The sequence below is a fragment of the Nelumbo nucifera genome, chromosome 2, assembly GCF_055504915.1.
Source record: "Nelumbo nucifera cultivar China Antique chromosome 2, China Antique-T2T, whole genome shotgun sequence".
Taxonomy (NCBI): domain Eukaryota; kingdom Viridiplantae; phylum Streptophyta; class Magnoliopsida; order Proteales; family Nelumbonaceae; genus Nelumbo; species Nelumbo nucifera.
In genome coordinates this window covers 4,071,108-4,132,055 of record NC_142650.1, presented here as the reverse complement: position 1 = coordinate 4,132,055, position 60,948 = coordinate 4,071,108, and the positions used below count along the sequence as shown (strand labels likewise).

At 38.7% G+C, this 60,948-nt stretch overlaps 4 protein-coding genes across 8 annotated transcripts in view; all 4 read left to right on the top strand.

Annotated features, from left to right (window-relative positions):
• The first annotated feature begins 810 nt into the window (after positions 1 to 810).
• LOC104594620 (ATP binding microtubule motor family protein) lies at positions 811 to 10,788 on the top strand. 4 transcript variants are annotated; one of them, XM_010254998.3, is made up of 24 exons: positions 811 to 1,051; positions 1,255 to 1,445; positions 2,843 to 2,972; positions 3,064 to 3,219; positions 3,323 to 3,660; positions 3,736 to 3,874; positions 4,588 to 4,694; positions 4,779 to 4,935; positions 5,017 to 5,086; positions 5,181 to 5,257; positions 5,822 to 5,875; positions 5,952 to 6,032; positions 6,115 to 6,226; positions 6,320 to 6,406; positions 6,482 to 6,657; positions 6,744 to 6,905; positions 7,003 to 7,110; positions 7,285 to 7,443; positions 7,540 to 7,623; positions 7,802 to 8,007; positions 8,888 to 8,989; positions 9,092 to 9,201; positions 9,297 to 9,448; positions 10,204 to 10,788. In XM_010254998.3, exons 2-24 carry the CDS (start codon positions 1,270 to 1,272, stop codon positions 10,420 to 10,422), a joined length of 3,162 nt encoding a protein of 1,053 aa, XP_010253300.1. In that variant the 5' UTR covers positions 811 to 1,051; positions 1,255 to 1,269; the 3' UTR covers positions 10,423 to 10,788. The 4 variants fall into 4 exon arrangements, with proteins under 4 accessions (XP_010253300.1, XP_088754577.1, XP_010253301.1 ...); XM_088898451.1 differs by having other exon boundaries at positions 811 to 1,095; positions 3,172 to 3,219; XM_010254999.3 differs by having other exon boundaries at positions 811 to 1,095; positions 4,597 to 4,694.
• Positions 10,789 to 13,855: 3,067 nt separating this feature from the next.
• On the top strand, positions 13,856 to 29,394 carry PHIP1 (phragmoplastin interacting protein 1). 2 transcript variants are annotated; one of them, XM_010254996.3, is made up of 5 exons: positions 13,869 to 15,158; positions 15,561 to 16,055; positions 16,403 to 16,574; positions 28,522 to 28,568; positions 28,661 to 29,394. In XM_010254996.3, the coding sequence occupies exons 2-5, from the start codon at positions 15,565 to 15,567 to the stop codon at positions 29,166 to 29,168; spliced, it is 1,218 nt and encodes a 405-aa protein (XP_010253298.1). In that variant the 5' UTR covers positions 13,869 to 15,158; positions 15,561 to 15,564; the 3' UTR covers positions 29,169 to 29,394. The 2 variants fall into 2 exon arrangements, with proteins under 2 accessions (XP_010253297.1, XP_010253298.1); XM_010254995.3 differs by having other exon boundaries at positions 13,856 to 16,055.
• A 2,810-nt stretch (positions 29,395 to 32,204) lies between these two features.
• On the top strand, positions 32,205 to 35,539 carry LOC104594618 (UPSTREAM OF FLC protein (DUF966)). Its single transcript, XM_010254994.3, has 5 exons — positions 32,205 to 32,384; positions 32,596 to 32,816; positions 32,947 to 33,016; positions 33,093 to 33,971; positions 35,253 to 35,539. Exons 2-5 carry the CDS (start codon positions 32,600 to 32,602, stop codon positions 35,419 to 35,421), a joined length of 1,335 nt encoding a protein of 444 aa, XP_010253296.1. The 5' UTR covers positions 32,205 to 32,384; positions 32,596 to 32,599; the 3' UTR covers positions 35,422 to 35,539.
• A 12,504-nt stretch (positions 35,540 to 48,043) lies between these two features.
• LOC104594617 (PIF / Ping-Pong family of plant transposase) overlaps positions 48,044 to 60,948 on the top strand; it is a 15,957-nt gene continuing 3,052 nt past the window's right edge. The window contains exon 1 of the mRNA XM_010254993.3: positions 48,044 to 48,630. Coding sequence (XP_010253295.1) covers positions 48,495 to 48,630 — 136 coding nt within the window. The 5' untranslated portion in view covers positions 48,044 to 48,494. The remainder of the gene's footprint in view (positions 48,631 to 60,948) is intronic.

Genomic DNA, 60,948 nt, shown 5'->3' with positions numbered 1-60,948 from the left:
AACCAATCCAGTGGAATTTATCAAAATTCACTGGTGGATTTTGTTTGGTCAAAACTCTTCGGATACTATGCCTTCCCGACATCAGAGTTAACTTGTTGAATACAACAAGTGCTACCAGCCCAATCTCCAAACATGCAGCCCAGCCCACCTGTGACATTGTTATCGTGATTCCATGAATTGGGATCTGCTCCTCACAGAGCACGCCTCACACCCGCCTAACACCCACATCTCACCCTAAATTGAGAACATCTCCCAAGAATAATAAATACACAGGTAGGGAGATGTTCCCGATGTACATACGGCTAGTACATGCTATGAGATCGGTGTGAGGCGCGCTGTGTGTGAAGCAGACTCTGTTATGGTTTGTTTTCACGTGTGGGCCCTTTGAGCTGAAAAGTGAAAACCTTCGTTGTTAGATCATAGATGGAGTTGCCACAGCCTTCGGTCCTGCACGTGGTACCTACTAGCCTCCATTTCAATCGGGTTATTGCCTTGTGATTAAGACATTGAAGTCTAGTCTGAACCAAGGACTTCGTGTCTTTGATGTTCCACGGTTCCGGTCAGTATTCGGTAGTCGGTTTAAACTTTAAATGCTCCATTTCATTGCCAAAAAAAATAAAAAAAAAAAGATGTGCTGTAAGACGTCGTGGGGCGCAACTATCATCGAGAGATGTTAGCAATATACGGCGGAGATGTGCTGTAAGACGTCGTGGGGCGCAGATTTGAACTAAAAAAAGTAAAGATCTAAGGGTCCGTTTGGTTCGCTGACATAAAAGTGTCTATAAATGTTATGTTGGGGCCCCCCGATTTTCAAATGCAGAGGAAGAGGGAATTTTCTGCAGCCAACGGCTATTTGATGTCTCCGTCTTCCTTCCAGTCGGTAGCCGTTAGAAATTTGGAGACTACGAACATAACAGCTCAGCTCCTCGTTTGAAATATTGCATACACCAAGGCGGCAAAAGAGGAGAGGAGGTGAAAAGGCGCTACTCAACAGGTCGATCCCTAGATTCTTCACATCAGACAATCTAGGATTCCGATCGAGAAACTCAGGGCAAGTGCATCGTGTTTGATCTTAGTCGTATTTTCCATCCTCAGGTTCAGCATTTGAATTGTTTCAGTATTTGAGTTTTCTTTTTCTGTTCTCACTTTTATGTTTAAGCTGATTGAGACCTGATTGGGACTCTTTTATTTTCTCGGGGACTTTTACGTGGATTCGATGGTTGATTTGTCTTGTGTCTGTAACTTCTAATTCAGGTATCATAGCCATCAATGTCTTTCACTCCGGATCAGCCAAGGAAAATAGGGCTGGGGATAACACCATCTCCTTCTCCCTTTCTTACGCCTCGACCTGAGAGGCGGCGGATTGATCCGAGAGGCTTGGAATGTAATTCCAGTCGTCAGGACAAAGATCGTGAGGTTAACGTGCAAGTGATACTAAGATGCAGGTCTGTTTCGGCTCTTAATATGTTCCTTTTCTTCCTTTGGTCCTTTCTGGTTTAGATTATTTAGCTCCCATGAATTTCAACGATGTGAGATTAGTTATAGAGACTTTGTTCTGGATGACAGAATATTTGGAAGCGGATAAATCTAATGATACCAAATTTAGAATAAACAAGAAGAACCACTATGATGTAGAATGGTTGTAAAGAGCCATTCGGTGGTGCCATCTACCTCGTTATTGAATAAAAATATAAAATATTGTTATATGGCTGCTGTAATTACCCTAGAAAATCTGTTGATTGAATCATTGAAAGCATGTATCCCAAGACACGTGCTTCACCAAATAATGGCAATATGTAGAATCTACAGCGTTGTTAACCACTCCACTCCCATAACCGTGCCACTCGATGTCGGAATTTGAGATTTTGGTTTTCAACCATCCAAGTACGTATCATAAGGGAAAAAGAAATAGCTCTAAAGAGTGAATACCCAGCCTCAGGCATAGTGTAGAATTTAAATTCCCTCTAGCACCAAAGGAAAATGCTCACCAAAGTGGATGTATAAAATAGAAAAATGAAATGGATGCAAAGAATTGGATCTCGAGTCTTTATTTTTTCACTGATGGCATGCAGTAGACTTAGCTGGACAAGTCAAGCGAGAAGGAACTAGAACCCTTCTAGGCAAGTTGTGGAGGGTCCCCAATGTTATTTCCCATGAGAGAGAGAGAGAGAGAGAGAGAGAGAGCAAAGAATAAGAACTAATAACATAAGGCCAATGTACTGTACTCACTGTTATAAATTCAGGAGTCATATAGTCTGTTTTTGCTAGTTATATGAATATGTTATTTATTTATGCTACTCTATTTTTATATATTCATTATTCATAATAATACAAGAAATTGGGAAATGGGACCATGTTTAATTAAATTATGCATGTCCATTGGTAAAAGGTGAAACAGTATGGAATGCCAAAATAGGACTCATGTAACCAACCCCATATAGTTGGGATAAGGCTTAGATGATGATGATGACAGGTTGAACAATGTTTCAAAAGGTAGAAATCACAAAGAAGTCTTCACTCTTGAGAAGGAAACCTGAAACAGTGGGCTTAACTACTGAAAAGTTATTGTCTCGACAATGTTTTTGCACATACCAACAAATATAACCAAATAAAAAAGAAAGGTGGTTCAAGCAATAACAAGCATAACAAAGCATTGTAAAATGTGTTGGATATGTACATTTATATGTGGTGTGCCGTATGCAATATCACTGCTTTTTTCAGAGTTCTGGACACAATAGTGTTCCCATATTTATTTGTTATAACTATAGAATCATGAATTTTTTTTCCTGTATTATTTGTGGTGCTTACTGGTTAGAGTTTCTTCATTTCATTTAAATACCAGGCCACTAATTGATGAAGAGTTAAGATTGAACACACCAAAATTGATCTCATGTAATGAACAGAGAAGAGAAGTCACTGTTTTGCAGAGTATAGCAAACAAGCAAATAGATAGATCTTTCGCATTTGATAAGGTATGTTATGTCCTTGTCTTTTAGCCATCTCATCATTGGTTTGTTGACTATATAATGACATGGAATTTCATATTTTGACAATACTTGGAAGGTCTTTGGGCCCAAAGCACAGCAAAGATCGATATATGATCATGCCATTTCCCCAATTGTCAATGAAGTTCTTGAGGGTTTTAACTGTACCATCTTTGCTTATGGGCAGACAGGCACAGGTAAAACATATACAATGGAAGGAGAGACAAAAAGCAAGGTATAGAATGATTATTTTCCCTACTTATTTCATAGTAATAATAACATCTACAGTTCTACATTTATCAGTTGGTTGTTTAACAAATATTTCTCATTTATCAAAGGGTGGAGATTTGTCTGCTGATGCTGGTGTAATTCCAAGAGCTGTACGCCAAATATTTGATACACTGGAGGCACAAAAGGCAGATTACAGTATGAAAGTGACCTTTTTGGAACTGTATAATGAAGAAATTACTGATCTGTTGGCTCATGAAGAGCATAATAAATCTGTTGAAGATAAACAGAAGAAACCAATTTCTTTGATGGAGGATGGAAAGGGTGCTGTATTTGTAAGAGGCCTTGAAGAAGAGATTGTGTATAGTGCAAGTGAAATTTATAACCTACTGGAACAAGGATCAGCCAGAAGGCGCAGTGCAGATACCTTGTTAAACAAGCATAGCAGGTGACCATTATCCTACTGTAATGATAGGTTCATCTCAAAGGCATCAAGCCACTAATAAAATTTGGTATTATGCAGCCGCTCACATTCTGTATTTTCGATAACAATCCATGTGAAAGAAGCAACTGTAGGGGATGAGGAGCTAATAAAATGTGGCAAACTTAATCTCGTTGACCTAGCAGGCTCAGAGAATATTTCTAGGTCAGGTGCACGGGAGGTATGCTTCTATTATTATACTGTCTAGCAAATAAATCTATTATTTTTTGGTTATTGTCTCCTTATCTGGAAGCAAATGCAACAACTTAAGCTGCATAGTAGGTAACAAAAATGACCATGCTCAAATAATAATTATGATTTCAGATCTCTATCTCCAAGAACATGATGAAAAGAAAGAGCCTATCTTAGGCACCTTGAAATCACGAGAAGAAAATGAATAAGATAATTATATATGTTTTTTTGATTGATAACATACTAATCATGATCCATCTTAAGAATCTCATTTGAATTTTTTTACCTTTCCTCTTGTTTTCTAAAATCTTGTGAAAATTATTGGAACTTTTTGCATATCAGAGGAAGATCTTCATTATTGGTAACTTCATTTAAGGACAATGGAGATGAACAACTCTGTTTCTTGATATTGTAAACTATAACATACATCAGTCATATAAAGATTTAGCTCAACCTGGTAAACAGAGATCATCCACCTTGCGTACCAGTTTACAGAACACTCCATCAGCCTTCCATTTAAAGCAATTCAACAACTTAGACATGAAATGTTTGAAAATTTTTTAGCATTATCTACATAGTAAGACTAAATGAATATCTTAAGCTGCTGTGTCCATTTTAAATTAAATAGATTAATTCTATAAAATGTCTAAAAGAAGAGTGCAAGCTCATTTTTATTTCCCAGAAGATTCAGATTGACAACAGATTTTCCAGGTTAGAGCAAGGGAAGCAGGGGAAATCAACAAGAGTTTACTCACCCTTGGCCGTGTTATAAATGCATTGGTAGAACATTCTGCTCATGTACCATACAGGTTTGAACCAACAGAACGTTTGGCCTATTATAATAATTCACGGCTACCTCTTGAATTGCCTTCTTTACTGCCAAATTTATGCAGGGATAGCAAACTGACAAGGTTGTTAAGAGACTCTTTGGGTGGGAAAACAAAGACTTGTATCATAGCAACAATTTCTCCATCAGCCCATTGTTTAGAAGAAACTTTAAGTACACTAGATTATGCCTACCGTGCTAAAAGCATAAAAAACAAACCAGAGGTTATGCATTTTTCTCCTCCATAAATCATTAGGGTTTTTTTTCTTCCTTCCTTCTGACAAATATATGGTTTGTCTTGTCAGGCAAATAAAAAAATGTCAAAGGCTGTGCTTCTCAAGGATTTGTACTTGGAAATTGAGAGAATTAAACAAGGTTTGTTGAATATCTTACATTAATGTCCACATTTTCCAACTGGTAATGGTTAACCCCAAACTCATAAATCTCATGTCCAACAAACTTGATACAGATGTACGAGCAGCAAGGGAAAAGAATGGTGTTTATATTCCTCATGAAAGGTTTTCCCAGGATGAAGCTAATAAGAAGGTTTGTCTTAGCCAGAAGAAGTTCAGTTTCTCTACTATGATTCACATTGTCAGTACTTTTTTGTGATAAAACTATATTCTGAGTATTATATATAGTTGGCATTTACTTCTTATATTTCAAATATCACATCTAAAGACCAATAAAAAATATCACATCTAAAGCACATAAAGGGGTAGGGGTGAACTATCATTTGTATATCCAAGTTAAGGAGATATACGATGTCAAAGTCAAAAAACATTCTATAACTATGTCGTCATAGATCTCCAATTTACTCCATGTCACCTCCTGCCTTTACCCTCTCAAAAAGAAAGATGGAAAGGTAAAATACTCAATTTGGATGATTATGAAATATGATCATCCAATCTACTCTCTTGATTCCAGCAAATTGAAAATTCATTGCCCCTGCACATGTATCGAAATTTGATTTAGCCAGTTGATTGATAATCTATAGCCCCTGTACATATCATATCACCTACAACTCTCAGAATATAGATTTATCCAATGTTCATTCAAGCTTAATAACTTTTCATATTAAATGGTAGAAATATCTACTTTATTGCACAGGCAATGAATGAAAAGATAGAACAATTGGAAATTGATCTAGACCTCAAGGGAAAGGTATAATTTTCTCTCTAATATCCCTTTATTGTTATATAATGTATCCATCCATGAAACTAATTTGTACTAGTTACAGGAAGTTGACACATTTCGAGAGCTCTACCTTTCTGAGCAAGAACAAAAACTGGATTTGGAAAGTGAGCTCAAGGAATGCAGGGTAATTATAAAACTGACTATAGATTGCTTCTTTTTTTCTTCAAACAGACATCTGATCTCAACTAAAAATCCTTGTACTTCAGAAAGATCTGGAGAATAATAAAAAGGCCTTGCAAGACCTTGAAGAGAACCACAGTATAGCCATGTCAATACTGAAGGAGAAGGAGTTCATCGTCTCAAGTCTATTGCAATCAGGTTAGTCAACATATCATGAACTAGATCTTCTTTTGCATACATCCACAAACCATCATATTGTAACACTCCAAATCTTGTTCATATGCACAACAGAGAACTCCATAATAGAATGGGCAAAGGATTTACGTGCCAATTTTCAAAGTGCATCAGAGGACATAACTGCACTGTTTGCCAAAATAGGTCTGGATACTCTCTTATCTACACGGTTATGTACAACATAGTTGCCGATAAAGAGTTACCATATTCTTTTTGCAGATCAGAAGAATAGGATGGAAAAAGAAAACCAGGAATTGCTTCTGACATTTGGGGCTTGTCTTGATCAGAACTTGAAAAGTTTGCACAAGACAGTCCTAGGGTCAGTTTCTCAGCAGCATCAACAGCTAAGATGCATGGAAGAACATATCAGCTCATTCATTGCAAGTAAATGTGATGTAAGAGAAGAAATCATGTCATCATTACTAATGCCATCTTGACCGGCTTTATGTTTAATTAATTTAACTTTCTGTGATACTTACAGGCATCCAAGGTCTTGGAATCACGGATTAATAAGACAAAAGACATACTTATTTCAGGACTGAGGGAAATGAAGGAGCTTGTGGCTTCATTGCAGAAGAAAGCTTCTGCTGACCTGGAACAAATAAAAACAACAATTTCTACACAAGCAATTAATGTTGAAAATGTATGAAGTTGGAAGGAAACAAAATTACCATATTTAGGCATAATTGTCAATAAACAGTTCTTCATTGACTGAGATATAATACTCGTTTTGTCTGCAGTTTTTGGTCAATGCGGTGTTGGAGTCTGAGGAGGTTATTTGTGATATCCAGAGTTCCCTTGACGAACAAAAACAATTATTGGCTTTCTCTGCTAAAAAACAAGAGGAGGTAGGTCTAATTTGTTAGTTATTGTGATGTCCAGAGTTTCATAGTTGACTTTATCTCATTGGCTTTTCTTTCATCTTTTTATTGTCCCATATTTCATAGTATCTTTGTTATGTACTACGTCCAAATAAATTATAGTATCTTCAATTAATATTACTACTTTTGGGGAAACTGTAGGGACTGCAAAGGAGTTTGGCTTCAACACGAGTAATTTCAGAGGCAACAATTGGTTTTTTCAATAACTTTCATCAACATGCTTGTAAACTTATTGCAGTTATTGAAGCATGCCAAACAGAAAGATCTCAACAGCTCACATCTTTTGAGAGGATTTTTAAGGTAATTTTAACTTAATTCATGCAAAGGACATAATTCAAAAAGACCATAAGAGCTGATTGATTTTGATTTGTGTACGTTTGGTGCCCACACACGCAGGAAGAGTGTGCTAGGGAGGAGAAACTGGCACTTCAAAACATTGCAGTAACATTAGCAAATTTAACAGCTAAGAAAACAGCTATGGTTAGTGTGCTAGGGAGGAGAAACTGGCACTTCAAAACATTGCAGTAACATTAGCAAATTTAACAGCTAAGAAAACAGCTATGGTTAGTCAACTTTTCAATGATTTATCATTATCATATTTCTATGTTTGTTGGCCACAAACAGCATTAGGACATACTCATTTATTTACTGTGAACAGGTTTCAGAGGCTTTGAGAAACATGAGTGATACAGGTATTGAAGAGAAGAAAAGATTGCATGAAGAGATTTTCAACATGCAGAAATTTTCAACTGATGCTAAGAAGGAGTGGAATGAATATGTAGAAAAGGTACAAGAGCATTTTCTGGAAGACACATTCTCAGCAGCTGAGACCAGGGCCAGAATGGATCACATGATCCAAGAATGGTAAACTTTTTTTCTCTGTTTACACACTATGAATGAAACACATCATATGCGTGGATAAAAAATCAAGGTTTATGGCCAGTTTCTCTACTTGACATATTTTATTTACTATAACATTTAATACTTGTACTTTATATACCTTGGGATTGCTGATAAAGGTGCATGAGTTGGCCAGAATGGATCACATGATCCAAGAATGGTAAACTTTTTTTCTCTGTTTACACACTATGAATGAAACACATCATATGCGTGGATAAAAAATCAAAGGTTTATGGCCAGTTTCTCTACTTGGCATATTTTATTTACTATAACATTTAATACTTGTACTTTATATACCTTGGGATTGCTGATAAAGGTGCATGAGTTTGGTTGGCTAGGGCTGTATTATGGGTTTGGATACATGTGCAAAACTTGCACATGTATAGGTCGTGTAAGTTGTTATTCCCACATCAAATTTCCTATAATTGTCATGTTAGGTTTATGACTAACTTCTCTATTCAACACATTTTATTTACTATACCATTTCATACTTGTACTTTATACCTTGGGATTTTGCTGATAAAAAATGGCACATGCATCAGCCTTGCTGATAAAAAATGTCATATGGGTGTGATGTAGTATCCCAACTTCCCAAGGTGCAGTCAATCCATATAAGCAAATGTGTTAATACTTGTTTGAGTAACTAGAAATGCATAATGTTTTGTTAATTTTATGGAAATACACTGGAAGTAAACATGAAAGAACGTATCATGATGATTGATTAATTTCTGTTGCAAATAATTTATATGAATGACCTGTATATTTGTCTTATTTTTCCGATGAATCGTGCATGATTGTTAAGTTAAAGTTGATTAAACAATCAAAACTTTCTTGGGTGCTGCAGCTTAAAGAGGGTGGGGTATTCTAGACAACAGTGGGGAAATGCTCAGTTATCCATCAACCAACTTAATCAAATAAGTGTTGAAGAGATGGCATCTATCATAAAGTAAGTTATTTTGACATCTTGGCTGCTTAAACTTTTTCCATTCTTTTGTTTTTCTCTTCTTGTTTCACTTTTAATGGAAAAATAAATGCTTCATTTTAACAGGGAAAAGATTTGTGGAAACCACACTGTGCTTGAAGACTTTATCTCCATATCCTCCTCTACTGATGTAAAATTTAATTCTAGTGCTTGTGATATGCTGGAATCTGTTAATGGTAATTCTATTTTAGTATCCTTCGATATTTATTTAGGTTATCAAAATCAACCAATTTGGCACAGCCATGATCAATTTAAAAGACATTTATTGCAGATTCCCTGGTGCTGGACCATGAAACTAAAAAGGAGATGGAGTTTATATCAACCTTATGCTTGGATCAGATTAAATCAATTCAAATAAACCATGCTGAAAGCATATTAGACATCAGAAACCAGGCAGAAAAATGCCTGAGGAAAGAATACTCGGTATGTTAATTTTATCCTCATTGACTTTTAAATTCTTTTCAGGAATTTGGAAAACATTCTTAGTGGTTGAGACTGTCAAATGTGCTTCAGCTACATGGTCTCACTCCTTTGAACAGTAAATGTGTTCCATCAATAATAGAATAATGGGAAAAATAGGAAAAAAAATATCCAATATAAGTATAAGCCTCCTTATCGATGATTGGCTGTCTCGAATTCATTTAATCTTGGATCAGATTAAATCAATTCAAATAAACCATGCTGAAAGCATATCAGACATCAGAAACCAAGCAGAAAAATGCCTGAGGAAAGAATACTCGGTATGTTAATTTTATCCTCGTTGACTTTTAAATTCTTTCCAGAAATTTGGAAAACATTCTTAGTGGTTGAGACTGTCAAATGTGCTTCAGCTACATGGTCTCACTCATTTGAACAGTAAATGTGTTCCATCAATAAAAATAGAAATTTACTAGGTAATGTTGGTCTTCTCTCTTTTAGAATAATGGGAAAAATAGGAAAAAAAAATATCCAATATAAGTATAAGCCTCCCTATCGATGATTGGCTTTGTCTCGAATTCATTTAAGCACACAATGGCAAGGCTTGTAAGAAACAAGTATTGGTAACTATAAAAATGACTGAGTTTTGCAACTATGAAATTGATGACAAATTTAACAAGTCAACATCTACAAATGAGAAATCCATCAACTGTCATTTATTGGAATAACTACAATTAATGTACTACATGTTTTAAATACAGGTTGATCATCCATCTAGTACACCAAAGAGGCGAGCATTAGCGCTTCCTACTTTGGCGTCTATTGAAGAGTTGAGGACACCCGCTTTCCAAGACCTGATTGCAAAAATGAGATTAATGGATAAATCAAAAGAGTTGAGCTCTGAAGGAAAGATCCAGCAGCGGCACCAACACTCTTACATGGACTCACCTAATAGAACTCCTTTTGCAGCTGTTAACTGACAAGCAGAAAAGGCAGAGATGAAAGCTGCGATGAAGTATCATGAGACTTTGACAACACCCTTGAGGCCATGATGAGAATGAAACAATTCTGACCAACTCATCAACTGATGAGTAGGAAATGGTCGTATGCAATACAGTATTTAACAGAACTCCTTTTGCAGCTGTTAACTGACAAGCAGAAAAGGCAGAGATGAAAGCTGCGATGAAGTATCATGAGACTTTGACAACACCCTTGCAGATTTAACACTCTTGATGAACTTGCTCATTAAGAGCAGAGAGGGATGGTACTGTTGGGATTACATATGTATGATATTTATCTTTTAATAATTTTGATAATAAATCTGCAATGTGCAACCAACTTTGAAATCACAGTTCCAACAAACATGTCATGGTCTCATGGAAACTAAAGAAATTTATGAACCCCACTGCCCATCTTAAAGGCAATTCTTGCATCATGGGCTTTGCCGTGGAGCCTTTTGAATCACAGACAGACAAATTGAAAATAGGGTTTTTTGTGCTGCAAGTGAACTGGTCAGTTTTTTTTTTTTTTTTCCTTTTTTTTCTTGAAAGCAAAAATGGGAGCTGTGGGAATCACTACCATCTCAGCCGCAAGGGTGTGGGCTGCCCTTGAAGCCCACAAATTAACAATTATTGTGTGAAGCCTCTCTTCTTGGATTGTCTACAACCACACTCATCGTGAAGGAATATGCCCTTGAAGCCCACAAATTAACAAGATTATTGTGTGAAGCCTTTCTTCTTGGATTGTCTACAACCACACTCATCGTGAAGGAATACTGCAGTGGTCTGGCTAGCTAACAAAGGTCAATCTAGCGAGGAGACTTTTCCAATACTTCCCCATGGGACCTCTCCTTGGTTCTTATTGACACTATGTGTAGGTCTCTTTCCCATCGGCTGTATTTTCTGTATACCCTAAAAAAAAGGGAAAATATATATATATATATATATATATATTATTTATAATATATATTGTAAATATAAAAACGAAAAACTAAAGAACCAAATCAATCAACTGGTTAACCGGTCAGTTTTAGTTCAATTTCAATTCACATTTTTTTTAACATGGGTACAGAAGAGGTTCCCAATGCATGGTGAGATGTGCCTGTAGGGTCGGTGTGAGACACCAAATGTGAGGAGTAAATCCGGTCTCCTAAATACCATCTGAACGTTGTACTTAAAAGTTAGTTGTCCATGCTAGCTTATTTCACACTGCTCCCCAGTGTTTGAAAAACATCAAACCAATCGATTTGATCAGTTTGGTTTTCTTGCTTGGTTCGATTTTTCGGTTTTTGTTGAAACACCCTAGATGGCATGAGTCCGGACTGTGTCAGCCATGGATCAGCACAATTTGTTTTGTTTGTTTGTTATGTGGTGCGATGCAGTGGAATCCCAACATCTTTTGTATATTACAGGAACCTGAGAGAGAGTAAAATTTATGATACGGGGAAAGCCATAATACCAAAAAGGCTTTGACCAATCGAAACCCTTCCTGAATTCTATGTAAAAGATGTAAACCGAGGTTGTATCGGCCCATGGGCCTTAACCCCTAAGCCCAGCCGAGCTTGAGGTGTGGGTTATACTTGATACGGCACAGTACTGTAAACATGCAAACCGTTCGATTGGTGGGCAGTCCTACCTGTTTTATACATATGACGCTATTCCCGTTGAGTAGGAATTTGCGTAAAGCCCGTTCTAGCAGCCTTTTTTTACTATGGTTTTCAAAATCAGACGGGACCGAAAAACCAGGAAATGGTCAGGTAACTGGTTTTGGTTTTCCCCAAAACTGTTGATTTTTGTCAGTAAACCGTTGACTCGGGTGGTTAATCGTTCGGACGGTTTTGATTGTTTTTTTTTGTCAGAACAGTTTGACCATTTGACCTGGTAACCGGACCCCTGATCAATTCCGTCTCCGGGTCATTTTTAAAAACCATGTTTTTTACAGCCTTGCATTGAGAATATCTCCCTGCTTATGTGTGGGTAGAGTTGTCATGAAGCCAACAACATAGGTTATTGAGACAGTTTTTATAAATGACACGTTAACATGAGAATAGATAAATTAATAATTATATCTCAATTTATTTTGACTAAATACCAAAACATGGGCGTGAATAGGTGAACTACCCAAAAACTATAGGCTGTTGGGCTCAGCCAAAGTTAACCCGAGTTGTCATAGGTAAGAAATCTGGATTCTCCACATACATGATTGAATAAAACTTTATGTGGAACACCTTGCAATTTGCAAATGGACTGACGTGCTCAGAATCTATAACAACACATTTTTAGGGGCTACACAACGAGATCGGCTTCCATCAGGGCAAGCCCGTGCCTATAGTGTTTCCAACCGCCTTTTGCAAATAAAGCAAATAAGCAGGGAGATATTCTTAATGCAAGATTGCAAAAAGGCGGTTGAAAAAAGTGTGAGCACGGGCTTGCCCTGATGGAAGCCGATCTCGTTGTGTAGGCCCTAAGAATGTGTTATTATAAATGCTGAGCACGTCAATTCATTTGCAAATTGCAACTCTACTCACACCTATGACCTACCTGTGTGAGGAGAATCAGATTTCTGACGTATGACAACTATACTCGCACCTACCCACACAACATGGTAGCCACATATGGTAATATCTCATTTACTCCCAATGCACAGAGATAGTACTTTGTGGGTAGGCATGGTAGTGTTCTTCTAAATAAGACATTGAGAGTCTTATTGAATTAGAATACCCTACCAACATGATTCATACATTTTAGATATGAGGTCGGCTTCTGGCAAATCTGTGCCTACACCATTCTAACACTCTTTTTCCAATCTTGCATTAAGAATATCTCTTCATCAAAATAAAGCGCATAAATATCGAGATATTGTCAATGCAAGGCAGCACTGTTTTCGAAACCGGATGAGACCGGAAAAATCGGGACCTGATCAGTTCTATTTTCCTCCAGAACCATTTTTTCTCTCAAAATCATTGATTTTGATCAGCAAACCATTGAACCGGCCGACTAATCGTTCGAACTGTTTTGATCTTTTTCTAATTTTTATTTTTTTTTAATTTTTTATCAAAATAGGCTGATCGTTCTAATCGAACAATCAGACTGTTGGAACTGATAACCGAGCCCCTAACCGATTCGATCACCGGTTCAATTTTAAAAACCATGCAAAACAGTAAAAGCTACTCCAACGGACTTTGTCCTGACTGAAGCCAAACTCCTTCGAAGCCACCATAAAAGGATGTGTGATTATGTTGGTAGGGTTTTAGGAATGTGTTTAGATCCGGAATCGACAGTGAGTGTTGGACAATCGTGACGAAGCACTTGAATCTAAAATGTAGTGAACACCCACGTAACCATGGACGATAGGTTCGACTATGACACCGGAAAACTGATAACCAATAAACCAGTATCACAATGGTAAGTTGGGAACCAATGGTCTAATATTATTCATCAAAAATTCAAAATTCACCGGGGTGTGTGATTTGCTCTTTTGGTACCATACTTTCCGGCGTCATAGATTTAGACTTTATGTTTAATTTCCGCTCCAGTAAATAGTTTGGCGGCATCTCTTTGTATGTATCCTTACCGTTTCAAAATTGACCAAACATTATCAAGGTTTGCAAACATGGACGGAAAAATGTAAAATCACTATTTCACCCTTAAGCTAGCTCTTCCCGGTCACAGTGGCCGGAGAATAGAGGACTGACTGAAATGCGCATGCAGAAGGCCGACTAGTTTCGTTACGATGCCGAATGGTTTTGTTACGAAGCAGCTCTTCCCGGTCACAGCGGAGTGAGGACGAAGGACTGACGCGTGCAGAAGACTGGCCGGTTTCGTTACGAGGCAGCTCTTCCCGGTCACAACGGACGATGGACGGAGGACTGATTGAAATGTGCATGCAGAAGGCCGACTGGTTTAGTTACGAGGAGCTCGGCCTTCTGCATGCACGTTTTAGTCAGTTGTGCCTAGAGGACGGGCCAGATGCAGTAGAGCGACGACCCGAGAGCGGATTCCCCATTGGCAGGGGGACAAGAGACGGCCATCTCGAGGCACATCACGACCTACAGGCAACACCGGCGATACCTGGGAAGGCAACCCGATTGGGAGTCAGAGGATCCATAGTACTTGCAGCCTCCCGTTCGTTGATGCTTCCAATTGCTCCATGTGACCTTGAGAGAAGTAGAAAACCCTCTCGTTCGTTTGAGGAATGCCAATGGTAGCTATCTCCACACGCCATGAAATCAGGTGCCAAAGCTCCCAGTATATAGTTGTGAAATCACTGAGACAAGGGCTTTTTTAATTCGCTGGCTCCTGAGTTCAAATGCCTGGTAACAAAGTCAAATTGCTTCCATTTGAATGGAAAAAAAGCAGAATCCGCAACTATTGAAGAGCAGATTTGACTGTCTGCTTGGGGGTAAGGGATCTCTTTTCAGCAACGGAAAAAAAAAATAGAGCAGATTTGACTCGGCACAACCTAATGTGCTCTGTGAGGAAGTGAATCAGAATTTGTAGCTATTGAAAATAGTTTGTTTGGCTTTCACTTTCCCGGGATCTCTTCTGTTGCTTGAATAACTGGTGCTGATGGAATAGACGTTGCCACTGCAAATCTGATTCGGTCTCTCCGTCAGCCATCAATATATCTTGATCAGTATTCTCTCGTTTCTCCATCAGCCATCAAAATCCAAATTTGCTCCTCCGAGGATTACAACTACACACCTACACGACCCTAGGTAAGAGAGGAAATAGAGAGAGGTAAGAGAGAAGAGACCGGAGGTCTGACGAAGAAGGGGTTGCCGGTCAGAGAAAGGAGATAAGGGAGGGGGTAATATTGGGTTTTATTGACGGAATACTAACACATGTTAACGATAAGGATAGAATTAATCAATTGTCAAAAACGATAAATTTTCATTAGTTAATTAGCTAAATCATAGGAATAGTTTAAAAAATTTACCCCCAAAAAAAGAGTAAAAGTGTAAAACTGCAAAAAAACCCTCCTCTACATTTTACAACCCCTGTTTCGTGTTTTCCATCATCTGTTCCGCGGCTAAAGAGACCTTGTTGCATTCTCGAACGTTTATGGAACTTTGTGTCTGTAATCCCTAATTTCTATTGCTGTTGTTCGTGAATAACAGGAAAATGGTTTTGTCGAACAAAAAGCTCAAACAGAAGCTAAGAGCGGAACTTGCAGAGTCTTTAGCAGCAATAGTAGCTGGAACCCCTTCAAATGGATCCAAGAAACAGGACGCCAAATCGCATTCTCAGTCGTTAAGAGAGCTTTTGAGCTCGGTGGCTCATAAGCCTAGATTGTCAAAGAGAGAGAAGAAAAGAGAAACTTTGTCTTTACAGGGTTCAAAACCCGTTGAAGGAAGTAATGGTGATAATACCCAGATAGAGAACAATGGGATTGCTTCAGAGGTTCAAAATGACAAGAAGAAGAAAAGGAAGAGAAAAAGAGATGGGGGTGGGGATCAGGAGCGAGAGAATGGTGTCTCCGAATCGGCAGAGAAGAAACCCGTAAAGAAGCCCAAAAAGAAAAAGAAGAAGAAGAATAAGAAGAAGAGAACTGAATCTGGAGATGGAGAAGGGAAAGAGGAAACCGTAGCAGAACCGGTGAAGGTCAATGATAGGTAAGGGAAAGAAACAAAAATCCATGCCCACATTTATTTTTCTTTAGTTAAATTTATTTTGACTTGAGGTTGGGAATAATCGAGTATTCTGTTAAATTCATGACTATCATTTTCTTTTTTGCACAGTTTACTGAATATATATTTTCCCTGCTATTATTATGGGATTGGAGTGGATTTAAGTTATGGTCTTATTTCCTTCTTATTATGTGATATAAGCTTTTTGTTCGTTGATTAATTGTCATGTAGTTTTGGATTGAGTGTGTGTGTGGGGGGGGGGGGGGGACTTCTTTTTAATAATCAGGGTTCTGGTATTCATTATTTTCCCTTGTTATGTTGTGACGGTACAGTCAGGAAAATGGTGAGATGACTCGAAAAGTTTATGTAGGAGGCATCCCGTACTACTCATCCGAGGATGACATTAAGAGCTTCTTTGAAAGCTGTGGCACCATAACTGAAGTTGATTGTATGAGGTTTCCTGAGAGTGGGAAGTTCAGAGGAATTGCCATCATTACTTTCAAGGTTAAATTCTCAACTACATTAATGCATACATTCCTGTCAAATTCAAACTTGCTGTATTTCCAATTTCCATGCATACGTTAACAACATTTTCATGGCCATGTGATGCTTAATTGTCTAGTAGGTTTGAAGTCAATAAACTGAATAAAATGCAGGACTGTAGGAAGGACGCTTTTATGACAAATCATAAAACATTGTTTTTGAATCACACTCTGAAACCATTAGGGACTGCTATAACTCAAGTATGATGTAAGGGATACCAATGGATCAGCAGCCAATAGGCCTTGTTATCCATGGCCTCTAATTATAGGTATTTGTAGCCATTTATCTGACTCTCTTATTTTACACACTAACCAATGGAAAATTGATAGAAGCATCAGTGTAGTCTTAACACACCAATTAAAGTTGCTGATAGAAAATTTCAATTAAAATAAATAAATAAATACAAGCTTTTGAACTTTCGATGATCAAACTCCTACTTTTTCAGTGAACCAGTTTACTTTTGTGGGAACAGCCAAGAAACCCTCAGAACTGTTGGGCATATGATTTGCATTCTCCTCATCCTCCTTGCACAATGTCCACACAATTGTCATGATGGAGTAGCTGCTAAGATCCTTAGTGTTGTATGCCATCAAAAGATCAAGATCTTAATGAGACACCAATTCCATACTCTCCAATCTTGCTTCCCATTCATAAGAGGAACTTCCTTGAGATGGGCTAGAAAACTCATCATTAATTCCAGTCCACCATCCAGGTTTTCATACACCTCGATAGTTACTTAACAATGCCATTTTACTAGTTACTAGGTCACATCAAGGGGGAAATTTACACACCAACTTCTCCTAGGAGCTTCTCATCACACCCTGCCTTGTACAGTTGTATTGTACCTTTGCCAAATGTCACCACACATATTTTGCTTTGACCACCTTTCTTTATATCTTAATGCTGAATCTCTAGCCTCTTATACAGAACAGCTTGACTCTTGCTTTCTCATGGGCATTTCCCCAAGTTCCTCTATATTACTTGAGGTACATACCTGTGCCAAATGGATCAAATGATACTTTATCTCATATTTAGTAGGATGATGAATGAAATCATTTCTATCTGTTGATATTTCAACATTGGAGAACAGCACAAAGAGTATGAAAATAAATAAATAAATCAGAAGGCAAACAAAGGATGCCCACTTTCCACCTTTTGAGGTTGTCCTCTACCATTATCATATAAATTCAATACATAATTTTATCTTTCTCTAAAAAACGTGTTGATTGGACAAAATTTTGAGTTCTTCTATACTTATTAATTCAAAATTTGAAGTCTTTGAGGATTCAAGTCAATATGCATCTTGACCAAACCCAAACAAGTAAGAAAAATAATAATAAAAAAAAACTAGTGTTTTAACTCAACTTATTTTATCTTTCTCTAAAAAAGTGTTGATTGGACAAAATTTTGAGTTCTTCTATACTTATTAATTCAAATTTTGAATTCTTTGAGGATTAAAGTCAATATGCATCTTGACCAAACCCAAACAAGTAAGAATAATAATGAAAAAACTAGTGTTTTTTAACTCAAATTGAATAATTTAGTTTAATAGTGTTTGTTTTATTATTATAATCTCAGAAAGTTAAGAATATAGAAGTTATCCAAGAGCATTATGTAAAAAAATTATCTTGGTGAGTAAGTGAGGCGACCCTTTGTGAGTGCCTTACCGCCTAAGCATCATTTTGCATGTTAAGCTACCTTGGTATTACTTGATTGTCACAGTTTGGTAGTATATGCTAGAGGTAGTCTTTATTTTATATGATTGGATTGTTTTGTATCATTTGGTGTAGCAATAAAAGACATGCTTTCGTTGGATTTGATTTTTCATTTGATCGGTAGCAACATATTTGTGTTTTATTGGATGATTTCAAAAAATTATTAGCAATGTGAACTCATGAAGACCAAATCACCTAGGTATGTACTCATTGGGCGATTTGGTTTATCCTTTAACTTATAGCATATTTGGGTTTCTTTAGAGGCCACAAAGAAAGTTTTATGATTGTACGAAGTCATTGCTTCACATGTTAAGCCAAGGTTTTAAAAACCGACCTAGAATCGGAACCACTTTGGCCACTAGTTGCCAGGTTGAACGGGTTGGTGGTTTGACTCCCGGTTTGAACATATGGCCCATTCCAACTTAAAAATAAAAAAAAATAAAAATAATTAAAATAAAAACAACCACAAACCGTTGTCCAGGTTGAATGGGTCAGAGGTTTGACCACATGGGTCAACGAATTGCTGACCAAGTCAATAGTTTTTGGCCAAGGACCAGGTTAAGGATGAAACAGAACCGGTTGCCTAGATGCAAAGTTTAAAATTTTGATACAGGCCGATATGCCAATAGGGGTGTATCGAAGCTCGCCCACCCCTTTTTTCTTTGAAACTGGTTCAGAGGGGTCGGTCTAAGGTTGGTCTACCCCCTGAACCAGGTCACACCCCGATATGACCCCTGTAGCGGCGTATCATTAAGCCAACGATATGATATGATACGCCACGCCCGATATGGGGCGTATTGTATCGAAATTTTGAACCTTGTCTGGACTGTTCTTGGGATGAACTGTCTAATTGTCTGGGTCAATGGCGGTTCAAAAACATTGTGTTAGGATACCTTTGTATTTCTTGATATTTCTAATAAGGTAGTTGATCCTAGTGGTAATCTTCATTCTATCATATGATGGCGAGTAGTTCATGTATCACTTGGGGTAGCAACAACAAACATGTACTCATTGGATAATTTAGTCTTTCATTTGATTAATAGATGCCTATGATTTATTGGAGGGTTGCAAAAATGAGTTATGACCATGTGGACTAATCAAAACCGAATCATCTAAGTATGCACTCACAAGGTGATTTGGTTTTAAATTTGATTATTAACATGTCCATGACGTATTGCCTTATTGGAGGGTCATAAGAAAGTGTTGTGACCACGTAAACTCATTGAAATCAAATCACCCCGGCATGCACTCACCGGGTGATTTGGTTTTTCTTTTGATTCAGAGCATGTTAGGGTTTCATTGGAAGGTAATAAAGGAGTATTGTGACTATGTGAACACATCACAACACATGTTAGGCTAACTTGGCATTTCTTGATTGTCATAGTAAGGTAGTAGACCTTATAGGTAGTCTCTATTTTTTTCATATGTTAGTGGGTTATTTTTTGTATCATTTGGGGTAGGAAAAAGGCATGCACTTATTAGGTGATTTGATTTTTCTTTTGATTGTCATCATGTTTGTGTTTTATTATATGGTTGCAAGAAAGTGTTGTGACCATGAGAATTTATTGAAAACAAATCACCTAGGCATGCACTCATTCAATGATTTGTTTTTTCATTTGATTGATAACATGCTTGTGTTTCATTGGAGGCTCACATGAAAGTGTTGTCGTGTGAACTTATTGTTCAACATGTTAGGGTACCTTGGTATTTCTAAATTGTCATAGCAAGGTAGTAGACTACAGAGTTAGTCTCTAATTTTCAATATGTTAGCAGGCTATTAGTGTGTCATTGGTTTGCATATAGCAAGGTTTTAAAAACTGACCTGGAAACTGAACCACTTTGACCACCAGTTTCTGGGTTAGCGGGTTGACAGTCTGGGTTGAATGGTTCAAGTGGTTGGACAAATTTTAACCTTTAGATTAGAATATTAGGGTAAAGAGGTCATATATATATTATTAATCTGTTATGAGAGAAGAGAGGAGAGAGAAGTAGGTGGTGATCAGCTTAGAAAGAAAGAAAGAAAGAAAGGAAGAAGGCGATGGAAATGGCAGTGGCAACATTTCTCCTCCGGTCCCTTTCAGATCTCTCTCTCTTTCTCTCTCTCTCTCTCTGATCCTGGATTTGAGATCTCTCTTTTTTCTTAGTTTTCTATCTCACTTAGATCTCAGATTTGAGATCTCATTTCTCTTTCAGTCTCTCTCTCTCTCTCTCAGATCTTAGTGATCTCAGATCTGAGATCTCGTCTTAGTCTTTCCCCATCTCTCTCTCCTCTTTATTTTCTCTGTTAATGCTTCATTAAAAAATTAAAAGTGTTTTTTTTTTTATTAAACCACAAACCGTTTCCCAAGTTGAATGGTTTAGTGGATCAACCGTCCGGGTCAGTGGTTCTCTGACCATTTCAACAGTTTTTGCTTAAATAACAGTTCAGGGTAAAGCTGGAAGAGGTACTGTGACCAGTTTCCAGTTTGAATGGTTCAACTGTCTGGGTCAACAGTGTTTCGAAAACCTTGGCTTATGTTCTCCTTTCTATTTATCAGAAAAAAAGTTCTCCCTCCTGTCATTCTCAATTTTAGAACTGTTGGAAGTTAAAAAGAAGTGTATTGAAAAAAAAAAAATCTGTTAAGGTACAGGTTAGGTGCATTGTTTTTTTTTTTTTATTTCTTTTGAAGGGCTACACAACAGGGGGTAGCCCATCCCCCAACCCATACCCCCCCAACCCAGGTGCAGGAAAGATTCAATCCCAAGTCTCCGCTACAACCAGCAGGAGACCTTACCAACCAGCTGGTTGGCACCTTGCTTAGGTGCATTGTTTTTTTTGGTATGCCATAGTTTTTATACTTAAACATCATCCTCATTATCATCTTCCATATCCTATCTTCTCTGCATTCCTATATTGTGATTAGCATACTGACCGTAACATATTTCCATATATTTATTGTTTAGTTTTGTTCCTACATAATGCATATAAATTCTATTTAACCCAACAAAGCCTTATTCTGACTATTTGGGATCAGCTACATCTATCCAGTTTCACTGGGAGCTATACTGTTAAGTTTCTGAAGGCTTATTGGAGAAGGAAACTCACTGAGGGCAAATGCTTGCCCTTCTGCATGGTCTTGGACTGGCATTCTCTTTAAATTATTCCAATTTAATCGTAGAAGGAGACTGTCAGTTGTGATACCATTGTTACATCATCTATTACCGGTCCTTGGATTTGTAAACATCTAATTAGAGAGGTGAAGGCATTAGCATCCATCATGAACTGCTAGTTCAATTGGATCCCTAGGTCTGTTGATAGCCTTGCTGTTTCTTTGGAAAGGGCTTGCTAGGAGCCTAGGACAGATTTGGTTTACAGGGTCCTAGGCCTAGGTAGTGTTGTGAGTTGTGTTCTTCTTCATCCTCTGTGCTTTGGGCATGAGATTTCCTTTGTTCATTGGCAAAATCTTCAACTGCTAGTCTGGTACTGATAAAAAACAGCAATCCAGTTTTACCATTCCACTTTATTGAGGGCCATTTCCCTGGTAAAGCTATGGATCTTTATATCTTTTTCAGAACTTCTACCCATGTCCTTGGAACTCTCAAAACTTGCATAAGGTCATTTATGACTTAAATGATAATGGTTGGGATGCAAGGGATTCCAATGTCTTTCGGCTGTGGAGAGCGGAGGGGAATCTGTAAAGCCTTCCCTGCCTTCTCAAGAGGGATAAAGCTCCTCTTGGTCGATGGATCTAGAATAAGGTTTTGGTTGGACCCGTTGTGTGATGAGTTGGCTTTGAAGGGTAAGTTCCCTGACCTGTTTATTTTGGCTGGCAACAAAGAGATAACAGTGGCTGAATGCTTTCAGGTTGATGGATCTTTGGGTGCTTGGAATCTTGCTTTTAGAAGGATTTTTTTTTTTTGACTGGGAGGTGCAATCTGTTGCAGAGTTGATGTCTCTTTTGAACAACCAGCAAGTAAATGTGCATGGTCAAGATTTAAGATGGTGGAGATGGTCCAAGTCAGGGGTGTTCTCAGTCAGTTCTTTTTATGCTAGTTTGGTGGGTGAACAGGGTAGTTCTTTTCCTTCTAGAGCAATTTGGGGAACTGCAGCTCCCTCAAAGTTGAAATTTTCTACCTGGATTGTGGTCTGGGAAAAATGCTTAACTAAGGATTTGCTGGTCAGGAAAGGAGCTAATTTAGCAAACGTGGATTGCTCCCTCTGCAATGCCCATAGGTGGAGCTAATTTAGCAAACCTGTACCTTTTCTTCTAAAGTCTGGAATCATTTCAGAAATTCTGTTCCAGCTATTGGGTGTTTCCCGATCTCTGTGAAGGACCTGTTATCAAGGTGGAGGATTCATGGAATGTCCAAGAGAGGGAAAGTTTGTTGGGAGGTGGTTCCTCTAGCAGCGCTGTGGGCAATCTGGTCTCAAAGGAATAGTAGAATTTTTTAGCAGAAATCGACTCCGGAGGAGGTGGTTATCAATTTGGCAGTTGGCATGTTGAGAACATGGGCGTCTACTCTTACATGTTTCAGTCCTGATGACCTCTCATTCACCTTCTTTAATGTAAATTTTATGGGAATCCTTAAAGGTGTTTTTTGTATAAAATACTATTGTACCGAGGACCATACTTGTATAGTTTTTCTCAGTTAATATAATTTTATACTTCTCTCAAAAAACAAAAAAAAACTTGCATAAGGTCAATATTTTACTGGTGTGGTAGGTATTCATATACAATACAACATTATGTAATCTTCCAAATAGAATTGTAAATATCAAGTTGCAAAATGAACTTATATAAGAATACCTTATTACCAACTTAAATAAACTGAACTCTAATAAGAAAAAAACTGGAAATGTGTAGTAGTATTGGTGTTACCAACTGTTCCCAATTTGAGTGTAGATAGCTAGAATGTCCATTCTGATGCAGGAAAACCTAAAACAGAAGGGAAGTATGCACACTTATACTATGATATAAAAATCTTTAATGGGTGTTTTGACAGAATGGAAGAAAGAAACAAATAAGATGTAAAAGATGAAAGGAAGGATTAGGTAGTGTCTCACCATCCAATCCTTGGTTGGAGAAAAGCTTTAGTATTTTATAAATTTGGAAATTAGAAAGTACAAGCTTCTTTTCACGTGATGCCTGGGCCTTTCGGGGAAAAGCCTTGGATTGCACAATTAGCAAGTACCAGCCAAAATAAAGAAATTCTAAAAAAACAAAGAAAGTGAGAAATATCTTGGAAATCCTGTTGTCCATGCTGCACTATTACACTCCTCCAAGATTGGGCCTTACAGCTCAAGACCCTCTTTGGAAGGCAATATAAGGACTTTTATGAACCTGGGCCTCCAAGCACTTGAGTGAAGGCTAATTTTCTGCGTTACATGTTATATTGTATTCTTCTAGCTCGTTGCCATAGCTGTATATGACAATTGACAACTTTTGCAACTTGTGTGGTGTAGATGGGAGATCAAGATATTTGTATGTGTGGTCACAGATTCATTATCATTCATTTTCTAGTTAAACCCTTTGAGATGGTCCAGTTCCACCAAAACTCCAAGCTTTGGGATTCAAAGCTGTCATGAAGATGATCAACACCTTTGAGATGCTCCAATGACAACAAAAAGACTGTTGGTTCTCTCCTCGTGTGTGTGTGTGTTACTTTTGGCGGTGTGGTAAGTAGGGATGTCAATGGGTTGACTTAACCTGCCCCTAAGGGTGCAAGTCAGGTACCAACCCAAGCCCACCTTGTATTGGGTCTGGGCCTATTCAAATTTTAACAAATTACCAACCCAAGCCCACCCTGCACTGCTACCTGACCCATTGATATTAGTGACATTGAAAAAATTATATGTAGGCTTCATTAAGAATAGGATTACTTTCTGGACCTGTTGGCATCCTCCAGGGATATTGTAATCCTTTTTCTTAATCTCTCTCTCTCTCTCTCCAATACTAGAGAGGAAAATGTTTGTGAAGGTGCACAAGAGCAGCCTCACTATTGACCACAAAATGAAAGAATGCAAAAATTTTTAATAATCAAGAAAAAGGTAGAAAATGTTCTTTTTTGCCTCATCATGGTAAGGACCATTTAATGAACGCTCTCTAAAGATGAATGAAGGGATATCAATTGTCTCCATTTTGAGAGAATGGTTCATAATGGCTGGTTATATTCCACAATGACAGATTAGACAGTCTTCAGTGGTGGTTCTGGAAATCAGCACAATAAAAGTCAACTTTGATGGGCATTCATCTGGAAATCCAGGTCAATCCAGTGCACGAGGAGTCAAGGGGTGTGTAGAGACCATATCGACATTGTATTGTTCAATTATTTAGTTCATCTGGGGAAAACATCTCTTAGGGCTGAACCATCTTTTGAGGCTTAAAATTTGCGTATACCTTAGGCTGGATTTGTGATACTAGTGAAAGGGGACTGTCAGGTTGTTAGATGGAACCTAGGATTAAAATATCGATACTATTATGCTCCATATGGGTGTATTGTATCAGTATTGCTGTACCCATATATGTTTGGATACATCGAAACACAGATTTTTTTAAACATTTAAAACGTCTCAGCCCTCTTCCCCAACCCCTTGATCATTATAAAATAAAAATGAAAAAGAAAAAAATAAAAAGGAGTATTGGCCATATCGATACACACCAATATCCATATTTGGGTATTGGATGTATCAATATTTTAATCCTTGGATGGAACCAAGGGAGAAAAGCCCTTGGTCCCTAGGAAACTACATGAGGGAAGCTAGAGCTCGTGGTGTCCAATATTGGCAAATGGCACTAATGTTTTATAACATGGAGGTGTAACGTGAGGTGTAAGCCTTTCGAACACAAGGAGGCTTATGCCTCCTTAAGAGTAGGGGGGTCAGGAGGAAGGGGGGATTTCATTTTTTCTTTATTTTTAATAAAAAATCTTTTATATATTTATCAAAAAAATAAAAAATATTTTATATTAAGAAGAATAAAGATGCATAGAATTAGTTGGGTCTTGTCGAAGCGGAGGCGAGGAAGCCAGAGCGGAGCAAGACCAGGGCTGCATTGAAAAGGGGGGTGAAGCCCCCCAACTGAAGGGGCCGGGGGCAGACCACTTTCTTTCCCCTTATCTTTTCTTTTCTTTACTTTTCTTTTCTTTTCTTCCCTTCCCATTCCTTTCCTTTTTTCTTTTTTCTTTTTTCATTTTTTTTTCATTTTTTTATATGAGGTGTACACGAGGCATACGCCTCTAGCACGCCTCATGAAAAAGGTGCATGAGGCATACACCTCAGAGGTGTCAGTGCCTTTGGCATATGCCTCAGGGCGTTTTGGGAGCACCTCGCTTGGAGGCGTGCCAGGTAAGACTATTTTGGTTTGGGGGCACCAGGCCTGGGGCTGTATTGTAAAAATCTTGTAAGAGTCACAATGAATATGTGGGGTGTTATCAGTTCAGTGCTGCTGTATTGCCCCCTCCAGTCTTACCTATTGGGTTGCTGGGTCTCTTCTTCTATTATATTAACAAAGCCTTTTGATCGTGTCAATGATAAAAATTGCCTAAATAAAATATTAACATAGTGCAAGAAAATGCACCAGCTCAAATGCTTTGTAACTAAATATCAGTTCTATAAGGCCTTTTTTGATAGCTATCTATAAGGCCTTTATATACTCCCCATATGCCTTATTGCCTTTTTACTTTAGTACCTTATCTGATTTGTTTATTGGAAAACATGGTTGTGTTTATCTAAACTTAAGTAGTCCATATATCTAAGGTTATTAGCCTTGTTTAAAAATATGAAAATTGGATAGCAAAAACCTAATTATGATGAGATTTTTATTTATTGTTCATGTGATCCATCCTCATAACCCAAGTATTGAAATGCTTTAATCTATCAAAAAAAAAAGGTATTGAAATTGATGGTGCGCAATCCGGTCACTCCTAGCTGGCACTTGCGTGGCTCCTAAAAGGTACCTGAGATGGAGAAGATGAGGGATCCCCAGGGGCTTGCCCGGCGGGAACACTCCGACGCTTAAGTTAGAGTTCTGTAAAAGATGCAAAGAGAGGAAGAAAGCTAAGAGTGTAGATAGCGCGAGTATCAGAAAGTTACCTCTGTCCTTTGGGATTGGGCTACTTATAATAGAACTTTGCCGAATCAGGCCCACCTGCCTCTGATAGGGCAGGTATAACCGCCACTGTCATCTTGCCGCAGCCATTACAGCCAGGGCTGAGGTGGCACGCGCGGGGCTGTCGTTGCAGGGTATGTACCTGTCAGGTGTAAGACACCTTCTAAAGGTGGCGGGCACAACACTGTCTGACGAGAGACGTGGTTGCAATCTCCAGGTTTGTCAGGTATGGTGGTCGGGCAAGAGGCCTTCTTGTGATGTGCCGAACTGCTCTTCTGCGAGCTACCCTGTACCGAGCTACCCTGCAAGTGGTGAGATGCCTGTGGCATGCTACACCGAGCTGTCTGGCCTGAGGTGTCTCTACCTCGGGGTATCTAGAGGCGGATCGGAGTGTTCCTGTTTGGGAGTGGCCTAAAATCCACTGGGAGGAGCTCGGGCATTAGGAAAGGTTAGGAGGCCTCGAGCTCGGAGGTAGCTCGGAGCGCCTCAGCCTTGGGAAAGAGGTGCAAGCCAGGCGGCTCTCGGCGAGTAGCCTAACCCACCGAGTTGCCAGACTAAACTCGGTGAGCCCTTCCCACCGAGTTGCGATTGCGCTTGCTGTGCTGTCACGTAGAGTCATCGCTTGAGCAAGGTCATGCCCACGTGTACCCGTGCTACGAGGTCGGGCCAAATCACCCTCCATCAGAAATGCTTTAGCTGATGTAGAAAATTGTGTTCTTAAGCACCATGCCAGAAGGAAATCTTGAAAGACAAGTCAACCATTTGTACAATTACATATAACATCATGCTTTGGCCATGTCTCTGGGATAAAAGGTGCATCTGAAACATTCAACAATGTTTCTGCTTTATTTTGTAAAATTTATAACCTACACAGAGTGGGCAAGTAGGCACTCCATTGCCGCCTAGAATTGTTGATATGCCTTTACAACCATGGTAGATCCTTAAGACTGTTATGTTTATCTTGAAAGCATTCAAGTCAGCACAATAAGATTGACATGTGAACTTGAGAGTAAGTTGATCTCACATAACTACATTATCTGAGTCAAATTTGATGGGTTTTTATAGAACTATTCATGTGTGGTGGGCGGTTGCAAGTTGCAACCAAAGTTCAAAGTGTCATACACCTCTGTGTATCTGCAGGGGTGTATCGGTACTTTGAACCAAACTCCTTTTATTTTTTTTTAGTTTTTTTCCAAGTTTCAGTTTAAAACATATATATATATATATATTTAAAAAATGGGTTCCCAAAAACACCTGTAAATAGGTGTATCAGGGACCAAAAGATATGATACGATACACCCAATATGGGGTGTATGACATCGATCCTTTGAACCTTGGTTGCAACCTTGTCAGTTCTGTATCATTGTCCATTGATTTGGTTACCTAGGCATTTGCTCTAGCACCTGGGTCTTTTGATGTTGGCATTCCGTAAGATATCTTTTATCAACGAGCAATTGGTTCACATTTCCAGCTCATTTCTATGCAACCTTCATGCTCTTTTCCATCATGTCATGTCATAATCATAATTAATGGAGGAAGTTTTTTATTAAAAATGTATAAATAAACGAATAAAAAAATATGTTTCTGGTATTCTTTGTATCTATATTTTAACGTCTGAACATTTCTTTCTACCTTTACCTTGAATTTGGAACTATACAGTTGCCTGTCTTCTCCTTGTGGCCATACAATGCCGTCCATTATCCTTCCACTTCATTCCTTTTTTAACTTTTTTTTTTCAGTTCAAATTTGAACTTGTAATAATCTATCCTAGTCATTAAAATGATAAAGAAGCTCCTCTATTACCAGCCGGGAGATTTTTTTTTCTCTCCTTGCTACACATCTTTGCAATAGACGATCGAAACATTCTTGTGGAGAGTGATCAACCAGGTGCTTGCAGTGGTTGTTTTTAATTAATGAAGTAAATAAAAGTACTTGCGAACTGCATCACAAGAAAACCAGCGTAGGTTCATATTGTAATCATTTTTAATGAGGACAAATATATCTAAATAATGACCTAGAAATGTATACTTTGACACAAATGCTTGATATGCTGATTTACCAATGAATCCTCCTTGGTTCTGTTCTCATGATTGCTTCCCCGTGCAGACTGAAGCTGCAGCAAAAAGAGCCTTGGCTCTTGATGGAGCTGACATGTGAGTATTGAAGAATTATATTTCCTATATTATTCTTTGCCTTTCTTTTTTGTGAATCCCCACATAATATATGATTGAAAATTTTGTTTCAGGGGTGAACTTTTTCTAAAGATCCAGCCTTACAAGACAACTCGGGTTCAGAAGTCATCAGATTTTGCCCCTGAGATTGTAGAGGGCTATAATAGGATCTATATTGGAAATTTGTCTTGGGATATGACGGAGGATGAACTAAGGAAACTTTTCTCAGATTGCAATATATCATCAATACGCTTAGGCAAGGACAAAGAGACTGGGGAATTCCGTGGCTATGCACATGTTGATTTCTCTGATAGTCTCTCTCTAACAATTGCTTTATCACTAGACCAGAAGATGGTGTGTGGAAGACCAGTGAGGATAAGATGTGCAGTTCCAAAGAAAGAGCCAGATAACCATCCAAAATTGGAATCCGGAAGCAAGAAGGCAGAAAAAAGCAGTGTGAGCTCCGGCAATGGGAAAAAGAAGAACAAGAGACGGACATGCTATGAATGTGGTGTTCCAGGTCATCTTTCCTCAGCTTGTCCTAGGAAGAAGGCTGTTGATCAAGAGAATTGTCCAAAATAAATTCCTTTACTGTTGATCAATTTTCCAAATCTGTCACTTGATGAGGATCCTCGAGTTTTTGCTTTGTAGGTCTGTAGTAGAGCCATTCAAATGTATTTATTTGTTCAATCAAATACAAAGGTGGAAGCAATTTATGGTTTTTTGGTTGTCTTAGATACAGATCTTTGATAACCCTGGAATTGACAATCCCCCCTCATTTTTCTCCTTTTAGTAGAGCATTTAAAACTAATGGGTGTTTCTAGCTCCGGCTGATTCTCTTAAGTTAATTTTCCCTTAAATTTACACAAAGCAAATGTACCTGGTTAAATGTGGAGCCAATTTAATGTCATAGTAAATCATTTTTAACTATTTTGGTTTATATCTAGTTTTAGTCCCTTCAACTTGCAATATAAGACAGTTCTTCTTATGGGTGCTGTTGGTGGTCTTTTATGCATGTGATCAAATCATTTTAGACTATTTTTTTCTCATTTTATAATTTAATGGATCTACTCCTAATTTCTTTCAAATGACTTTTAATTTTGATCTTATTCCATTCATTATCTCAACATATGCAAATTTGCTACATTCACTTTTTAGCCCAACATTATGTTCCATACAACATAGTTGGCTTTACAATTATTATATAAAGTTTTCTTTTTAATCTAAGTAGTATTTATTTATCATATAAGACTCCGAATGCACCATTTCTATTTGGATCATCCCACTCTAATTTTATAGCCAGCATCTTCAATTGCTCCCTTAGTATGAATTATCAGACCGAAGTACCAAAAAGATGACATTACATTATCTTCTAATCTTAAATCCTTTGTGAATCTTCATTTCCACTCCTATAATCATACTTAAATTGACTTATTTTTGGATAAATATAAAAGTAGAATAATAAAGTACATAATACTAGTTGATTTATGTATTGGAGTATTAGGTTTATGGATGTGCTGATATAATTTTAGATTAACTATATATTTCTATAATTAATAATTAATAATTTAACTTAAATAAATAGCAACACATTAATAATATATGGTAATTTAAAAAGAAGGTTATGTGTTATGTGTCTTGAATCATTATTAGTAAAGTTATATTATATGATATTTACGTGTCCTGTTATCTTAATAATAATAATAATAATAATATATTGAAGTATGTGTTTCTTATGTTATTTGTATCCTGTCATAATCTTTTTATTATATCTATATATCTAAAACGTATCGCATTACTTATTCATTTTCCACCTATAATAATTGATACTTTGAAGCTTAAACTCTGTCGGGTGGAGGGCGGGGATTTATTTTTTGAGCGTAAAACAAGACTGAATGTTTATTTTCCTTCCACAGGCCTATTTAACAAGGTCAAATGCATCTACACCACAAATAAAACTCGTTGGTCAAGTGCACGTATGAAGTGTGTTTGGGATGACCATTAATTACGCAACTTCACTTTCGCTCCAAATTAATGAACCTGCACATGGGTTGGATTTGGGGTCAAACCACGAGACCAAAGCTTCCGTTGAATTGAATTAAATTGGACGTTGTGGTGGGGCCATAACGATTCACGGTTTTAGCCTCGCGCTAAAACCATGTCGCAGCAAAAGTAAGAGTGAACTGGTGTGGACTTTTGACTGTTTAGCCGATTATTTGGACTAATTAAAACCGACCTCAGCCGAAGTGGAGACTGGAGACGGCCTATTTTAAGTTTGACTGCTCTCTAGTCGGCCCTCTTGATTTCCGAGCCACGAGCGAATGGATTTGGTGCTGACTGCTGGCTTTGTGGGTCTCTCTCTCTCTCTCTAGTCCGGTAGTCCCTACACAACACAGAACACACACACACACTTCTTCTTTCGGCTTCCCTACCCGCGCATCATCCGGCGATTCATCATCCCAATAAAACGACGAAATGTACCGGATCCATCAGTTCAGATTTCTGAGCAGATAAGTGAGACAAACGCTATGTGACAACCTCCCATCTCTTGCTTGATATTTAAGTCAACATTGATGGATTGTCTGATTTAGCCAACTGCGACGGAATGGATGGATCGATCTCTACCGTCGATTCCCTCCGACCCCCAAACTTCTTTAACGTACCACCTGCTTTATTGCCTTGCCACTCGTGATGATATATATATGAATTCGGGATTTAGGGATGGACAGATTTTACCCTTGCCAGAGGTTTGTGCTACATCCTTACATCATTACTCTACTCTATCCGTAAAGAAAGGGCAAACCTCCACCTTCATCCTTTAAGGCGCTTATCTTATAGATTGTCATTTTCTAATGAGTTAATTTGGGGGCATTCCCACGTCTGGGCTTGTATTTTCATAAATTCCACTCAAGTCCCTCTCAGACTTTTGTCTTTTGTTATATAAAAAAAGGAAGAAAAGGTTCTACCTGTTGAAATGGGAAAAGCCATTCCCATTGAGGACTGTCCGATCCCAATCTTATTCTGTTTCTTGTCTCTACTGTGTACGATGTCCTATATCTATCCGGCCCTTCACTCCAGTTTCTTCAAATATAGTTTTACCTAAGCAATTCCAATGCCGTTGGATTGGCATCCGGTTAACAATACCGAAGAATCATTTTGTTGGTCCCGTATAACATGATGCTTAAACTCAGGAGCATCAACATCAATCAGAAATTAGAGAATTTCTTTTTCTTTTTAAAGTCAAACCTTAAAATTAGAAAATAGAAGTTGGGGGAATTTCTGTTTCAAACTTTCAATTACTTTGAAAAACAAATTTTTTCAAAGGCGTCCAATTATTTCCCAATCTGATAATCAACTGGGAAAGTGTGATGGGATGATGTGAAGAAGAAAAAGGGAGATGATGATGATGATGATCTTTCATTCTCCCCGTGCACCTATGACCTATCAAGACTTTTTCAGACCTTCTCTACTCTACTCTGCTACATCAAATCGGCGATTACCACAGTAGTTTCCTATTTTATCAAATCAACGGAACGCGAACGCGACACGACTCACGACTCGCGACTCGCGAGATACAAAATTAAAATAATATTTTAAGTACTTGAAGTCTATGAGACTGTGTTTGTTGGCTTGCTGTTGTTGGGGCATCCCATTTTGAATCTCCCCGTGCCCGCCTCCGTCCACACCTCCCTTTCCCTCCTTTATATTTCTTCCTCTTCCCTCCCTTTTCTCTAGTTTCTACTCTCTCTCTCTCTGTTCTTCATCCAAAATCTTCCAAGGACCGACGATTCTTCCACGGTAAACACTTCGGGTGATTTCTGTTTTAAGCTTTCTTTTTTTTTTTTTTTTTTTTCTTCCCAAGTTTCTTCGCATTTATTGTGTGATTTTTTTTCTTCCAACGATCTTTGATCCATTCCAAATATGCAGTATTTTTTCCTTGTTGGTTTCCTTGTTTAACCTTTCGAGCTTTCCTTCACATTATTTTGTTCGTACACTGCTGCTGGTGCAGAGTAATGGCTGTCACTTCAAGAGGAAGAACCGAACTTCAGATTCCAAAGAAATGGAAGGACAGAGAGACGAGTCCTGAAAGAACAAAGATTTGGACAGAGCCAAGGCCTAAGACGGAGAGGAAAGTTCCTGTTGTTTACTATCTCTCTAGGAATGGCCATCTCGAGCATCCTCACTTCATGGAGGTTCCTCTGTCTTCAAGCGAAGGATTGTATCTCAGAGGTTCGTCTGAACAAAAAAATAATAACTGCTAGTCCTCAATGGTTTCTCAGTGAACTTGTTTAAGGTTTTGTAAATTTGTTAGTTATCTGAATGTTTCTTCTCCATTTATGTTCTGTCGTTCCTGATTCAGATGTCATAAACCGGTTGAACGTACTACGGGGGAAAGGCATGCCGTCCATGTACTCCTGGTCTTCCAAACGGTAGATTCCAATTAATCCCTACTTCTTCAGTTCTAATACTTCAGAGTATCTGTTTTTGATTCAATGTGTCACTCAGGAGCTATAAAAACGGATTTGTCTGGCACGATTTGTCTGAGAACGACTTCATCTACCCTGCACACGGCCAGGAATATGTTCTCAAGGGTTCAGAGCTTCTTGAATCTTCTTCGAGCTTCAGATCTCCGGGATCTTCAGAAACAGTGTCCCCAACCTCCGAAAAGCCACCGGAAGTAAATAAGCCGACCGTCGAATGCGACTTCCCGGTAGTCGTCCGGAGGAGAAATCAGTCATGGAGTTCCATCGACCTACACGAATACAAAGTCTACAAGACCGAATCGACCGGCGAGTGCGCCGGCAAGGCCGCCGACGCGTCGACGCAGACCGACGACAAGAGAAGACGAAGAAGAATAATCAGAGAAGAGGAGGTGCAAGAGAAGGCTCCCCCAATTGAGGAGGAACAATACGAAGATCAAAGTACGGAGTTGAGCAGGGAAGAGATTTCCCCTCCACCATCGTCCTCTAGTCCAGAAACGTTAGAATCTCTGATCAAGGCTGACGGACATCTCATTAGCCGTTCCGGTGGTGTTGAAGGAGCAGATATTCGAGATCAGACGGCTAATATTAGTTCAAGCGGAAGGATGAAGGCCTCTGCGGTTCTGATGCAATTAATTTCGTGCGGCACAATCTCCATCAAGGATTGCAGCACCATGCCTTCATCCGGGAAGGATCAAGGGTTTTCGTTGATTTCGCACTACCGAGCGAGGATACCCCGCGGAGCATCGAATCAAGTAACCAAAGAGGTAGAGTGTTTGATGGAAAACCCTAGTTATGGAGGGGTACGGTTAGAGGATAAAGAGTACTTCAGTGGAAGCTTGGTCGAGACGAAGAAAGACGAGTTTCCAGCCTTAAAGAGATCGTCTTCTTACAATGCAGATCGGTAAGGCCCCTTGCTTACTTTGTTTCTAGCTTTCAATCATACTGGTTTTTTCGGAGTTTAGAGAGTCCCTGGTTTTGGCAACTGCAGGTGATCCTTTTTGTCGTATATGTTTAGGGCATGGACCTAGGTACTAAAACCACACTAAATTTACCAAAGTAGCCCGGTACTTTTTTCTTTATTTCAAAAGCGTTTGAAATCGTATACTGGCGTTTCTTCCTGGTAGTCTGACGGAGACTGAGAGTCTCTGTTCGGATTTGAATTTGAGATTCGTACGGCCTTTTTCGAAAGTACGCGCTCACCTTTGCCATTTAACCTTTCCTTTATATCTTTCTTTTCCTCTTGTGGTCGGGACTGTGTATGTATGTAGTGGGTCGCTGGCTTCTGGCTACCGGCCAAGCCAAATTTTTAGCTTAGCAAGATGGGCAGCCTGGTGTGATGGAGGGTGGTGATCTAGTTCATGTGGTCAATTGGTCCAGAGAACCGACAAAGTGACACAAGGATTATATTCAATACGTAGCGTTCATGGAGTTCATATTGGTGACACTGAATTGGCCATGTGTACGACTTCCTTGTTACTGGGAGAAGTTGTAAGGGCTCTTCTCCGCCTTTTCGGGCCTCAACCCCGACGCATCGTCGTTGCGAGGTTGAAGAACGAAGATTCCTCCACCCAACCAGCAACCTTAGAAGGGAATGGGGGAGAGGAGATGGGGATTTTGGCCGGGAATGGGAGGGATAGGGATTGGGGAAGGGGAAGGGGGGAAAAAAAAGGAGAATTGGGATTATACTAGCAATGTGAGGACTGAGGATCATGGTGTACGGAAAATCCTCAGCTTTTCGTGGAAGCTGAGGTCATCAAGTAGGAGTGTGCAGTGTTTTCCACATTGTAGCATTTGGCATTGAACAATCAGATGACTACAAGTCTACAAGTTACAGTTGTTAGGATATATGCTAGGACGATAGTAGATGATGGTGGTCCCGGTCCTGTTCAGATCTGATTGATTGAGGATTACGCCAAGCAATCAGTGTGTGACAAGTATTCCAGCCTATTACACGTGTGTAATATCCGTACAGGTGAAAAAATAACAACAGTAGTCTTGAACACCTGTCACACACTGATGGCTTAGTATAGCAAGGAAAAAAAATAAAGCAAGCAGATCCGGACTAGTTTGGTACTCAGCTAATAGCCAAACACTTGTCCTTGTCTTATTTAATAAGGTGATTATCCGTGATTTGCTCTTATTTCTGCTCCTTTGTTGTTATCTTCATTTGTTGGGTGGACAGAAGCTCCAAGTTAGACCTAGCCGACAAGGAAATTGAGGGAGTCAGAGCAAAATGCATACCGAGGAAGCCAAAGACACCAGGGAAAAAAGAAAGCAACGACGTCTCACGTAGCAGCATTCACGGGAGCAAAAGACATGGCGACGAACCCGTCATCAATCAAATAGATTAAACAAACGTACGAAAAGTAGGCGTCTGTGTATTTTGTAACTAAAAACGATGTGAAAAAAAAAAGGAAAATAGGAGAAAAACAAACAGAAGCAAAGTGAAGAATGGAGGTGGATGGAAAATGCGAGAGGAAAGATTAGAGATTTCTCCACCTGGATTGCAAGACACGGCACGCAGTGGTGTAAACGAGACAAGCATAAGAGAAGAAGAGGAGGGGGGGGTTGGAACCGTACTTAAAAAGCCTTCACTTTTTTCCCTTGTTTAAGGTTACGGATTGTCTCTTTCGCTTGGAACTTGGAGTTACTGGGAGTTTATTTCTTGGTTTGAGATGATTATCCCAATCTCCAATTCACTCTCACTATATTTATTTTATTTTAATTCACTAGTGATTTTGATTCACGGGACTCGTTTTGACCTTGAGCATAGGAAATAGAATTTTGTCGTTTTTTTTATATTGCATATTTGCATGTGGAAACTGGAAAATTGGCGCACCGTGATACAACCATCACCAATAATGACAGATCAAGCGGGGTTGTTTTATTGCTAAATCAGGATAAAAGTAATGTTTAAGAACTGACTCGACCCTCTTGTGGTTGTTAGGTTGGCCGTTGTAATTCCCGTCTCTCGCACCTTTTTTTTTAATCTTTTTCTTGGTTAAAAATGCTAGCCATTCGTGCTGGTGGAAGCATCAATAATTAGTCAGGGGGCGCGTGATATAATTGTAGTTATGACGTGGTCGGGGATGGCGGAAACCATTAGCCCGGTTTTGGGGAAGTCGATTAATGCGTGCCTAACTGGTGGATAATTGGATATCCTAAAAATTTTTAGAAGCTATCGTGTATTATAAATGTTTTTGGAATCGCAGTTGGTAATGCAATGTCTTGGTATTGGGTTCGGAGTAGGCACGTTGGATAGGCATAATGAGTTGTATAATACATGTTCCAGTTAATGGAACAAAAACGTTTAGATGGAAGGTACATTAACTGGGCACACAGATATTGTATTTATCCAACGTACTTATTACATTCAGACCCCTTGGTATTAGGAATCCTAAACCCTCTTGACCTCATCCCAGTCTAAATAAGGGTTATTCTGTGTATCTCTCTCTCCACAATCCCCTGTGGCCGACTTCCCTCACGTGAACTTAAGAATCGAAAGGTTGATTTTGTAACTCTTTTACCTTTACCGGAGAGTGGAGAGGAACGTGCATGGTCGAATCCAATAGAGTGTCACCCAGCATGACAACACCCTGCCGACTTCGTGTATTGTCATGTGTGAACGCCATTACTTAAATGTGGAGGTCAACAAGATCACTATTGAGTGGATTCGAAGCTTTATTCTTTGTTTTGTTCAACGGAAAACCCAAAATTTTATAATGATCGGATGATTTTGCAACGTGTCTGTACGTGACAACTTTACAAAGAATTTCCTTGTTTTTTTGATAAATTTTACAAAGAATTTCCTTATTATAAGTCACTTGGAAAATTAAGGGATGAAGTTATAGAATTACAGAACAGTTTGTAAGGAGGGCATAGATTTGCTTATATATGCACTTTGTAAATTATAGAATTACAAGTTATTTATCCTAACAATAACAATCCAGATATGAGATAAAACCTTTGCTTGAAGTGTGGCCTAACATTCAATTCAGGAGAACAAAAGACAACTTTTATGGAGTTCTATTCTCTCGCATTTGGATTTTGGATAGAAAAAGATAAGAAAAGACCACTTGAGGACAAGATGATGAAAATAGAAAGAATATATGCTGATATATTACAAGTGTGGCAGATGGTAGTGGACTGGGTTACTGTTCTTCCAGAATTTTCAGGGTTGGACAGGTCATCCTTCGGACTTTTGGTTCAACTTTTTCAGATACAGTTGAACTGTCGCATGATGATGATGATGATGATAGTATGTTAAGTTGAATGTGTAGTCAACTAACTAGTACGAGACAATTAAACTGACATTGATGCTTTTAATTTCTGTGTAATTGGTTTTTTATTTAATGAGGGGGAGGGGTTGGGTGTAAGCTCATCGCTCTACCGCATGCTGTACTACTTGTTTTATTTTTAATAAGATTCCTTCTGCTTTAGCTTTATTATCTGAAACAGAAAATAAAAATTGAGTAGTTTTGCTCTTGGAGGGGTTAAATTCTTTCATCACGTTTGACTAGTATTGGAGGGTTATTACCTATTCACAGTTGGAATCGGAATTGGAATTTAAATGGAATTCTAATTCTACCCAACCAAACTTGTGGAATCAAAATGAACCCTTTTTTGTTCCAATTCTAGATCCCAACTCCTACAAACCAAACAGACCCTTATCTCTTGATTGGCACAGCAATTCATTATTGCTGTTTCTAGGTACACCTACACGCATAAATATTAATATCCTTGGGGTGTAGCTTCAGGCTTCTTCTTTAAGACAACACACTCTTAATAAATTAACAAACCCGACTTCCCACACATCAACAAACAGGCATATTCATTCCCTGAGCTGCACCCACACACGATGAGATGGGATTGGGACTTGGGGAGGGAGTAGGGAGTAGGGAGTGAAAAACAAGCAACCAGTTGAAAAAAACAAAAAGCAATTTATTATTGTATTTATACATGTGCAGTGAGAGTACTCAAATTTAATAAAGTCCATCAATCGCGATGGAGTGTAGTGTACTATGCTGAAAATGATGATGATGGAACAAATTTAATGCTTCTTCATCGTCCCCACAGCTATGATCCATCAATTGACGAGAATTTCTTCAATGTAATTAAAATATTCAGGTGCGAAACCTCGTTCTTCCTCTTCCTCCTGCTTAAATCTTAATGTGACATTCTTGTAAATACCAAAATCGCCCACTGATTCGGGTATGGAGTTCTTTATGCCATCCCAAGTAGTTGTTTTTAATTAATTTAGATGGGTAAATAAGTTATCTCTGTTCAGTCGAGTGAGATGAGCTTCATGTGTAAATGGGCAAGGTGTTCTTCCTGGAGTGGGTACAGACGATCCCAGAAGCATTCTCATTTGACAAGATTCAGATAATGGCTCAGCCGCGAGTTATTGACTCTGCAATTGGAAGACACTGATCAGAGCAGAGTGGTGGAAGCAATTAAGGGCTACTGCAAAACCGCATTAGATATATCCTCATTCCTCGGGCTCTATGTATTCATATTCATGAATCATGTTGTACGGTTATAATTTGACTTGATCATTCTGAGATGACCGAATGTAGAGGAAGATCAAAGCTTTTAATACCTTCAAATTCTTACATTAAAAAGGTACTCCCCTTAACAATCGACAACCGGTTTAGTGGCATTCTTATAAAAGGGTTTCACTATGATATGAAAAAGATATGATATTTAAACAATTTCTGATCAATCAACTGGAATCATAAACATGATAACCGATCACGTCTTATTTATCAAAATTCAGGAATGGATTTTGATTGGTCAAAACTCTTCCTCTACCATATTTTTTCTGTATCATAGGTTTTCCCCTTATAAAACGATAGAATTTAATAAACTCACAATCCGTCCAATAAGGCCATTCTAGTAATTACCCTCCACACTTGCAGTTATGTGGAGGGTAATCACTAGTGTATACCTAGGTGCGGTGCATAATTTCGAGAAGAATGGGTGGGTGGAACGAAGGGGTTAAGCCCAACCGTCTAAGCTCATGGGCCAAAAGTTGCTAGATATCAACAATTGCGGAGTAAACCCTTTTAAAAAGCCCATTTCTTTTCTCCCCAAATGATCTCTGTACCCCCGCCCCCCAATTCCATGCTGTACAGACTTTGATTTTTGAGATTATTTGCATCCCGCCCAATTTGGAGGCTCAGGCACTGGATCAGTTCGCAGCATGGTTTTCAAAACCGGACCGGAACCAATGTTGGAGCAGAAAAACCAGGAATGACCGGTTCCATTTTTCCTCAAAACCGGATTTTCTTAAAAACATTGATTTTGAGATTAGCAAATTACTGACTCAGGTGGTTAATCGTTCAAACAGTTTTGATCATTTTTTATTTTATTTTTTATCAAAATGGGCTAAATATTCAATTCAAACAGTCAGACCATTCGACCCAGAAACCACACCCTGACTAGTTCACTCTGAATAGATTTTAAAAACCTTGGCTCACAGAACCACGCGCTCTCCGTGGTATGGCCAGTGGCCCTAACGTGTACCCTGCTCTGTCCTACCCCCTGATTTTGTTTCTATAGTAATATATAATACCAAAAATGGGAAAGAATTTCATTCTTCGAAATTTTGACGCAAGTAGCTATTGGATGGATGGACATGTAATACTTTTCCTACTCAAGCAAATGCTCAAGTTGATTGCTTGTCCATCAGTTGAAAACTAAGCTTCAAGTACACTTGCATCCTAAATTCAAGTTGACCATGCGGCCCGATATGGCCTGGAACAAACTTGGACCGGCAATTTTAGGTCCACAGGCCGGCATGGCACGGCATGACCGAGCGAGCCATGCCACCTGCGGCCCAGCCCAGTATGGCCCATATTATATATATATATATATATATATATATATATATTATAATTATATAATATATTAATAAAATAAATATTTTTTAAATTTTATTATACTAATTTATTTAATTATTGCATATATAAGAAGTTTTATACACAGAATTCATATAAAATTAAAATTTTAAGTTTTTTATCAATTTTATTAAATAAATAGCTTTGGTCCGATACACGGCCCGACCTGGCCCAAGGCTCAACCCACAGGTCAACCTGACCCGTGGCATGACACGGCACAGCCCACTTTACACCTCTACTCAAAATGCTGCTACATGCATTAGCAATGCCTAGGCATTTTAAGTTTAAACGTCAGTTTTCTGTTTGGTTGAGATTGTTTTGAATTAAAACAGTCATAAAACGTTTCCACTACAATTGGATGAGAGTTGATAATAGTGGTGTGGTGTCACTTTGAATATAAACATTTCATTTAAAAGTAATGTCAAAACCAAACAGACTGCTTGAAACAATTATTCAACGCACGCCTGTAGCATGTTAACACCAAACAGACTGCTAAGAAAGCTTAATTCTAATTTTAGTAAGTAAAATCTTGTATTTTTTTTTTTTGTGCAAATTGTAATTTGTAAGTTTACAAAGCCTATAGTTGAGTTGAAACCACGGTTCACAAACATCGAAAAGAAGTGAAGGGATTGGCAACATGATTTAAAGCATCCAAACCTAAAACGACTGAAATCGGAAATCCTCTTAAAGAAATTGGTCTTCACATCTACCTCACAGCCTTTGCTGCCATGCATTAGGGAAATTTTCCCATGAATAAAAGTATACAAGAACACAGATGTTCTCAATGTGTGGGTGCAAGTGCAGTGAGGTGGGTGTGAAGACCAATTTTGTGAGGAAATCTGAACTCAAAATGACCAAATTACTCTGCTCTACATAGCTTCGAAGAAATAAAACACTTCAAAAAAAGTTACTCTGCTCTAATGCTGGAGATTAACACTTGGCTGATTATAATTTTATTCATGGGAAGATACTCCCAATGCATAGTTGCAAGTGGCTGTGAAGATGATGTAAACACGGTCTTGTGAGGACAAAATCTGATCTCAACATAAATACTGCTTTTCTTTTTCACTCTATTTAATGCCATATCTATTGTTAAATTATGGTCCCTCAATTCATTTCTTTATATTTTAATCCATATTCTTTTTGCCCTGTTTGTAGACCCTTTAACTTGCAACAGATCGTTCCATTTTTTTCTAGTGTCATAAATGGCCCCTTTTTCGCACATGATCACACCATCTTAGTCTACTACTTGTCTTATCAATTAATGCATCCACTCCTAGATTTCCACATTCTTTTTATTTTTCTGGTTTTTCAACTTATCCATCTCAATATTTGCATCTATGCTACACTCATCATTATTTGTTTCCTAGCTTCCAATGTAATAACTACATGCAACATTATTGATCTTGTAGCTACCTCTTAACCTAAGGGACTAAGTAGTATTCTCCTATCATAGCACTTTGGATGCATCTCTGCATTTTTATCCATGACATACTAATTTTATGGTTGGAGTATGCTCAATGTTTCGCTTATTATGCATTATTAAACCTAGGTAAAGAAAGCAGTCACATTGAGGTAACCATTGGAAGTTGGTGGCAGATCTGGATTCCATTAATAATAGTATTGGTTCTTTTTTGCCACAATGAAAATTATCCAACTTGCTTATAAACCCTAATAACATATGGGAGAACAAATGGGAAATAACTTGGTACAGACACATGTGTGTTGCCCATGGTATATATTTTATGAACTATAAAAAAAAAAAAGATAAAAATTTGCTTTATCTATTATTTCAGCGTGCATTAAAGTCTCTTGCAGAAGTGGGGTATGTGTTTTCATTCACTTGGTCAAAAAAGCATCACTATTTGCATTTAGACAATAAGTGGTCCACTTTCTATTATAAGGTACAGAGTTTATGTGCATTAATTCAGGCCATTCAGAGTATTGCTATATAATAAAAAATCAAACAAATGGGTATGTACTAAAAAATGAAAGTGGACTAAAAATAAATGGATTAAGAGAGTTAAGAGCTGATAACAAAAAGAAAAATACATGGGTTGAAGTAATAAAAAGGGCAAATTTTTTAAACTGGTTTAGATAATTGATTAATTCTACTTTTACTATTTACATATTTTCTTAAAATATTCCGTTTTCTAACAATTATCTAAAACATCGTTGTCATTAACGCCATTAATGGAAAACGAAAAAGACTATTCTTAGGCAGCTGTTGAAGCAGCTTACCCATTTCTTAGGCAGGGACTCTAGAGGTGAAATTCCATCATGTTGATGCCTGTCATGGCTGCACTCACCCCCTGAACTGCCACCACTTTCGTCTTATCCAGTCGGAAGATGCCACAGTTGCTGCTGCCCATACCCTCTCTATTTTCCTCATCTTTTTTATAAAATTAGCAATGAATTCCACCCCAGATGAGTCTCTGAGCAGCGGAATATGATACCCACCAGATGACATTCAAGGGTGTGTAGGTTAATATAGATATTCCGAATTGCCTCAAAATCCATCGGCCGTCAGAAACCCCAAACGAGTTGTGCTTCCATGGCTGCATTGAGTCCTGCGGAAGCATTGGCAATTGCTGCGGCTGTTGGCTCCAGAAACCCTAAACTGTGACCAACCCTTGTGGACCTTGCTTCCATTGCTGCGACTGTAATCCGTGACATTGAACAAGCTGAGAATCGCTGGTGGACCCTGCGAATCGATTGCAACTCGTGACGATGAACAGGGATGAGAATCGCCAGCGATGACATCGGTCTTCTCTGTGTCGTAATCCCATATGCAACGATCGTTCAATTGGGAGAAATCGGACAAGAGATTTTCGCCCATTCCAGTAATACCAGGCGGTGGTGTTTTAGGTACAGGGCCTTGAATACAGGGCGAAAATCTCTTTGATCCTCTCTAATCGGTAGTGGCGATGGTGTTTTAGGTACGGGGAAGAGAGGAGATCGAGCACGCCGGTTCCAACCACAGAAGTGGCAGAGGCGCTTGGTGCCGTCTATGCACATGGCTTTGCAATGGCCGTTCCTGAGGATGAAATCGTCGCTGAATCTGCCCAATATGCTGTTAAACCTCAACTGACGAATCGTCACATCCCTGAATATGAACGGTCGTTCCCCTTCTTTTTCTTCTTCTTCAACCCTCCAGTAAGAGAGGCGTAAATGGAAAACGGAGACGAAGTGAACGTAAATGAAATGGGTAATTTAGTAATTTTGGGAAACTATATCGATCATGTGATGTCACATATAACGGAGCGCAATTAATTAAATCATAAAGATAATTTAAGAAATTTGTCCTATAAATGAATATCATGATATAGCACTAAACCAAACCAAATGATGAAATAAGTACTTCAAATTGTATTAAATGCCACAAAACATTTATTCAGTTTGGAAGGAGTATAAATACAAATATGTACAATATAAATATATACAAAATAATGCAAAATACAAGGTTTTGCGCTCTATAAATTTGTATTTGTACTCTTTGCGGACTAAGCCTTTGTTTTAAATATAGTGGCAAAAAAAATGGTTCACTTTATGTTAGCAAATACATGTATTGATTGCCCACAATTGCTCAATTTCATTACTCTAAAATCTTCATAATCCCACCTTGCCGCTATGATGCTAGGAACCATGGTCTTCAAAACTGGAGTGGACTGGATGGTATTGGAAAAATCGGGAATCGGTTCTATTTTACTCTCAAATGATTTTTTGGTCAAAAACCATTGATTTGGTCAGCAAACCACTGACTTGGGTAGTTGAATTGTCAATCCAGACATCGGTTTTTGGCCATTTTTTCTTTTTAATTTTTAATTTTTTTTTCTGTTAGAGTGGGTCATCTGTTTGGACCGAATTGTCGGACTGTTTGACCAGGGAACTGGACCCAGAATGGTTCCCTGTTCGATCTGATTTTAAAAACCTTGCTAGGAACAACAATGCCATATACAAAGCTTAGAAGGGGTGTGATAGAATTAATAAGTATATGGATGATGAAGTAGGGCTAGTGTAGAAATCAGAAATCTATCAATTTTGCCCGTTCAAGTCTCCAATCCAATGTTGATTTATCTACCAATGCATTAAGAAATCGGGAAATGTAAAAATGAAAACAAAAAGGTGTGGGTGTTGGTTGATGCTAAGGCTGTGTTTGGGAGTGCTTAAAATAAGCATTTATTTGCATTTGGCACCCAGCTTTTTCGAGTGCTTACTTATTTCATATTGGGCATTTGCTAGTCCTTTTCTCCAATAAGCATTTAAATAAGCAATTGTGACTCTTTTATCATTCATTTTCTTTCAAATTTTCAAAATACTTAATTCAAAGTGAATGAATAAAAGTACTTTAATTCAAAATACTTCCATAAAAATATTTTTATAAAAGTGATTTTGTAAAAGTACTTTTATATCACTTATAAAAGTACTTTTATTTTTATAAAAGTGTTTTTGTAGAGTGCTTTTGTAAAAGTGTTTTCCTAAAAATGCTTTTATTGAAGTACTTTCATAAAAGTGTTTTTATAAAAGTATAAAAGTACTTTTGTAAAAATACTTTCATAAAAATACTTTTATAAAAGTGATTTCATAAAAATACTTTTATAAAAGTGCTTTCGTGAAAGTATTTTTATAAAAATTCTTTTGTAGAAGTACTTTTCATAAAATTAATTTTATAAGGTTCAGTTTTGATATGGAAAAGATATGATATCCAAAAAACTTTTGAGTTTTGACCAACCAACTAAAATTATAAACATGGTAGCCAATCAGGTATTATTTATCAAAATTCAAGGGTGGGTTTTGAAAAGGGTATAATTGGTAATCTAAAAATTTATCGAAGACAATTATAAAAGAGAAAAAATGAATAAGTGCTTATTGTATGAGCCCTTAAAAAAGCTGAAAATTTGGGCTTAAAAAATAAACCTTTATTTTTAAATTAAATACTTATTTCTCAAATACCAGTAAATACTTAATGATATGTGGTCTCCACCTAAATAAAAAATTATTTCAAATAAGCACTTTTTAAGTACTCCCAAATAAAATTCGGATTAACTAAACCTTCTTTACCTATTCAGCCAACCATACCAATGATGAAATTCTACGCCACTAATAAATTAATGGGCCTACTGTAAAAGACGCGGGGCCTCATGTATTTAATACTGGCGTGGATTGTGGAACCAATATCCTTTGGTTCCACAACCCGAAAGAGCTAAAGTGGAAACAACCGCAGTTAACTAATTTTAGAAGATTTGACAGGATTGATGTCACTGATAGCGTGGGTTCAATTTTGCTACGACAGTATCCTAGCGTAGGGCTAAAATGGAGAATCGAGGCTTTAGATGTATTACGGTGGCTCCACCAAGATGTCACTTTATCTAATTCAAGGTGGGGTGATAGCAAAACATAGAATGCCTTGATTTCGTTGTTTTAGCACAGGGCTACGATTTAGCCTGACAATAAACATGTCATGGAAAAAGTCAAAGTTTTGTAGAGCGAGCTAGCCAAATGCTACCACAGTTGGTATCAGGGCAGATCAGCATAGAGCCAGTTGAAGCGGTAATTTCGACAAGTAGTACATCGTGGGGTGTGGTCTCTTGGCAACTCAGGTACAAGCAAGCAAGCATACACATTAGGCCTAACAAGAGGTCATTCATTGTGTTCCCATTCCAATGACCCCAAAGCAGCACCCTTGTGGGGGCAGACGCATGGGCCATTTAATGGAAGGCATATTGTGGTGGTTTGAATGGGGGAGTGCCATACTTCTTCACGGACATCAGTTGTTCATTTTGGTGAATTGTGGGCGGTGCGCCTACATCTTGATTTCATGATGGATGAGTCATTGTTTCGTAACTTGTCTGATGCACTACTAAGGCAAGGACAGCAGTCCGACATTGGTTTGTATCGACGATTGGTCAAGGAATATTTTGAAGTGGCAGTTTTGCATCAAATGGGTCCTCGGTTGAAGCCACAATATTAGAATGTGAGTACACTGGCCATTGGAGCATGGCGGCCCTACACCGGAAATGCATCGGAGGACATGCTCAGCTCAACAACAGGCGGAACACTTGTAGCAACAACACACATCACAAAGCGAGTGCATGTTCGACAACATCTTGGGTAAAAGTTGCCACCACTCGCGTACATTGCCGTCAGATCTCCTTGAGGCAGTAGAACATTAGGGCCCCCTCGGAGCGAAGAGGTAGCCCGAATCTGTATAGTGAAGTGTAGTTTCGAGGGCCAAAAGAGCATAAGCCATGGACCAGGTTTGATTAACCCGCACACTGAGAGGTGAAGTCTACAGGCCAGTATGGTGAAAGGGTACCCAGGATACATCGCCAACAGCAGGAGTAGACCTATCATATCGTGTTCGGTAGCAACATCGAAAAGCTACCATGAAGACAGTTGAGCCTTGAGGTAAAGAGATACATGGGGTGGACCTTCGCGAAGCACACACATCCAATTTCTTCGAGGGCCCTTCTCACACACTTTCAACGGCATACCCATTACGTGGTTTGAGTAACCTCAACACTAGGGGTGAAGTCTAGGCAGGTCGGCATGGTGAAATGGTTCCGTCCCCATCAATGGACACCAACATAGGCGAGACCCGGGTTGACCAGACGTGCCCAGAACTGGAGCACACATGGATGAGGTGGGACATAGACGCCCATTCACAGAAGGAGCCATTGTTGAGGACGACAATGGACTGAGTGGGGGAGCCTGTCACGGTCTGACACAAGCTTAGCCTTGCCTACGCTTGGCGGGCTTACTTTAAGGGACACCATCGTCATTTTTCCCTGTAAGATTTTTGGGAGAAGTGATGTTATCTTCAGGCAGACTACCAAAAGCTTAACGTACTCATTGAGGAGGGATGGGCATGCCTAGCCTAAGCATGACCCTTCATCACGCCAGCCCTTGCCTAAGCTGAATGAACTATCCCATTGCCCATAGCGCATGGGTGTGTTCTGACCTAGCAGTTGCCTATCATCATCAACACTCATGTGCCCAGCATCGTCGGCATACAGGAGTTCCTCTTATTTGTGCCTAGTCACCTCTCATCATGGCCGTCCCCCTTTAGCACGTAAGAGGCGCCTCTCATGGATCAGCCAGAGCCAGCAGAGAGCCCCAATCATGCGAATTGAGGTCATGATCCAATGCTATTGAACTTGATGGAGCCATCACATCGGGTAACTCCTAACCTCATAGCACATATAAAGTTTATCCTGACCTACCTTAGCTTGAATGCCGCATGGGTTTCTTCCGCTGCAGATCTACCCCCATTGGAGAATGGAGTAGACCGCCAACCCCAGTCTTAGCTCAGTATGTGCTACTCTGCTGTGCTGGGTTTTATTACATTTACATATAATCCCAACCCACTCTCCATTCTCCACTCTTCCCTCCCCCTGATTACGGAGGGATGCCTCCAACCTACAACCCATACATCGACAAGGATGAGTTTAACAGCAAGCATGACATTTAAATTATATTATATATATACAGAGACTAGGCCAACACATTGATCGACCTGCTACTTTGGTCTTGATGCAATACAACTGCAATCAGATGCCCTCATGAACCGGGAGGAAACTACCAATCCGTCATCTAACCTTTTTTTTTTTCTTTTTTGCCTAAAGAAAGGGTTCTTTCGCCATTTTGAAAATTAATACATAAATTATTTTCCAGTTGACTCCATTATAAGTCTTTAACCATATAAAATATATAATCATGCACTTATGCATGTATACCTATGTTTATTTAAGCCATTCGGAAACCTGTTCATGGCCGGGTTCAGGCTTTATCTTTTGTCAAAATTTGAACGGGCCCGGCCTATAACTTGAGCCCAAAGCCCGACCCGTGAAAGTTCTTTTTTTTTTTTTGAAACAGGGGAGGGGGAGGTTGATTGATCAAAGTTATTTAGGTATCATACCTGTGTATTGCCTCAGTCAATAGAGAGAAACGTGTATATTGAAATTTACAACTTTGCAAAAGAAAAAAAAAAATACAAACAAAACTCTTTTTGTATGCATTATTTCCTCTCTACATTATATGCATTTAGTAGATTCGAAGAGAGAGAGAAACTACTAACTAGTAATACCCATGGCCATGTCCGTGTCTTCTTACTTGGCTTTGCTACATTGTCCAGAACAGTAAACAAACACGTCTTAGACTTAAATTTCTCATTTTTCTCCTGTCAAAGCTTTTACAAACTCCGCTTATTTCCTCGACTCTTTCTTCCTGCTTGCATGCTTTTAGCGCCACAAACATCACCTCCATCACCATTAATATGCTCTACAATTAACTATATCCACCCGTAAACTTTTTTGCATGCTTTGCTTCTTACGCCCTTCACGACCCACAACTTCTTCCATTATTCTCTTCTGATTTCACCGTCTCTCTATACTCTTGCCGTGGAATCTGGTTTTACGAGTGATGGGTCCTTTCTGTATGAATTCCGTTGTTTTTCTTTAATTTTATTCGGTCGACGTTGGTGGCTCCTCCTCTCAGCTCCCAATCGGTTGTGTTCTCGAGTTCCAATGGGACCTGTTAGAGGGTTCAAGAGAAAGAGGAAGGTAGACAAGAAGGCTGAAAGAAAAGCCTCGGCCGCCCCAGCGCCGTCACAACTGGATGTGCCCGTTGATTGGTGGGACGACTTCTCCAAGAGAATTACTGGTATATCGCCTTTGCTTTGTTACTGTTGCTTACTATTTTCCCTTGGCTTTTCTTTTTGATATTCTGTTGTTGTTGTGTTTATTTGTTCAACATATGCATATGGATACTGCTCTTGCTGTGTTCGACCAGTATGGTAGTTATTATGTTACTCGTTAGGTTTTCCTTTTGTTTGGTGGAATTTTAGCACATGGGTTCAACCCAGTTTTGGTTAATTAGATCAATTTCCTGCCTTATTTCTCATACAAGCCTGCTGAAGTGCTGATGGTGTGTTGAATATACATTTAGGTTCATGTATAGGCTAAAGAGGATCCCCAATATTCCATTTTATACTACTTCTGAGTAATCTGCCTTCTAGCTGACATTCTTGGTTTTTCTTTTCGGTACATTTAGGAAACCATAGGACGCTGTTGTTCAGGAACATTTACTACTTCATTTAGTGAAATTCCACCTTGGGTCAAATCTTCATTTCACCTTCACATTTGAATCACTTAAAAGTAGATTGCCAGTCAAAGAACTTGCCATTGCCTCCCTGTGTTTCTGACAAATCATCTTACGATCTATCAGAATATGGAATTCATGAATGATTTTGGATTTTCATTTGCATTTGGCTTTAGGAATGTGGAACTGTTGTTTATGGTGGGCAGTGTATGCTATATAAGGGACAAAATAAAGTTGTTTATGCATGTCAATTGTAGCCAATTTTTTTTTCATTTATCTTCGAGATTGGGAAGAAGGGGTTTCAGGTTAATTGACTTTATTTTTTATCAGTTTTATTGACTTTGTCTGTAAGGATAGTTTTCATTTCAAGTTCACATAATTTGAGAGAACCGCACTACAAAGTTCTAGCTTAGACATGTAGAATGTCTGACCTTTTTCTTAAGGCTTGGATGTAAGAACATGAGGTACTGCACTTCTGCTTTAAGTTTCCATGATATTATTGTCTCTTACAAACACTTCAAGCCAATATTTTGGTGCTATAATGTGGTATTTGTTCTTCAAATTGCTTTAAATGTGATAACCACAGATGGAATTGTTGGCATCTACTAGTGATAGGGCATTGCCAGTTCGTCTTAGGTGAAATTTTCCATTGTATTTTTCTTGGGCGAGTATTCTTTATTGAAGGATATGCTGGGCCTTGTGGTGAAAGGTTTGAGTTGTAAGGGGATTATCAATTATTGGCTGAGAGGCCGGTGCTTCAGAAGAATGCTGGTTTTAGCCTGGCTTCATATTCCTTTTTTTTTTGAGCTACTAATTTGATATTAAGTCACTCAAACAATGTAGTAGGTGGATCAAGTAACATTTTATGGGATAAGGTGTTAAAGCACACGTTGATATTTTAGGGCCTTAGAACTTGGGTCGAAGATACAGCCATGTGGAGGAAAAAATGGTACTTGGAGAATTGTCATCTGTAGGAAGCATTTGCACAATGGTTGATGTAACTCAGTTTTTCACCTTTTAGGGAAAAACCTTGCTATCTCACTTCTCATTGAAATTTTAGCCACATCTTAAATGTTAGTCTCAATTTCATTGGCTAAACATGAGTAAATTGGTAATTCTGTCTAGGGGATCCTAGCTCATTTCTTCCCTTTCTATCTTCTCCAATTTCAGCTAGGTGTTTTGCTTCCTTCCTCTATACCTTGGATCAAAATAGACTATATTGAGATTTAGGTTTTGGAAGGTGGCATACCATTTTTTATTGCAAACATCACCCTTAGTGATCTGCTCATATTTTGGGTTTAGTTTATCTCCTGTTCATCTTTTATGAAATCCTAAGGTGCATTTTAGATGATGCCAACAAATAGTAAGTGAAAGAACTTGCAAAATCAACCCTTGGGAACAAAACATTGTCCTATAATGAACACACTGATAAGCAACAGAAATTATGTTTTTGAAAGAGAAATTAAGTTACAAATTAGAATTCCTGCTGGCCAGATAATATATCTGAAATTCATGTTGCAAGATGGAGATTGAGATCCAACTTTTCTGGATCAATCATTGATGAAAATCCACATTCCTTTTATCCAAGAGAATGGACACCTCTACTAGCTTGTCTAAGAATCCGTATTTTTAGATGCTAAACCATGATGCAAGGCTTTCCACTTGTTCAAGGTGTGGTATAAGCCTTACAAGCATCTTACATATGCATATGTTTGTGCGTGTAAGTGTGTGTATAAATCCCATTTGGTGAATCTTGTACCTTTGTCTGAGACAACGAGTTGGTGGTGTTCTTCAGATGATGCTTGGACCTTTAGTGGTTTCCTGATGTTCCCTCCAAGCTCCCCTTAATAGGATAGAAGTTTTTTCACCCCAACCCTAAAACGTTAGCTCTCCAATTACTGTTGCTAAAGTGGAAGGGAAAAAAGGGATGATGATTGATATTTATATGAGGATAATAAACAAAAGAATATGGTTAAACAACTAACCAATATCAAAGCTAAAAAATAAAAGATTGTTCTTTCAAATGAGATATAGGTGTATATCTTATGTGAGGTGAAAACATCAGATATAAGGCATGCTTAATGCTTACATCTCACTCAGAGACATCTGCCTCATAAATGTCTCATAGTTTGAGGAGTATAGTCCATGTGCATACTATGCATCAGATATGAGCCTCAGTGTATTTTAGGAACTCCTCACACTGAGGTGTGCCTTGATGCTTATACCTGATATGCATCCAAAACATCGGTTGAGCTTGCTTCTAAATAGAAGTGGTCTTCAAAGTTATTTTGCTGACTTTCTCCCTTATAATATAGGAATTAAACTCACGTATTTGGGTCATTTCTGGACTGAAATTTTCAGTTAGTTATTGGACATCAGTTCAACTTTATTGTAACAGTTTATAATACCTAAATTGGAGTACAGACATGCTTTTAGGGAAATTGATACCTTGGCAAAGAGATTCAACTCTACTTTTGGCTGGATAAGAAGGACTGCAAACGGAATGGCAGATATATTGGCAAAGCAAGGAGTTGATAGACCTGGCTTGTTTTGGGCAAAATTGTAATCTGATGTACTTTGGGCTGCTGGGAACCTATTAACTTTTTTGGGACTTCTTTGTAACTGTGGCTTAAAAATTTTTGGGGATGACATCCCTGTCATCACATTGTACTGCTACAGCTTTATTTAATTCTAATAAAATAATTATCTTCTGCTAATCGAAAACAAAAGTACCTAAATTGTTATACTAAGTTTGTGACAAGTAAATGGATCTTTTTTGGATAAGGCCTTTTAGGTTGAATTATAAAGAGGGGAGTATGCTTTTAGCAGTTATGATACCATCATTATAGAATGATAAATCTCTTCCTCCTATATTTCTTGATGTCTGCTTTACACTATACTGTTAATCTGCATCCTTGCTCTTTGTGATGATCGCTCTTATACTTTTTTTTGTTTTTTTTTTTTTTTGTGTAAACCCTTCCTTAATATATAACCTTGTTTTACTCATTGAAGAATAAAACATGCACTCATTTCTGGATTTCAACACCAAGTCTTTCTTCTTCATTTTCTTCTCCATCTTTCCACATAACATTATGAGTTGAAGGGTATAGAATTAAGGCTTCTTGTATATGATCCATTTTTACATGCTTTCCATGATGGCAATATGGAATTATGGAAACCTTGTTAGTTGTTTCATTGTGGATTTTGACCTCCAAAAGCCTTTCTTCTCCAATATTGTTTTCTGGATTATCCTGTCTTTGTATGTGTAATTGCAAGTTCTGAAGCTATAGAATTAAGTGTTCTTGTATATATACCAATTTTACATGGTTGCCAAGATGGAAATATGACCTCAGCTTTCCATATTGTCTCACTGTGTACATGCATCACAGTACCTAAATTCTCATCTTACTGCATTCATAACCATTGTTCTGCAAGTTGGCATTGCCTTTTGCAGATTGTCTCAGTGTGACATGCATCTGGAACCTGTCTTGTAGTGTAGTACATAGTTAAGTAACCTGTTACCAATGTACAAATGATCATGCATACTCAGGCATAGAAGTATGCCTGGATTGTCATTGCCTTCAATAAATGAGAGTGGGGCAAACACTAATGCATCCACATGAGAAAGCACATTATTAGTAGGTCTATTAGCGGTTCCTTCAATAAATGAGAGTGGGGCAAACACTAATGCATCCGCATGAGAAAGCACATTATTAGTAGGTCTATTAGTGGTTCCTTCAATAAATAAGAGTGGGGCAAGGCACATTATTTTAAAATTTTGGCTTATCGAACCGGATAATCCGAATGCTCACCCCTATGACAAAGGAATTTGTTTCCTTTATTCCCCATACAAGTTGCCTTGCTCCAAGATGAATGCAACTCCCTTTGCCTCATAATCTCTTTTATAATAACCAGAAACTTAAGATTATCACGTTTAGTTTTTCCTTTCTTTATTTCTTCAAAAAATAATGTTGATTCAAGTAACCCATGACATGGTATTTTGTATGATGGTGAAGTATATGATAATTGTAAAGTGGTTCGAGTTTCTATTGCAAAGTTCTAGGTATCAGTGCCAGAAGATGATGCGACTTCTAGATATTAACCACTGTAAGATAGTACCTGGAAATCACTAAGTGGATAGGAATCTGCTTTCATGTTTTCTATCTATTTATCATGTGATTATTATTTTGATATAATAATTAGAACATGATTAGTGCAAATGATCATTTTGATTACATTTTCTTCTGGAGGCTAGCCTCTAACATTGTTACCTCGTTCTCCAGGATTCCCAGTATCAGCAAATGATCTAGTTGATGCTTTGAGTATAAGTGGGGTTTGGTTTATTCCTTGAATTGTGGCAACGTTTTCCTTAACTAGTCCTTATTTTTCTCTTTTTGGTTCATGAAATTTTAGTCTAGTTTAGCAGATCTGCACTCCCTTTCTTCTCATACTATATGTATATATTGGATCTTTTTCTAGCTGATGACAAGATATGTTTTGCATCTTGGTTTCCTTTTACCATTTACCCTGTAAAGACTTGAGCCAGGGATTAACCCAGTAAAAGATAAGGTTGAATTCTGGCTCAAGAAAGTCCATTACAGGCAGTATATAGATTTGGGGTTGAATCACTTCCAGCAAAGTGTGGGGTAGAGTTTGAATCGACAACTGGATTTTTTAAGCCACCTTACTTGCATATCTTTATAATGCAGGAGCTAAAATTGAAAAGGAATCTTGGAGTTGGTTGTAAGGTTGAGTTTCAATCTTCTAGAAATTTATTATTCTTAGTGAAAAATAAAATTACTATTTATAATAACGTTTGGACCAAGGATTGAAATTTTGCAACATATCGGTCTGTATTGGCTGATACATATCGTATCGGTGACCCACCGGTATGCCACTTTAAGCTTGGTTTAGGGGGTTGACCTGTTTCAGGGGGTAGACAGGCATTATACCAATCCCCCTTAACAGGTTTGGAAAAAAAAACTATGAAAAATAAAAGTGCCCAATGGTACAGACCGATACACCCCATCTGGTGTATTGGCCTGTGTCGATATTTAGAACCTTGGTTTGGACATACTATTTATAGTAGTTTTTGTAATTACTTTTTATAGTGAGATCATAATCTACTGCTTTTAGTAATTTATCTTCTTTATATTAGATTAGTGATTCTTACATGCTTTTAAAGAGTTGATTTGAGAGTAGAAGTTCTTGGGTGTTAATTATTCCTCTTCTTGTTCATTAAATTTTTGAGGTTGGGCCTATCCTACTTGGCTCTATAAATATATTTTAAGACTCAACTTAAGACATGATTTTGAATTCATTTGAAATTGTATATTTGTGTGCCTTATGAGGCATGTTATCCCCAATCTCTTTCTCTCTCTTCTTGTGTGATATGGGCACAAGCACCTTGTGCTTCTCTAATAGTTTATAGAGTATTTTGTGCTGCTAAAGGTTGCACCTGCAACTACTTTTGTTCCTTACCTAAACACCTTCAAAACTTCACTTCTTTTCTCCATCCTAAACCCACTGATCTCTTCTCTAAACGTACTATAACCTTCCTAAAATAATTCTCAAGCATTAATTAACTTATTTTCCTTTATAATCTACAAATTTCATCATTTCTCATTTACATGCTACATTCACCCTAGTAGGACCTTTCTTAGAGATGGCAAACAATCGGGGCGGGTTTTTTTACCATTGATTAGGGTTCGGGGAAAACGTGAAACTCTAGCGCCGGGGACGGTATTTGTCCACCCTGACTATATTATATAACATAATATATATATATTATACTATATTATATTACACAATATAAAATAGTTCTAGGTAAGTTTCAAAAAAGTAAAAAAAAAAATTAATAAGTATACAAGTAAGAATGACTAAGGCAAGGCAAAGTCGGGGATCACCGTTCCCCGTGGGGATGGGGATGGGGTTAGGATTTTTAGCCCTGCTGGGTTTTGAGGCGGGGAATTTGAATTCGGGGTCGAGTACGGGGCAGGCAAAACCCGGCCCCACCTCACCCCGCCCCGTTGCCATTCCTAACCTTTCTCCATCCCATCCCACATCACTATATGTTTTCCTGTTGTCCCTTTGTCAAATCCACATGGGTGTTTCTGGTAGTTCAGCCTTTTGGTCTAAAGGTGTTTACATATTGAGGAAAGCCTGTCAATAGTCATGTTAAAGTCTAGTTTCTTTTCCTCTTCTTCTTGCTTAGTTGAAGGAGATAATATGAAGATCAGGATGCTATCCTTGAGGAGGTGACCAAGAGGTAATCATTCACAATGTCATCTCTAAGAAGGTTAATTGCTAATGGACTGACCATTGAACTCTATATAATTCGTATACTACAGTATTTTGGAGAAGAAAATTAAGAACTATTGTTTATTTACTTGGATTTAATGCTCTTGTCTCCAGAATTGATTCCTAGAAACACCACTGTGATGGAAAGTTATCCTTTCTTCCTCTATATGCGATGCCTAGAACACTCTCGGAGTCATTCTAGTAGTATCTACATTTTTTCCAGTCCCAAAACAAGTTAAAACTCCACCTTCCCTGAGGATCCTTTCCTGCATCAAGCCTTATTTGAGCAAGGACAGAAAATCCCAAGTTATACAATATAAAATGATTATAGCATTTATCTTATATGATTGATGACTTAATCCTTTAACAAATTATTGTGGAGGCAAATTAATAAGGTGTACAATGTGCCAACCCACCCTCTCTCCTCTCCCCCAATGTAGTGAGAGTTATGAATTAGGAATATGTGGTTCTGGTCATTGAAGATAATCAAGTGCACATTTTACATCTTAGGGTTCATTTCTGGGAATGAAACAAATTAGTTTGAAGCATATATTGGGATACCTCTCTTAGGGGCCATTCCCTCCCAAGATTGATCTTTACTTTTTCTCCTTTTGTTTTGGTTATGGGCCTGTGGTTTACCTCCTCTTCTTGGGATACCTCTCTTGGTCTAGCCCTACCTTCTTTGGGCAAAATATGTGATTGTGCTCCTTCCTTTTCCTTCCACGCTCTTTTTGTGTGGAAGTCTCCTTTTTCCTCCCATTTCCATCTCTTTCTCTTTTTCAATTCCTTGTTTAGAATTTTATATATTTTCCATAAATAAATAAACAAATAAAAGTGCTTAATTAATATTACGAAATAGTGAAGAAAGATTGATGACCTGATATACAAGATAGACATCAGTCAAAGAATAAGGTAGAGTCCATCCAAAACTATGCAAACATGTAGACAAGCTTCTCAAGGTGCAAGGACTATACTATATATGCTTCTCATTCCCCATAGACCTTGATAAATCATTAGCTATGGTGTTTGAGCCCCTCGTAACATGCATATGAGCTTCTTTGGTTCTCTATTCTTTCACTTATTTCTTTCCCCACCCCTTTTCTGTTGATTTAGTTTGTTCTGTTACAGGCTTATGAAATATTGGTTTCTACAATTAAGATAGTAATTATTTTCATATAACCTATTTTCAAAGAAGCTGGGGTTCTAACAGTAATATGATTCAGAATTTGTTATTCTGTGGGAATCTCTTTTTTGATTGGTAGCAGATCAATGAGAACTTTGTAGAGGAATACAAGTATTAATGGTTTGTATCCAGAATTCTACTTTATTCTCAAGTTCATAATCCGGCCTCAAAGTTAGTGTGGGAACTTTTAGGACATTTAGTAGATGTCCGTCATTTAATAGATGCTCAATTTAGCATATCAGTAGTACCTTGAGATTGAGACCAACCCAGGGTGATCTACAACTTGATCAGTGCATACTGTAGTCATGGAACAATTTAGTCACTATCTAGGTTGTTTCTATCTCAATCATCAGTCTGTGGACTGGTACTGGATTACCGTATGTAAATCAAAGAAAGAAAAGTGGGTTAGGCAATAGGAACTTGCCTAAGCCATTTATAAGGGGTTCTAGGCAAGTAGTTAATTTGTACCTCATTCTTTTTGTTGAAGTTCGACCTGCCCTAGAATTCTGTCTTGTTCGTTGACTGTAAAGTAAAGTGAACAGCAAGAAGTAGAAGTAGGAGAGGAAAGAAGAAGAGAGAAAAGAGAGAAGGTCTGGTTCGAATTAGAGAAAAAAGTTATCCCTAGATTCGGCCAGACCTGTTATTATATTATTAACTTATTGGAAAAGACTCAAGTGCCCTTATTTAAGTAAGAGGCACTCGAACTAACATAACAGTACACATCAACATTCTCAACAAGTGCAAAGACCAAAATACCCCTTCACTAACACCACTAACACTCCCCCTCAAGCTGGTGAGTATATATCATATAATCCCAGCTTGTTACATATGTAGTCCACTCTCCCCCGACTCAAACCTTTTGTAAACAAGTCTGCCCACTGGTTTCCCATACTAACATATGCAGTTTCTATCACTCCATTCAGCACCTTCTCTCTCACAAAATGACAGTCAACTTCGATGTGCTTGGTTCTTTCATGAAACACTGGATTGGAAGAGATATGAACCACTGCCTGATTGTCACAATAGAGCTTCATTGGAGTACTGATGTCATATCCTATCTCCTGTAGAAGGTTCCTTAGCCACACTAATTCACAAGCAGTATGTGCCATGGCCCTATATTCTGCTTCTGCACTGCTTCTTGCCACAACTATTTGCTTCTTACTTTTCCACGTTACCAGGTTACCCCCCAGAAAGGTGCAATAGCCTGTGGTAGATCGTCTATCCGACATAGAACCTGCCCAATCAGCATTAGTGTACCCTTCTACTACCAGTTTTCCACCACTCCTGTACAGCAAACCACGACCAGGAGCTCCTTTCAGATACCTCACAATCCTTAGCACTGCATTCCAATGTGGGACCAAAGGTTTCTGCATGAACTGACTCACCACACTAACCGCAAATGAAATATCTGGCCGAGTAATGGTTAGATAGTTTAGTTTGCCTACAAGTCGTCGGTATCTGCCAGGGTCTTCAAATACTTCACCTATATCACTACTCAACCTCGTATTTGTTTCCATACGTGTCTCAGTCGGTTTACTACCCAACAACCCTGTTTCTTCCAGTAAATCAAGCACATATTTCCTCTGACACAAATTAATGCCATGCTTAGATCTTGCTACCTCTATGCCCAAAAAGTATTTCAACTTGCCAAGGTCCTTTGTCTGAAAGTGTTCCTATAGGAATGCCTTCAATCTGTCAATGCCCATTTTATCATTCCCAGTCATAACGATATCATCCACATACACCACCAACATTATTTTGTCTGCCGAAGAGTCAAGACTGAAGACAAAATGATCAACTTGGCACTGTTTCATACCAAACTTCTTGACCACCTCACTGAACCTACCAAACCATGCTCAAGGGGACTGTTTAAGTCCATATATAGCCTTCTTAAGTCTGCATACCTTACCATCCTCCCCCTGAGCAACAAACCCTGGTTGTTGCTCCATGTAGACCTCCTCGAGCAAATCACCATGCAAAAAGGCATTTTTGATATCTAGCTGATGTAGAGGCCAATCATACATAGCTGCAAGGGAGATGACGACACGAACTGACCCTATCTTAGCAACCGGGGAGAATGTCTCTGTGTAGTCAATGCCATAGGTTTGGGAGTACCCTTTGGCAACCAGTCGCGCCTTCAGGCGCTCAACACGACCATCTGGCAAGTACTTAACACTATACACCCACTTACAACCGACAGCCTGCTTCCCAGGAGGAAGAGCGGTGAGGTCCCAAGTGTGATTATGATGCAGAGTAGAGAGCTCTTCTTCGATAGCACGACACCACTCTGGAGAGGTAAGGGCTTCCTGGACATCCTTAGGAACAACCACGGAGGATAACAAAGAGATGAACTAGCGATGGGAGGCAGAGAGGTGAGTAAGTGAAACAAAATTGGAAATAGGGTGAAGGGTGCAGGTACGTTTTACCTTTCCGGAAGGCAATAGGAAGATCTAGGTCGGAAGCTGGTGTCGGAGCTGGAGCTGGATCTGTCGACGGTGATGAAGTCAAAGTAGCTGCAGCCAGTACATGCGGGCGATGTGTATACACATGACGAATGGGTGGACGGTCAACAGGCGGTGGCACCGGAGGCAAGGACGTAGGCATGACTGGAACCAGAGGAGGTGGATCAGCCACAGGAAGAGGAAGAGGAGGTGGTGGTGTGGAGGAAGCAGCATCACCGAACCCCACGAAGAACGGAGTAGACTCGAAGAATGTAACATCAACACATACCAAGGAACGACGAGAACTGGGATGATAACACTTGTACCCTTTCTGAGTTCGGGAATAGCCAAGGAAGATACACTTTAGGGAACGTGCATCTAACTTGTCAGTCCCGAGACCCAGATTATGAACGAAGCAGACACACCCAAATACCCAAGGAGGAAGCGGAAACGGAGACATGTTGGGGAATAAGACACTAAAAGGAGAACGACCATCAAGAATAGACGTGGGGATCCGATTAATTAAGAAACAAGAGGTGAGCATTGCATCGCTCCAAAAGGTTTTGGGAACATTCATGTGGTGCATGAGGGAGCGTGCCATTTCTACAAGATGTCGGTTCTTTCTCTCAGCAACCCCATTTTGTTGCGGAGTGTAGGCACAGGAAGTTTGGTGTATAATGCCATGTTGGTCCAAGTATTCTTGAAAAGATGAAGACAAGTATTCACGACCATTATCAGAACGGAAAATTTTGATGTGAACGCCAAATTGATTGCAGATCTCAGCATAAAATTTCTAGAAGATGGCAAATAATTCACTTATTTCTTTCATTAAATAGAGCCACGTCATTCTTGAACAGTCATCAACAAAAATAACAAAATATCTGTATCCATTATATGACATCACTTTATAAGGACCCCAAACATCTGAATGAATTAAAGAAAAAAGACTCGACACACGGTTATCGACCCTAGAACGAAAGGGAACACGATGGTGTTTCCCAAATTGACATGACTCACAATCTAAAACAGAAAGTTGACTCAATGAAGGGACTAAGGACTGCAACACTTTCAGCGAAGGATGACCAAATCTACAATGCCACTGGAGAGGAGAAATAGATGACTGAAGGGCTGTTGACGTTCTTCCACCACCATCAAGATAATACAGTCCACTGGCTTCATGCCCTCCACCAATCTTCATCCCCGTCTTGAGATCCTGAAAAACACACATAGAGGGGTAAAATGTGATGGAGCACTTAAGGGACTTGGTCAGCTTACTAACAGACATAAGATTAAATGGAAGCTTAGGTACAAATAAAACAGAGGATAGGGATACAGGGTCTAGGTCAACATTACCAACACCACAGATAGATGATGTGGAGCCATTAGCAAGGGTAACAGATTGTGATGTTGAGCAATGGGTGAGAGATGAAAACACACCTGGAGTTCCCGTCATGTGATCGGAGGCTCCAGAGTCAATAATCCAGGGGTTGGGTGTGGATGCCAAACAAGCCATACCTGAGTGTGCAATGGTAGCTGTGTTCTGCTGCGACTTGGATTGAACAAACCTTTCATACTCATCCCGAGGAACACTCACCATCTCCTTGCCTGGACCATCTGAGGGAGTAGGAGGCATCGAATCAGCTGCCCGGTTCTCCTGTCTAGAGCTGAAACTGGTGTCACTAGTCATGGCATGGTTGGCCCACGTCGAGGGAGGACCATGTAAGTCATAGCAGTAGTTAATAGTATGTCCATCCAAACCACAATTGAGTACACTTCTGTGGACCCGAGCCACGTCCTCTACCACGAGCTCCCCCTGAATCTCTGCCTCCAATACGACCACCACCACGGATATGTGTAGGTCCACCACTACCACTCCTGCCAGGCTGGGCTCCTCGAGCCCCACTTCTGCCACCTCGACCTCTCGATACTGCAAATGCTGATTTATCTGAGACATTA

Coding starts and splice junctions, on each gene's coding strand:
- LOC104594618 (XM_010254994.3), top strand. CDS start 32,600: ATGGCTGTCACTTCAAGAGGAAGAACCGAACTTCAGATTCCAAAGAAA. Junction 32,817..32,946: donor CGAAGGATTGTATCTCAGAG/GTTCGTCTGAAC, acceptor TTCCTGATTCAG/ATGTCATAAACCGGTTGAAC. Junction 33,972..35,252: donor TCTTCTTACAATGCAGATCG/GTAAGGCCCCTT, acceptor TTGGGTGGACAG/AAGCTCCAAGTTAGACCTAG.
- PHIP1 (XM_010254995.3), top strand. CDS start 15,565: ATGGTTTTGTCGAACAAAAAGCTCAAACAGAAGCTAAGAGCGGAACTT. Junction 16,056..16,402: donor CCGGTGAAGGTCAATGATAG/GTAAGGGAAAGA, acceptor GTGACGGTACAG/TCAGGAAAATGGTGAGATGA. Junction 16,575..28,521: donor TTGCCATCATTACTTTCAAG/GTTAAATTCTCA, acceptor TTCCCCGTGCAG/ACTGAAGCTGCAGCAAAAAG.
- LOC104594620 (XM_010254998.3), top strand. CDS start 1,270: ATGTCTTTCACTCCGGATCAGCCAAGGAAAATAGGGCTGGGGATAACA. Junction 4,695..4,778: donor TCTGCTCATGTACCATACAG/GTTTGAACCAAC, acceptor AAATTTATGCAG/GGATAGCAAACTGACAAGGT. Junction 6,658..6,743: donor TCATTGCAAGTAAATGTGAT/GTAAGAGAAGAA, acceptor TGATACTTACAG/GCATCCAAGGTCTTGGAATC.